Raw genomic sequence first — 72,089 nt, forward strand, 5'->3', positions numbered from 1 at the left:
CTGTGGTAGACTTCTCGAATGCGTCCCATAGTGATGTGGGCTGCCATGCTCTTCCCTAAACTCCAGGTTGGTGCATCAAAGGAAAACTCTATAGGCTCAGTGACTGGCATGAACGTCCTTCTTGGAACTTGAACTTGAATCTTCCAGTGCTCTTCTTCTGGTAGGGTGGCGTTGTAGGTCCCGGTGAAGCTTGGTATTCCGATGTTCAGGTACTTAGTGACTTCCTTCAAGTGTCGTCCAAAAGGTGTATCTTCATCCGGTTGCATGAACTTGTTCCTTGCATCCGCCATTCCTAAAAGAGTAAAAAATGGAGAGGAGTCAGAAATGAGAAGAGAGTAGTGTTCTAGGGTTTAAGCTTAGTGGCCATGTCCTACAGTCAGCGTGTGCTTTGATACCACCTTTGTAGCGACCAGACCTCAAACAGTCTGATTTACCGTGCACCAGTGTCATCCCTGGATCAGTAATGCTGACACGCACAATACTTGGAGGATTTATAACAGAGTAGCAATCACACACTTATTACATCGAGTATCTCAAAAGAGAAATAAGTATGACAAATATGGCTTAAGGCCATCTAAAACGATAACGGCGGAAGGCTTGGAAGATAAGTGAGTCCATCAACTCCAACGGCATCACTGAGTATAAGAGCACGACCTAAGGCACCTTACTCGTCGTCTGAAAAGTCTGCAATACGAAACGTTGCAGCCCGAAAACGGGTCAGCACATGGAATATGTTGGCAAAATAACACATAGAGAGTAATGAACAGATTAAAGCTATACTACATGCATATCTGGCTGGTGTTTAAGCTCTATGGTTACAGTTTTGCGAAAAGCCAAACTTTCCCTACTGCAAAGGAATAAATTTTATTTAACTATCATGGTGGTTGTTAAACATTGAGAATGATTGACAGCATCTCAATCCCAATTAAGTATCATCCTTAACCCAACAAAATTAATTTGAGTAACATGATGAGATTCACATGATAATCCAAGTACTAGATACTAAAGATGTCCATAACCGGGGACACGGCTAACCATGATTAGTTTGTACACTCTGCAGAGGTTTGTGCACTTTTCCCCACAAGACTCGATCTCCTCCGTTGGATTACTCGCACTACATGGTGTTTGAGTGACGGATGACCGAGACATAGTCTTTCAGAAGTGTTTGCACCTTACGAACGGGTAGACAGTTACACCTACTTTCCCCTACATCTGCTAGTCTACCACCGTAAGAGTTCACACAACTTATTCAACTATGCTAGAGCCCATAATAGCTTGTGGCTGCACACAGAAGTTTCTAGCATGAATAATCCCATGATCCCTTTGAGCCTGGGTGGCGGTCCAAAAGAAAACAGGAAGTCACTAGAATACCCAGGTGCCTCAATCCACCCAGATGTGTGTTTAAGTTGCCACCTTAAGTAAACCATTAAATTAACAATCTCACATCTGTGATGGATACAGTCACCCAATCCACGTCTACTAGCATAGCATAGCAATATGAGCAAACGTAGAAGTAACTCCCAGGGTTTGATAACAAAACAGGTAATAGGTACTACGTCATCTACTTCCCAATACCCACAATTTAATTAGATCCTAATCATGCAATGTTTGAGGATTGGTCTAATGCAATAAAACTGGGTAGTAAAGAGGTATGATCAAAGTGTTACTTGCCTTGCTGATGATCCGTGAAACCTAGATATTCGAAGTAGCAAGCGGCGCACTTCGGGTACTCTATCGCAAACAAACAAGCATACAGCAAGCACTCAACTAATGCATGGGTAAAACTCAACTAAAAGATCTAGCCAGAAAGTTCAACTTAAGAACTCCGGTTTGCAAAAAGAATCAAATCAAACGAAGCAACGAAAGTCAAATGGCGAAAGAAACAAGCTTCGTTTACTAATCTGGATCTAAGTCAAATTTTACAGTAGCAAAAACTTGTTTGAGTTGATTAAACGGAAAGAGAATTTCGAGACGAAACTCTAGGCGCTTGAATCGCCTGATTCCGATAAACGAGCGGAAAGATATACTAGAACGAAAATCGGATCAGAAATCGCGATCTGGAATAACCGCGGAAAATCCGAGAAAAAGAAAAACTGATGAACAGTTTATCAAACGAACGTTCGTTAACTGTAACTAAACAATGAACACGTTCGTTAAAACAAAAGAACGAGCGAACGCTCGCTAATTAACTAAACCGAGAAAAAGATAAAACATAAACCGATCTAAAAAAAATAAAAACAACCGCAGTTTTTTTTTTAAAAACCGGGCGGCTTTCTAGAGAAAACCGCCGGCGGCGGCGACAACTCCGGTGGCTACCTCGGCGAGGGCGGCGGCTCCGGCGGGGTCGGCGGCGGGCGGCGGGGCGACGGTGGGCGTCGCGCGACGGGGCGGGCGACGTCGGCAGCGGCGGGGTCGGCTAGGGTTAGGGTTCGGGGGCGGCGGGCGACTTGGGCCAACGGCGGGGGTCGGGCCGCGACTTATAAAGGACCCGGCCAGGCGGAGTCCTGGCCGAGCACGGCCCATAGTCGGTTTCTTTAAATAAATACGCGCAGAAAAACAAACAAAAGAAATACTAAACAAACTCCAAAAATTCCGAAATAAATTTTCCCTGACTTCTAAAATCAAGCCAGAAAAGATGAACATTTATTTGGGGCCTAAATGAAATTTTGAAAAACGCGCATTTTTTTCCTATCCAAATAAAATAGCGAAAAACTCCAAAATAAAATCTTATTTGATTTTTTATTAAATCCTCATTATTCCTTTATTTTGGGAAAGTCATTTTATTCCCTCTCTCATATTTTTATAATTGGAATAATTTGAAGATAAAATAATTAAAACCAAATGATCCTATTTTCAAATTTTGAGAAAACCCAAATTTTTAAAAATAACGAAATCCCCAACTCTCTCTGGTGGGTCCTTGAGTTGCGTAGAATTTCTAGGATCTAGCCAAAATGAAATAAAATATGATATGCAATGATGATCTAATGTATAACATTCCAAATTGAAAATTTGGAATGTTACAGTTACATCTAACAACTATGCAATACAACATACTACTACACTCTAACACAATAAATCATATGTGTTTTTGGTTTTACTAGATATCATATTGTTACTTAATTATTCAGTTTGCATACATGAAAATTGCCTTTGAAATGTATGGCCAGTATCATCTACCGCGCGGGAAAAATCCCGCCCTTGCCCGTTTAATCAGGTTTGTATCGATGGATCATGCGAAACAGCAAAACTATAGTACTATACAGTACAAGTAACAGTTCACTGGGTCGCCGTGTCGTGTACTCCTCCATCGTAGGAGTGGAGCACTCACTTCCATAAATGTTCTAGTCCCTTTCGCCGACATGTGGGACATCAAGCTACCGGGTCCACGTGCCATACCGAAATACAGTGCAGAGCAGCAGGGGTGAAGCACCCTAGTCATGGTGCCGGCGTAGTAATGAGCAATGAGGCGTCAAATCACAAAGCTGCACCTTTCCCATAGTTAAGTTGGAGGGATGAAGTAATAATGCTAAAAAAGGAAGTTGGAGGGACGAAGCAACCATCATTTCACTCATTGCTGAATCCGCTTCTCCCTCATCTTCTTCAAGTTAACCACGTGTTGCTTCTGCCGTTGTTCTGCCTCATGTGGGACGCGGATCGGCTTGGTAAAGCATTAACACGTGGGACTGCATGTTAGCAAACCGCCAGGCCAACGTCCTCTGAAAATAAGAAACCTCCCCCGCCATCCGCATGGCAAAATCATCTCCTTTTTACTAATCTTGATTCTATAATTTTTTAGATCAATATAATTGAGATTTGTATAGATAGCACACAGGAGCAAAACCAAGTGGTACGGTTAAGGGCATCCACAATGTGTAGCCAAATGTGAAAATAGCTTTTGGCATCGATGGGAACCATTGTGGACGGTGCTCCCAAAGCCAAAAAGATGGAACCGAAGCTCCCTGATTGATTGATTGAAGGAATAGAAAAATGCAACGTCTCTCCTCTTTCTCCCATGCTTGGACACATGTACAGTATAGAGCACAGAGTCTACTCCCCTGTCCCTTCTATCACAATCACAAAGCACTGAGGCGTCAAATCACAAAGCACGGACAAACCAACCATCATTTCACTCTTCGCTGACTCCGCTTCTCCATCGTCTTCTTTGAGAAACCACCTCACCACACTAAGCTGGACGGACGATGCTATTGTGTACTAGTAGTACTAGTACATTTACGCGTCCTTTGGTTCAACGGACTTCCTGGATGCAAATAAGGCAGCTGTCTCAGCTTGCAGGCGGCACTTGCGAAGGACTTACCGTGGTCTCCCTCAATGGTGTTCTCCGTCGAACGCACTTCGCCAAACCACAACGTTTGAGATATCATCGACGTCACCGCAATGGGGAAGGAAGTCAAATATTTACTACCTCCATTTTTTTGTACACTAGGCCAGTATATCAAAATTACAATTTGCAAAAGGCCACTAACACTAATCGAGGCAAAATTGATGGGGTTTGCCTCGTACTAGCAACCAAGGACATTAATATACCCTTGCATGCATGCGGAAGTGAGAAGGTTGGTTTGCATGGCACTGCATTAATCAAGCGATGAGGAGTGAGATGGTTAGCTCTTTGGGCTTTGGAGAAAAAATACGCATTAATTGAGACGTTAAACATGGATTTGTATCGATTAATCCCGCGAAGGAAAATCCCGCATTTCTTTTTTAACGCTAGTACTCCTAGTACGTACGTACTTGTATCCTGTTTGGGTCTAGGCCTTGCATTGCCATACTTCGCCACACATTTTTGCCAAGCTTGCCTAAAGTTTTCAAAATGAAAAGGAGGTACACTTGCGCACGGCTGTCGCGGTTGCACCGCACCCTCACACAGTCGCTCCTGCACGCCGCGGTCGCACCGCACCCTCACACAGTTGCTCCTGCACGCTGCGGTCGCACCGCACCCTCACACAGTCGCTCCTGCATGCCGCAAACCCAACTAAGGGAACACACCCTCACTGACACGTGCTACCGCATGTGAACAAACCAAACTCAGCCATACTACCGCTGACACATAATTTTCGTTCATACTAGCAAGATGCCAATGCATTGCAGGGAACATCAAGATGCATTTTTTTTACAAAACACCTGTTGTGATTGACCCGTGCAGGAGTAATCCCATGTGTAAAAACGAATGAAATCTCGAGAATTTTATCGGAAAAATGGTATCTCGAGAATTTCATTGAAAAAAAGAAAGATGAGAGATAAGGTGAGGAGGAGTGGAGCATGGTGGTCGGACTGGGCGGAGGCTTGGGGATGAACGACACCGGCAGGCGGCAGCGGCCTCCATGCTAGATTGTTCCAGAGACTTCCTTTTTTAATTGCTCAGCAATGAAGTTGTGGGAGATAAGGATGAACGAGGCAAGGCCTTATTTGTAAATGTGGAGAGAGGTGCGGGTATCTTTTGTAAAATTGTCATAGTTTGCTTTCTATCCGTCAGATATTGATCGGCGGTCTATATTACAAGATGGCACGCACACCATCATCACCAACTCGGTTTTTTAATAAGAGTAGAGACAATATGTTTATCCAACCGCATGTTGGGGAGGATCCGTACGGCTCGTGCAGTGGTCTGTTGGGGAAGAAGAAGAGGTGAGGAAGAAGGGTTAGGAGACGTAGGATATTCATTCAAACGCATGAAATGGTAGACTGACCCAAATGATGAAAGTCAGGTGACTTGCATAACAATATATGTTTTTACACAACAAAAGATCCCTAAAAACAACAACCTAAAGAAAAACTATCACTTCTTGCGGAACGAGACAACCTCGTCGTCTTTGGCTACCGGCGCGAACCAGCCGTAGCTGCCGACGTGTGTCTCCGCACCATGGTTGTCCTCGGCCTCCAGCTACTCGTTCACGCCGAGCGTGCGGGCGCTCTGCACGGAAGAGAGCACCATCCGGTTCAAGTCCAGGATGTCCGGTTCTGCCTGCAGGAGGGCCTCGATGGCAGTGGCATCCGCGCGCTCCGCTTCGAGTTGAGCCTCCGCCGCCCGGTTCAAGTCCAGGACGTCCGGTTCCGCATGCAGGAGGGCCTCGATGGTAGCGGCATCCGCACGCTCCGTGTCGAGTAGAGCCTCCGCCGCCCGGTTCAAGTCCAGGACGTCCGGTTCCGCCTGCAGGAGGGCCTCGATGGCAGCGGCATCCGTGCGCTCCGCGTCAAGTTGAGCCTCCGTCGCCCGGTTCACATCCACGACATCCGGTTCCGCTCGAAGGGGAGCCTCGATGGCAGCGGTATGCGCGCGCTCCGCATCGAGTTGAGCCTCTGCCTCCTGGTCCTCCTTTAGTATCGCCAGGTTGAACCGTTGGTCCGCCTGCACCATGGGGGACCCGGACGCCGACACGAAGTCGACGTCCATCTTCTCATACCCATCGGGGGCCTTCTGCGCCGCAACCTCCGCCATGAACATTGGATCGGCTTCCTCCTCCTAGTAGCTTGGCTCTAGAGAACTCGAGGATTGGTCCGCCACAAAGCGAGCTTGGGAACGGAGGTCTGTGGCGCCGACCGCCGCCACGATTTCTGCACGGCGCTCCGGCGTCAGCATCTTGTAGTACGTGATCTTGCGGCGCACCATGGCTTTCCGGCGAACTAGGGGACGCTTGATGCGGGCTAGGGGATCGAAAGGTGGGGGAATGGGGTTGAGAGGAGGTGTGGTTTTGGGGCAGTGGCTGGCCCAGGCCGAGCAGCGAAGGTTCTGGTGTGAATAGTGGTTCTGGTGATGACCGGTCAATCGGTTTTGACTGTACACCGTTCTTGTCGCGTTCGCGTTGCACCCCGGCACGCTGGACCCTCCACGTCGCTCACCGAATGGAACACGCTTCGTCTTGCGTTTTGGCTCGCTTGTGGGACCGCAGTTGACAGCAAACCGACATCCCTCCGCCTCCCCCGCCCGCGTCATTTATACTACCACTCCCTTCGTTTTATGCGGAGTAAATAAAAACAGAGGGAGTATACTACTATGGATGAGGATCCCCTGATGTGGCCGAACCCATTGAGTAACTGATATGTGGGGCCTGGCAAGCATGGGGTCCGCCAGTAAGTGACCGAAAGGGAGGGTAAGGCAGCGATACCTACGTCATAGGATCCACTTCCACTACTACTCCCTCCTTCCATCTACTATACATGGCCTAATGAGTTTTTTGAGGCTAAGTTTGACCAAATGTTAGAGTAATAATATATGACATGCAACTTACACAAAGCATACGGTCAAATTCGTATGTGAAAGGAGCTTCCAATAATATAATTTTCAGATTATACATCTCATGTACTATTAATCTTGTTAATAGTCAAAGGTGGTTTTGAAAAACGCATTAGAGCATGGTTAATAATATAGCCAGCCGATGGCTATAAGGAACTGCCATGTCATACATAGCCATCATCTATATGCACTCATACAATAGTGTGGGCTATAAGGTTGGCTATTTCCCGCAAAAAAAATATAAGGTTGGCTATTGTATTAGTACTTTTTCCATCTCCTCTCTATCTCTTTCTTCATATTTATTGTATTTACCTAGGAATGCGTATATAGCTAGGCTCTTGCATGAGAGCTCACTCCCCTTACTTTTTCACATCTCTCTCCTCCACATAGGCAAAAGTGCCATGTAAGCGGGCTATAAGCCCACTATTGTACTTGCTTTTAGGCCCTATATAAACGGAAGGAGGGAGTACTATGAGCACTGCATACTCGACTACAGATGTTGTTAGTACTCCACTACTACTATTGGACAGGGAGCTTAAAAAAGTTACTATTGGACTGGCTATGCGAGGCGAAATCCTAGTAGGAAGAGCATGCGTGAGAACAAGCACATTCACATGGTTGAAAACAAATTGGAAACCATCTCTGTTTGAATACAAATCAAGGAGTACATACGAATCTAACAATATTGATTGGGCGTTGTTGAATGTTGACACTTTTTCTGTAAGTTTGATCAAAGTAGAGATACTTTGACTACACATAAAACTTATATGTAAACTAGAAAGGATTGGAGGGAGTATATTGTACGTTCAAAAGCGAAACAAACATTGAATACCCTTTATATATGATTTGCGGATGCTATGATCACCGGTTCAAAATTATCCGCCTTAGGTATCACACATGCACCCACTCGTTCTCTCTCGATCTCATCTCGGGTCCGTAGATCGATTGAAAGAGGACTAGGGTGGGTACAATACGTTCGTTTCGCTTATGAACGTACAATATACTCCCTCTGATCCCCACAGACCCCCCCCCACGGGTCATTTCTATCATAGAAACAGACCAAACCTTTATCTCCTTGCATGACACACAATTGATCTCTCAACATTAATTGATCTCGTCAAGATGTGTCGGGGCATGAACTGAATGGGAGGTCAAAACTAAGACGGGAAGCGACACGTAGTGGAGGCAAAGTGAAACTTTAAACGAACCGTTTGTTTGTATGCATGTCGGACAAATTACAACATTGGAAATACAATCATGGTCTAGGCCCACCTGCAAATTATACTTGGCGGAATGTTCAAATGAGGCATGCGGGAGGATGGACTCAACTGGGGGGCGGCATGATCGATGGAGAAGAGGGTTGGAGAGGAATGGGAAATAAGCAACGCCACATGATTATACTTGAACAGCTCAAATAAACAATAAGTGGTCTCATTTTCCCTTCCGTCTTGGTCACGGAGTAAGATACTCCCTCTGGTTTTATTTACTCTTCATATTAGGTTTGAGTGAAGTCAAACTTCATAAAATTTGACCAAATTTATAGAAACTAGCAAGATGCCCGTGCATTGCACGAAACATCAAGATCTTGTGGGAGAAAAGGATGAACGAGGGAAGGCCTTATCTGCAAACGTGGAGAGGAGTGCGCGTAAATTGTCATAGTTTCCTTCCTATCCGTTAGATATAGATCGGACGGCCTATATTGCAGGATGGCAGGCACACCATCATCACCAACTCTGCTTTTTTATCTACACTAGCAAGATGCCCGTGCGTTGCACGGAACATCAAGATGCATTTGTATGATTAGTATATCTTGTGGGAGAAAAGGATGAGTGAGGGAAGGCCTTAGTTGCAAATGTGGAGAGGGGTGTGGGTATATTTTTTGCAAAATTGCCATAGTTTGCTTCCTATCCGTCAGATATAAATCAGACGGACTCTTATAAAAAACAGAGTTGGTGATGATGCACTACTGCAGGATGCTGCTAACGCGACACTACGATCAGAGACCCTTTGAGAAACTGTGTGCGATGCAATAATCGCAAACGGTGGTGTATGAAAACTGTCAGAAATGATGCAAAACGTTTGCGATGAATGATACATCAAACACGGTTCAGATTATAGTTACGCGTGTGATGAGGCGCATACGGTTGATCTGTACGGACTGTTTGCGGTGAGACAGAACAACAGAAATAGGCAGCCAGATCAAGGTGTGTGCGATATACGGCATACAGTTAACTCTGATGAACCGTTTGCGATGAGTGAGGTGAACACAAACGATTCAGCGTAACAAGATGTGTGTGATACCTGGCAAACAGGTCGGTAATCAGAATTGTGTGCGATCATTATAGACTGCCCATACGGTCTTTTTTGTGAATTGTGTGCTCGTCAGGGCACACAGTTCAACAAACCAACCTGTTGGCGATAATGTAGAAGATCTCTGTCGAATACATATTACTAACCGTTTGCGATGAGTTTGACAGGATAAACAGAGATATATATAGTCTGCTTAATTTAGTCCTTCTTCTTCTTGTTGTTCTTGTTGGATGGCCCCGCGACATCATCCTGGCGAGGACGCTTCTTGCCGCTCACCGTTGGCTTTTCATCGCCGCCGTCGTCGTCATCGTCGTTGCTGTCGTCGTCGTCCTCCTCCTCCTCATTCGACCATTCCTCCTCATCATCATCGTTGTCCTCTTATTCGTCCTCCGATGGCTCCTTGTCCGTCTGGTTGTTGTCTGACGACTCCGGAGGCGGTGTCCCTTCCATGAACCGGATATAATCAAGGTCTGGGCTCGACGCCGGACTCATGGAAGACCAGCGGGATGATTCCGATGTTGACCTATCATCGGGCGCCAGACTGCTGGCCAAACTGTCGTCCTCGCTATCGCTCAACATGGCTGCAGAGTGTGTGCCAGTGTGTAACGCGGCCTGCCGGGGACGATGAAGATGGTGGATACTTAAGCGGGGTATCCAGAGAAGAGGAACTGCTAATTGAAGCGGGGATTGAAGCGGGGGTTGACGTATTATCTAACCGCTAATATAATCAACCGTAATTATTTGTACCCAGTCACTCCAAATTCCCGGGGTTGCACAGGACTCCTATTGGCTATTTGGCTGGTTTCCTTTTTCAGGACAAAAACAAGGAACGAGTTTTGGGATATTCACCGGTACTGGTACGAATGGAGTAGGACAGCTGGCAAGCAATACATTGAGCTCTTCTTATTGATAAAGCCAGTAATAATCAAACTAGAAAGGAAAAGAAAAAAAGACAAAGAAAAATATCTGCATGAATCTTTGCGTAACATCAATGGCATATATATGACCTAGATGTGCATTACTTAGAGCACATCTAGATGTGCTTTAGCAATACTGTCAGACAAAACCCCTAATCATCATTGCAAACAGCGCATAGAACATGGCTAATGCGACAACCACAACTACACATGCTAGTTCCTTCTTGTCTCTTGCTTTCATCTGTTGCATGTGATTGGTTCTTTCTTGCTTCATCGTACTGATTGTACATTCTAGATCAGCCAGTTTCTTCTTCAACTTTACGTTATCTTCTGCGAGCTTGGTGATAACACTCCGAGCCCTGCCATGCCATTCTTCATCCAGCCAGTTAACAAAGGCACAAGCCTCATATCCCTGCCAATGTTAAATAGTATCCTGGATGAGCGGTGGCATTAACTGAAGTAAAATGATGACTTAATTAGCACTAACCTCTAAGGGGCAACTGAGAAACCGCCTGCCAATGTCGAATCCCTCCGTGCATACACGTCGAGCGGGAGTGTGCCCGTGCACACAACTCAGCTTTTGGTACTTCTCGATGGCACAAAACTCGGAGTCGAACTCGTGTTGCGGGAGTCTGGAGTCAAGCTCCGAATCCGGCGACAGATCGCTTTCCTGGGGGGGGGGGTCATTCAGGACGGATTCAGCAAGGAGCCATACTTTGGACATGGTAAAAAAGATCGGGATAGATTGGAACTTGACAGGACGATTCGGATCCGTAGTACACCTGCCTTCTGATGACCTTAGGCAAGTGCTCGGCGGCGACCGCCGTCGTGGCGGTGATACGAGCAGGAGCAGCCGCACGAAACCATCAGCACCACTCGTCCGCATTCCCCCAATGTTAGCGCCACACGAGGGAATTTTGAGGCTATGTAGGGATTTGGGGGAAATGGGGAAACTGTGGAGATAAGCTAATGGTCGGGAACTACTAATTGCACTATATATATGTTGTATATGGCACACTGTTTGTACATGTCGTTTGTGTTAGGTATTACAACGTCACACACAATTTCCGCACCAAACCGTGTGAGAAGACAACGTAGGTTAGACACGGTTGCCATTACATAACCGTATGTGATGTACTACCCTGTCCATATAATTGAGTTATGGTGAGATACCGTGTAAACAGCCGCTCTGTGGATATCCGTCAAAAAAACTAGCCGCTCTGCATATAGAGATGGCGGCGGCGGCCTAGGCAGCGGCTACCGGAGAAGAGGTCAATCCTCGGTCGATGGGCGGTGGCGGCGTCATAGGAGGTCAATCCTCATTCTGCGGCGGGAGATAGCAGGAGCTCAACCATCGAGGTCGGCGGCGGCGTGATTCGAGCACATCCATTGAGGTCGATGGCGGGATAGTGGAGGTCGAACTTCAGGAGGCAGCCGCACGAAGCTTTGCTCCTCGACCCTGCTGTCTCGGCGTGCCGCCGCATCGCGCTTGTCTGTCTGCTGGGTGGAGGTCGCCACGCGGCTAATTAATTAAGGTATTCTTTTCGTGAGTGGCTAAATTAAGGTATTCAATTCCTAAGTGTAGTGTTGTACTAGTACTCTGCGTGTAAATTGACTGGCCATTAATTTTTGTCATAGCACGTCTGGATAACAACATGGAGCGCCCTCAGTAATTATTAAAATAAAACCTTGTGATTTATGCATGCATCTTTGGACAACAGTTAATCCGTGTATTAATGTTGTTGTTTTGTTTTTAATTACCATTCGTGTGCTGCAGATGGAACGATCTCGATGGATGAAGAATCGGAAAACCGCAGATTTTATCAGTAGCGTGACAAAGTTCATGAATTTGGCTGAAAGTACAAAGAGGAGAATTGGTGATGCGGATTACATCCCGTGTCCATGTACTAATTGTGCCAATACAGAATCACATGAATTTGCAGATGTCCAGATGCACTTAGTCTCTAGGGGATTCATGGATGGATATACACATTGGACCAGACACGATGAAGAGGAGGTCATGGATGAAGTTACCCAGGGCAGCGAGATGCCAAACCCCGATCAGTGTCACATGGATGTTGAATCAAACATCAGGGCAGAGGCGTCAAGCTACCAATGGAACACCGGAAAGCCAAAACGCCCACTGGAAAACCAAGACGTCGACACAGATGACGACGATCTTGATATGGCAGATTTTGCTGCGATGATTGCAGATTTCGAGGGCCCAGATAAGCATATCATTGGGTACAAGGATCTGCCAACCATTGATGCGAACTCCAAGAAAGAATTGTATCCAGGTTGCAAAAAGAAATATTCCAAGTTGAGTGCCACCCTGGCACTTCTTAGATTTAAAGCAGCAAACGGTCTATCAAACAAGGGCTTCACAGAGATGTTAGGTCTTTTGAAAGAAATTCTTCCGGAAGATAATGTGCTCCCCAGAAGCATGAATGAAGCGAAGAAAATTGTTTGCCCATTGGAACTTGAAGTACAGAAGATACATGCTTGTGTGAATGATTGTATATTGTACCGTGGTGAGTACAAAGATTTTCGTGCATGTCCACATGCAAGCATGCACGATACAAGCGCAAGAGAGCAAAGGACAAGTAAAAATTGGACGACGAGATCAAGACAGGAATCCCGTTCAAGGTTGTTTGGTACTTGCCTTTAATTCCAAGGTTGAGGCGTTTGTTTGCAAACCCTAGAGAGGCAAAGAGGTTGCGGTGGCATCATGATGAGCGAATTGCGAATAAGTATATGAGGCACCCGAAAGATGGGGCTCAGTGGGAATTAATAAAAAAAAGTTTGAAAATTTTGCCAAGGATCCTAGAAGTATAAGGCTCGGGGACTGTACTGACGGGATGAATCCTTTTGGCGATATGAGCACCAATCACAGCACATGGCCGGTGGTTCTGTGCATATATAACCTAGCTCCTTGGTTGTGTATGAAGAAAAAATACATTATGATGTCAATGATTATCCAAGGCCCGAAGCAACCTGGAAATGACATCGACATTTACTTTCAGCTACTGGTAGAAGAACTGCTGACAGTGTGGATAGATGCGCCTGCTGTAAAATGTTATGATGCTTACAGAAAGGAGATTTTCGATCTACATGCCATGCTGGTGCACACCATTCAAGATATGCCGGCATTAGGCAACACATCGGGGCAGAAAACAAGGGGAGAAGTAGGGTGTGTCACATGCATGGATAGGACAGCTAGCAGAAGACTTCCCAACTCGCACAAAACAGTGTATTTGCGTCATCGTAGGTTCTTACGGAAAAATCACCCATACCGAAAGATGAAAGCTGAATTTGATGGTACGACAGAGGCAGCTGCAGCCCCAAGACCCTATGAATGGGTGGTGGTCCACAACATGGCTAAAAAAGTTAATGTTGTGCTTGGAAATAACCACCCTTTGACGGTGAAACTAACACCCAAGGATCAAGTGTTTAAGAAGAAATCGGTGTTCTGGAAATTACCTTACTAGGAGATTCTACGTGTACGTCACTGCATCGATGTCATGCACGTAGAGAAGAACGTATGTGAAAGCATCCTTGGTACTCTGCTCAAGATTAAAGGTAAAGAAAGGATGGTGATGGTTCACGGCTCGATATGCTTGCTGATCAATCACAACGCAAGAGTGAAGCAGAAGATGATGACAAATTCATCAAATCTCGCCAGAGTTACAATTTCAGTACAAAAGAAGCAACACAGTTCTTCACCTATTTGTTGTCAGTTAAGACACCCTCTTCCCACTCCGCAAACATCAGAAGTCTCGTGGATGTGAGCTCAGGTAAAATGAAGTTGGGACACATGAAGATAAATGATTGCCACATAATGTTGACACAAATCCTCCCGGTGGCCATCAGGAATCTGATGGACAAAGATATAAGAAACACACTCATTGAGTTTTGTGATTTCTTCAACCAACTATGGCAGAAAGTGGTAGATCCTGAAGAGTTGGATCATATGCAAGATGATATTGCAAGAATATTGTCCAACCTAGAGAGGTTTTTCCCACCGTCATTCTTTGATATCATGGTCCATCTCACTGTGCACCTTGTCGACGAGATAAAGTATTGTGGTCCTGTGTTTCTTCGCAACATGTATCCCTTCGAGCGGTTCATGGGAATCCTGAAGCGCTTTTGTCGGAACCGAAACCATCCAGAGGCAAGCATCCTACAAGGTTATACCGCGGAGGAGGTGATTGAGTTTTGCACCGAATACATGAAACAAAGACCTATAGGTTTGCCCCTCTCTCGCCACGAGGGAAGGCTGAAAGGTAAGCCAGTCCTTGCTGGCACGCAAATGGCTGCACCCGGAGAATTGGCAGAGAAAGCCCATTTGACGGTACTGCTTAACAACCCAGTTCTCATCGCTTATGCCGAAGAACACTTGGCAGAGATACGCCAAAGATTCTTACCAATGGTGCCTTCATCAGAGGTGGAGATGAAGGAGCACACTAAGAACTACGCCGAATGGGTGAAGAATCGTTTGGCACAAGGATCCATCGATGACATTGCTACATGGTTGGCACAAAAGCCATCACCTTTGGTGCTGACGTACCAAGCATATGACATAAATGGATACACGTTCTACACTGAGGAAGATGATAAGAAGACCTCGTATCAGAACAACTCTATTCGAATAGAATGCATGACTGTAAATGAAGCTGATAAAAGGGTATACTATGGAACCATCAAAGAGATTTGGGAGCTTGACTATGTGAAAGTTAAGGTGGCATTATTCAGGTGCACATGGATCCCTCTTGGTCAGGTAAGGATTGATGAGTACAGGAAGACCTGTGTTAACAGGACAACGATGGCATATCACGCGGACCCATTCATTCTTGCCAGCGATGCTACCCAGATTTTCTTTGTGGAAGACCCCTTGCGTAAGAACGACCATTTAGCGATGCATGGGAAGAGAAGGGTACTGGGTGTCGATGATGTTGCCGATCAGGACGAGTACGATGAATTTAATGAGTTGCCAGCCAAGGGATCACGCACCAGTGCAACAGAGAAGAAGTTTAAAATCATCAAAAACCCCAAGTTCATTCGGGGTCAACTTAATGATCCCAGTTCCCCCATGTACATGGGAATTAAGCTGTAAGACTTGTCTTTATGCCTACCCTGCAACTTAATTCGTTCAATTTAGAACTGTCGCGTGTACTAAATTTGTGAGTTATGCCCGGTTTTTTGTTGATGTAAGAACCGTTAATATGTTGACCTTAATATGCAGTCAGCTCAGGCAGTGAATATGAACTGTTTTTTGTTATTATTATTATTATTATTATTATTATTATTATTATTATTATTATTATTATTATTATTATATCATAGAGGTAGCACACTCAATCGATCTCACTACAGTATGTGTGAACAAAAATATGCAATCTGGTTTGCGAATAGCACACGGTTCGTTGATGAAAGCCGTGTGCTGACCAAACCCCGCCACCACCCCGCCCACGATCTGAGTCGTGCTTTCTGATTGGCCAGAACCCAAACCCCATGGATCATACGTCTACACCATTGGATGCTCCCAGATCGAGCGGCGATCCTCATCCCTTTCGACAACACATGCAATTCCGGTTGTAATTTTATTTTTATGCACAAAATGCATGCTAATATCAAAAAATGTCTTAAATATAGCTAACGATGCCTGAAATGCGCCAGAAAATCAAACCCATGGTATATGGTGATTGCGTACCGTGGAAATTTTTATGTGGCCAAACGATGAAGTCATCGGCCACAGGAGTTTGAATTGACACGTCTCCTTTTGGAAAACCATGATCCTTCATGTGAGATGCTCCGGTTTGGAAGGAGCGGTCATCAAAACTTGTGCCAAACTTTACCAATTTTTTCCACGGGTCATGAGAGCACGCCACAGGCACACTTCGATTTTGATGATGTCTGAACTCCATCTGAATTTTCTGTAATTAAAATACCAACTAGGCCTACGCAAGTGGCCGCACCTGGCGGCCGAAATGTTTGAAACTTCTCCCCGCTTCTCGAACAAATGGATGAAAACACACAAAGTGACGCACAAATGATTTGTACACCTTTGCTAGGCTGATAGTAAGGGGGTATCATAGCTAGTATCATGCATGCCAACTAGGCAATTTTGATGAGCTGTCATAGAATTAATTAAATGAAGAAAGAGAGCGTTAAGTATCATATCATGAAACCGTATCATAATAAATGTTATGCTACTATGTGTCATGAATGACAATATAAATAAAGTACTACATATGATACTAGCTACTCTATGATACTATGCATTATTAGAGCAAGTAAGTACACAATAGATCTAGTGACATAAGACTAGCCACAATGGATAGTAATATAGAATGTTACGAGTCTATGTTACTACCTCTATAGTGGGGAGTAACATATGTGTAGTAACATGCAACACTTCATTTATGAGGCTATAGACTCATCTTGCCTTGAGATGTGTGATGTTACTCACACTAGGCACAATGGGTAGTAACATAGACTAGTAACATGCCCATGTGTTACACTAGTCTATGTTACTACCTCTATAGTGGGGAGTAACATATATGTGTGGTAACATGCAACACTTCATTTATTAGGCTATAGACACATCTTGCCTTGATATGTACATGTGATGTTACTCATACTACTAGTAACTAGCTATGTTACTACTTTCCTCTCTTTCTTCGTTTATTGCTTGCCACATCATCTACTTTATCTAGATATGTGTGATGTTACTACCTATGTTACTCCCATTGTGGGTAGTCTCATACTATAGTAATTAAGACTATACCCACAGTGGGAGTAACATAGGTAGTAACATCACACATATCCACTTTCCTTCATTTCTTCATTTATTGCTTGCCACATCATCTATTTTATCTAGACATGTGTGATGTTACTACCTATGTTACTCCCACTGTGGGTAGTTTGGCTATAAGGAATAGAATAATATATATATATATGTGTGTGCTTATTAGTTCGAGGAAAGAGAAGAGAAGTGGGCTCTTGGTTAGTAGAGCCAACTGCAATAGGAGACCCAAGACACTTTGTGAGGATGTAAGGTGGGCCAACTATTGATAAACTAGTACGTATATAAAACTTATTATTGTACATACCCGCTAAGAGGTTGGCTGTATATGACATGTCAACTTCTTATAGCCGACCCTTGGCTGTATTATTAACCATGCTCTTAGTGAGGTAGCTAGTATATCATAGACGACTAGCTAGTATCAGACTAGCCACAGTGGGAGTAACTTCAGCAGTGACACTGACTCCAACTCAGCAAACTTGCTTATGTGGTAATAAGTTAATGAGGAGAGAGATAGTTTCAGTAACTTAGATAGTTACTGTAGCATCACATGTCCCAATGCAATATGAGTCTGTAACCTAAGAAATGAAGCTTTGCATGACACTACACTTATGTTACTACCCACTATGAAGGTAGTAACATATATAGTCTAGGGATATGTGTATGTTACCAGTGTACTACTCTCTATTGTGGCTAGCTAGTCTCATAGTCCCTCCTTTCTGGTTTAGCTATGCTGGTTGTAATGGTATTATCATAAGCGGTATCATGAATGCCAACTAGACTTTCTGGATGATGTGGCACACAAGAGAGGATGTGGTATCATATCATGATACCGTGTCATATTAAATGTTGTACTACTACTTTGTGTGATTAGTAAGGCAACCTAAGATGTTAGCTTATGATACTATGCATTACGGAAGTAGCTAGTATCCTAACTAGACTATCATATATATGCATGATACTACTAGTATATATATATGATACTCCCCATTACAACCAGCCTTATAGGGCTCAATTAAAAAATCTCACCAACCAAGGTAGATGGTGAGTGGTGGAATACCTTTTGTAGTTTGTAAGTAAAACACACAATTAATGCTTTTGTTTTCCTCAAAAATTTATGTTTTCCAATGTATTAATCGCAATACATGCATGCATATATAAAGTACATGCATTGGTCAACTTTGTCTTAATACTTGCATGCAATGATTTAATGCACCTTGGAATCTGGACATGTGATGGGGAACAACCAAATTGAGCCTTATAAAATGGGAAAACTAAAATTTTGAGATAAGCCTATAAACCGGAAAGGAGGGAGTATATATGCATGATACTAGTATATGATCGGCAATACCTCCATAATGCGCGCATGCATAGTATCATAAGTTAGTATCTTAGGTTCCTTATTAATTACCATGCATGACACAAAGTAGTACAACATTTAATATGATACGGTATCATGATGTGATACCACACACCCTCTCTTTCATCATTTAACTGTGTGACACATCATCCAAAAAGTCTAGTTGGCATGCATCATACCGCTTGATACTCCCATATTACGACCAGCCTTATTAGGGTGGCCATAGTGGGGGTATCATAGCCAGTATCATGCACCCGGGAATAGAAAATATGATGATGTGGCAAAGAAGCAGTAACATAGGTAGATACCGTAACATATATATATACATATATAATAAATGCTATACTACTTTGTGTCATGCATGGCCATAAATACGGTCATCTATGATATATACTCCCTCTGTAAACTAATATAAGAGCGTTTAGGTCACTATTTAGTAATCTAAATGCTCTTATATTAGTTTACAGAGGGAGCTAGTACTACCCTATGATACTATATATGCACTATGAAGATAAGTACGTAATATCATATGCATGATACTATATATATAGTACTATATGATACTCCCTATATAAGGCTGGCCATAGTGGTGGTTGTTGGTGTCAAAACCGGTGGATCTCGGGTAGGGGGTCCCTATGCGTCTAAGGTTGATGGTAACAGGAGACAGGGAACACAATGTTTACCCAGGTTCGGGCCCTCTCTATGGAGGTAATACCCTACTTCCTGCTTGATTGATCTTGATGAATATGAGTATTACAAGAGTTGATCTACCTCGAGATCATAATGTCCAAAACCCTAAAAGTCTAGCCTGTATGACTATGATTGTGATTATGATTGCCTCTACGGACTAAGCCATCCGGTTTATATAGACACCGGAGGGGACTAGGGTTATACAAAGTCGGTTACAGAGAAAGGAATCTTCATATCAGGGCACCAAGCTTGCCTTCCACGTCAAGGAGAGTCCCATCCGGACATGGGAGAGAGTCTTCTATCTTGTATCTTCACGGCCCAATAGTCCTGCCCATGCTACACAGTCCAGACGCCTGGGGACCCACCAATCCAGGACTCCCTCAGTAGCCCCTGAACCAGGCTACCATGACGAGGTGTCCGGCACGCTAATTGTCTTCGGCATTGCAAGGCGGGTTCCTTCTCCGAATACTCCAAAATAGTCCTTGAACACAAGAATCGTGTCCGGCTCTGCAAAACAAAATACCACACACCACCGCAGAGAGTATAATATTTCACGAGTCCAATCTGCTGACAACTTTTTGTAGCCTGACATCACGTCCTTGCCTGGTTATTATTTCGAGCCATTTTTCGGCCTGTCGCTCCATGTTTCGAGACACGGTTTTATTGGCATGTCTTGTCGAAGCAGAGATCGTGTCCCCTTATTGCGGGATTCTCATTAATGCGGGCGTGGGTAACCCAACCGTTCGGTTGGCATGATTCCTTAGGAGTAGGCAGGTTTTAAGGCTCATGAGGAGGCATCCGATATTCATCGCTTTTATAAAGGGGCTAAGACCCGTCCTTCTCCTCTTCGCCAACCCTTTCCTCAACCTCTCCAACCTCGAGTTCCATCACCCAAGGTTCAATCTGATTGCTTCGAGCTTCCCAGTCATGTCAGGACCCAGCCTTCAAGGCCGGTGGGTGGCTTCCTCTGTCACAGAGGAGGATATTGCGAAAATTTGGGCGGCAAGATACCTGACCGCGGAAATCCCCCACAGGCTCCTTGCTCAAGGGCAGCTTATTCCCACTCCCAGATCCGGCGAGAGGGTCGTATTCATCTCCCACTTCCTCCGGGGGCTAGGGTTCGCTCTCCATCCCTTAGTTCGAGGGCTTATGTTCTATTAGGGGCTAGATTTTCACGATCTAGCTCCGGACTCCTTTCTTCACGTCTCGGCATTCATCATCACGTGCGAGGCCTTCCTCCGCATTCCCCCACACTTTGGCTTGTGGCTCAAGACTTTTAATGTCAAGCCAAAGGTAGTCGACGGGAAACAAATGGAGTGCGGCGGTGCTACAGTGAGCAAACTCAATAATACTCCTTGGCCAAAAGGCTCCTTCACAGAAACTTCCAACCTATGGCAGTGGGAGTGGTTTTACATCACTAAACCCCGGGGCACCAAGTGGGCAGCTACACCTGCGTTCTGATCTGGCCCTCCGTTACGGCTTGCATCATGGATTAATAAGGGGTTGGACTGGGGATCAATCGATGAAGTACAGACGCTGCAAAGCCGCCTCCGGAGCCTCATTAAAAAGGACACCAACCTTATCGACGTAATCCAAGTAATGCTAGTCCGCCAGGTCCTACCGTGCCAGCGACGGCCTCTCCGCATGTGGGAGTTCAACCCGGAAGGACCAGGAACCCTTCAGCACTTCTTTAGCACAATGCACAAAGGAATGTGGAAACTATTCTTCGGGACACGAAAACAGTGGCCGGATACCACAGAGGACATTGGTCTTGACTGCAACCATCCGGATACCCCGGTAAGCACTCGACCCTCGTACGCAGCGTACTCAAATATCCCACAATAAGATACTGAGAAAACCATCTTCTTCCAGGGCTGGATGAAGAAGGCAGAGCGAATTAGGTGTTCGGCCCCTCTTCCCGAAGACTCAGCTAGTCCCGTGCTAGCAAGGATGCTGGTCCTGGCACCGTACCAGGTGCCGGTGAAAGAGGGCAATAAGGAGAGCAAGAAGGCCAAAGGTGGCCTCCATTCTGAAGGCGCACTAGACTATGTCCGGGGAAGTTAGGGCTCCCTCTTCCGAAGACAAAAAGGAAGGAGAAGTTGACATCTTTTCTCCTCATGGTAAGTAAAGGGCCGCCTCTGAAGGTCGGGAGGTAAAGGCTCCTAAGCGAGGTAAGACGCCCCTGTCAGGAGGTTCAGGCTCGGAAGGCGACGTTGTCGCACAATTCCCTCGTAAGGACAAGCCTTTCGTAAGTGAAAAAAGGTGTTTTAACATATCCCGTTCCTTTTCCTATTACAAGGGTAACATCCCAAAAATAATTTTTTTTTGCAGTCCGACATACAGTCTTCCTCAACAATCCTCTTCCTCGGGGGATCTTCTTCCGGAGATGATGGAAAGCGAGACGCCTCCACAAGCTTCCTCGCCCAATAGGGCGGACGACTTCGAGGTGTCGTCCTGGAGGATCTCTCCCGATCAACAAAGGATAATAAAGACAATGCCCCAAGGTGAAACCTCGGTCGCCCAGGGTCCGAGGTGTGCTGACCCTATGGGGACCAACAATAAAAGCCCCGGACTATCCACTTTACAGCCAGAGACGACTCTAGGGCCGAGCAAGCATATCCTTTCAAAGGGAGTCCGTCCTCCCACAGCTGCTTCCAGGAATCCAGAGGCGCCGGATACACTGATGGACATGTTGCGATATTCGTCCGTCTCAGAGGAACATCGTACCTTGATGGGTATGGTGGTTGAGAGGATTCTATCCGCGAAAAGCGGATTGAATGAAGCCTTCATGGGCCTGCTAAGAGGCTTCGAGGTACGCAATGTTATATTTTCAATTGTGCTATAAATGCAAAATGCGCCTATGTATATAGTAGCCCCTGAGACTCTGGTTGGCATCCAAAGGGAGGCAATCAGAGTATCAAAAAAGATATGCCCAGGAAATAATCTAATTAATTAGAACACAGGCTGTTACTTCCATGATGACTGCCCACACTACAGAGGTTGCAGGTCTGAAGCAAAAACTTGATGTGGCGAATGACGACATCACACTTATTAACAGGCGGCTCGACGAGGCGCAAGGTATATTTTGGGGCGGTATGTGTATGTGTGTATAATAACATGAGCACAAAGCTGAAATTATATACTGAGATATGCACAACTGCAGATGGTTCTGCCGCGGTGGAAACCCTTCGGGCTGAGCTTGCCCGGGCCAAGGAGCAAGCCAGAATGAGTAGTGCGGCTGCCGAGAAGGCAGCTGATGAGTTGAAAGCCGAGCAGGCTGCTCGGCGCGAGTGTGAGGAGAGAATGTCTACTATGGCGCGCGAGCTAAAGGAAGCCACTGTCCGGTGTGAATTCCTCGAGGGGGATAACAAAGCCAAAGCGGCCGATCTCGACAAGGCCTTACAAGAGGCAAGAGAAGCACGATCTGAGTCTAGAGCGGCTGGGGAGGAGATCTGGCAAGCTGGGGAGATAGCAGCGCCTTTCTTATTACAGACTAAATTCGGCGATCCAAGGTATGCCCCGCTTAATCAAATGTGGAGCTCTCCAGACGCATTCTTGGACTTGCCGAAGAACGCCTCCGACGCGGCGCAATTTTGCCAAGCGCAGGAAGGGTATGCAACGGAGAAGCTTTTCTGGTCACAATTCGGCACGCCAAAGCGCCCGCTGTTACTGAACGAACAGATGGCCCAGTGGGCCGAGCTCCACAAGATATCCGGTTCTGCAATGAAGGACATCGTGGTCCGGCTGTGGCCGACTGAGCCAATTCCGAATAGTTATTTCAGTTCGGTGCAGCGACTTGCTGATGCGGTGCCGCATATCGATGCCGTGAAGCGGTCAACATGCATTGAAGGTGCACGGATGGCCTTTGCCCGTGTCAAGACATACTGGGCGAAGATGAAGGCCACCGATATTGCAGCGAAGAGTCCACCCGAGGGCAAGGACCATCACGCGCCAGAGCATTATTTTGAAGATTTCCTAGAGGGTGCCCGCTTAATAGAGGGTCAGTGCTCGAAGGATATGATGTTCGAGTGAATGTATCGAAATTGTAAAAATAATATTTATGATATATTAAGGCTATGTTTTTTATACCTTTGCCGGAAAGTTTTGGTTCCTCCTGTGCGGCCGTTTTTTGTATAATCTGAAAGTTTGCTAGTCGTCGGCTTCAGCCCCCTCGCATATAATACGGGGGTGTTCGGAAAAGAAATTGATCGCTCTTAACCTAACGTCTTGGTCCATTAAGGAGGTGTCAATGCGGCAAACCAGGCAATCGGACTATAGGGCTTTAACACTTCCACTTAGCCATAGGAGTTTGACGGTGGGTCTACGATATAGCCCCTGGTATGTACGCGGTTATCCGAATATGGTGCGTTTACATATGTGACCAGAAGAATGGTCCTTCGTTTAGTACGGAAGGAATCGCCAAGATTCCGGTGAGTCATCGAGTGGTTGACCAGCTCTCGCCGCATCATGACAGTCAGTTTTCGGCTTTCTCTATTGAGGTGCTCATCCGGATAAACCAGGACACCATCGCAGTAGTTCTCTCTTTACTACCCTAGCCGATATAGCGGAACGTAAGGTAGTAAGCACAGGAGCCGGGCAACCCAACTATTGACCAAAGACATGATTCGGAGCTGGTGCATATAAGGCCAAACTCGTGATACCGAACTGCATATGAAACTATTCGTACTTGTTGGCAACTCATTTGTTTCCATATCGAGCCCCTGGCAATTTGTGCCGAGGTGCGTGTGTGAAACAATCGAAGAAGCAAAATTCAGTTCTTTTTAGAAAAAGCGAGTACTGAATACGGATTATATTCACTGGAACCTGATTGATATGTCAATTGCCATTTTGTAGATAATAACTCTACAACCCAGGCTATTTGACATGGCGGTGGTCGAAGGTTGAGGGAGAAGGCACTTTACAGGCTCGAAATAGAGAGTGCGGTCTACAAAATTATTTGGACCTCCTGTCGCACGTCTGCGCCGCCTTGCCTCGGTGAAAGGACTCCTTAACGGGAATAGCCTTTGGGTAAGTGTACGAAGCCGAACTCCGAAAGAGTCCGTGAGATGACTAGTAATTGAGCCACCTGTGATAAAAGATGAAAAATAATTAGGAAAGAAAAGGAGGCTATGGGAGTGCTTGCAGGCTTGTCCGTATTGTGCCTCCGCCGATGACCAGGGTATTTTAAGTACATAATTACGTATATGCGGTACAAACTTCATGGGGATATGAGGCGAACGACAGAGTCCGAGCTGCTAATCCAGCTCTGAAATTGATCGGTTCCATTTAATAGAGATCGGCGGCTTAATGGCCGATGAGATATTTGGCTCGATGAGGCCGCTTTACACTTCGGCTGTAATAGCCGTAGTATGATCCTCTGTATGGAGGGAGTGTTCCGTATTTACATTTATTTTTATGACGCCGTGTGGACCGGGCATCTTAAGCTTTCCATGGGCGTAGAGTGGGGCCGCATTAAAACAAGCAAAAGCGGTATGTCCCAGAAGTGCATGGTAGTTACTGCGGAACAGGACAATATCGAAGGTCAAGCCTTCGCTTTGGAAGTTGTTCGGTGAATCGAAAACAACTTCCAATGTGATGGAGCCCGTGCAGTGAGCTTCTACGCCGGGTACTACTCCCTTGAGGGTAGTTGTGGTGGGCTTGATTCTTGAAGGATCGATGCCCATTTTGCTGACAGTGTCTTGGTAGAGTAGATTAAGGCTACTGCCGCCGTCCATAAGGACTTTCATGAGATGGAACCCATCGATAATTGAATCGATGATCAGAGCTACCGAACCCTCGGGACGGATATGGCTAAATTTTGGGGGAGCCGGCTCTATGGCGCCTGTGTCCCGCAGTGCACGCCTGCGCTCCCCTGTAGGGGTGTTCGTCACATATACCATGTCTACGGTTTTCACTTCGGGGGGAATTGCTTCTCAACCCCGGTATTCGGCTGGCGAGTCTCTTCGTCATCGCTGTCACTTGGCGGCTCCTTCCCCTTGTGTTCGGCATTAAGCTTGCCGGCTTGTTTGAAGACCCAGCAACTTCTGTTGGCGTGAGTAGCTGGTTTATCGGGTGTGCCATGAATCTGGTAGGGCCGATCAAGTATCTTGTCCAGGTTGGATGGTCCGTCTGTATTTGCCTTGAATGGCTTTTTCCGTTGACTGGGTTTGGAGTCGCTAAATCCGGCGTTGACCGTCATTTCTTGCGTTCCTTCGTTATTATTGCGACCCTTGTGTTTATTGCGCCGTGGCTTGGCGTTGCCGTCTCGAAATTTGGAAGTGCCCGGATCGTTGGCGCTGTTGCTTCTACGAGCGAGCCAGCTGTCTTCTCCCGCGCAAAAGCGGGTCATTAGGGCGGTAAGGGCTGCCATGGATTTTGATTTTTCTTGACCAAGGTGGCGGGCGAGCCACTCATCCCTGACGCTGTGTTTGAAGGCCGCGAGGGCTTCGGCGTCTGGACAATCGACAATTTGGTTCTTTTTAATTAAGAAACTAGTCCAGAGCTTCATGGCTGACTCTCCGGGCTGCTGGATGATGTGACTTAAGTCATCGGCATCTGGTGGCCGGATATATGTACCTTGGAAGTTATCGCGAAAGGCGTCTTTGGAAGGCTGTTTAGCCAGTGCTGCGCTGGTCCCTTTAGTTTTAGTGGGAGGTACTTGATGGCGTGGAAATCATCACCGCGGGCCATGTGTATATGGAGGAGAAAATCTTCAATCCATACTGCGGGATCTGTTGTTCTATCATATGATTCGATATCCATGGGTTTGAACCCTTCTGAGAATTCGTGCTCCATTACCTCGTTAGTGAAGAAAAGGGGGTGTGCGGCGCCTCTATGTCGGGCCACGTCGCGACGTAGCTCGGATGGAGTCCGTCTGCGGTTCTCGGCCCGGGCATGACTATGATTGTTGCGTCCGGCTAGGTAGCCATTGTCGCGTGTCGGGGCACGCCCCCGTGAGCAATAAATCGATCTATTCTGCCCTGCTCTACTGTCCAAGTTCTGCCGCAGGTCATATATATATCCCTGATCTGTTTTCTCTCTGCCTTTAAGGTGAGGTAGTGCGGGCTGGTGTTCGGATCGAGCTGCTGCTTTGTCCCGGCCACATCGCGGTCGGTCAGCCGCATTGCGCGATGATGGTTCGGGCTCCAGCGCCTCGTCATCGAACTGAGGTAGCAATTTGCGCTTCGAGTAACTTTTTGTTGGGCGCTCGAGGCCGTATTCCTCGGCTACCAGGACATCAGTCCACCTATCATTGAGTACATCCTGATCAGCTTGAAGCTGCTGCTGCCTCTTTTTCAGGCTCCTTGCAGTGGCGATTAGTCGGCGCTTAAAGCGCTCCTGCTCGAGGGGTTCCTCAGGTACGATGAAGTCGTCGTCACCGAGGCTCACCTCATCCTCGGAGAGCGGTATATAACTATTGTCCTTCGAGTCTTCGTTTATGGCCTGTTCATCAGGGCTGACTTGCCTATCTTCCCGTTCGTCCTGTTCGGCAGTTTGCTCGTCGGGGTCTTTTCCGCCTTCGGCACCATCCGGAGTGTTGTCTTCTCCAGTGCCGGTATTGCTGTTTTTTCTGTGGCGTGATTTAGAGCGGCGCCGTTGATGTCGGCGCTTTGGTTGTATCTTGGGAGGTTCATTCGCGACTGGGTCTTCCTCGTTATTGCCAGTGTTCTCTTTAGGTGTGTCCACCATGTACACATCATATGAGGGGGTGGCCGTCCACCGTCCGGTAAACGGTGGGTTTTCGGCCTGCTCCTCTCCAGCATCGTCGTCCATGTCATTGATGTCGTCGGAGCTGTAGTCAAGCATGTTGGTTAAGTCTTCGACAGTGGCTATTAAGTGGGAGGTGGGTGGGAAGCAAAATTCCCCATCATCAGCCCCCAGCTCAAACCGGATATAATTCGGCTGTGACTCCCCTGCTAAGGAGAGGGTTTTTAATGAGTTAAGCCCATCACCAAAAGGTGAGCGCCGGAAGATGTCCGCGGTGCCGAATTCGATGATTGGCGCCCGATCAGGCTCGATGGCCGCGGATGCACGTGGTTCGGAACCTATGGCCGGAGACGGATCCGAGGTTCTGGTGATGCAGATCCTGCTCAAGGTTGGGTCTGTGTGAGGCTTCAACGTCGCTGAGTCTGCGGCTTCCGTGGCGGGGTTGAGCTTCCCGTCCTCGGAGGGCGCAGTATGCTCCGGATCTAGGGCCGAAGCGCTTACAGGTGCTATCTCCTGGGTATGGTCCGATGACAGATTTAGGTCATGCTCATCGTGGTAGCAAGGAGCGGCTGCCATGGGCTCAAATCCGCGAAGATCAAGTCTCCGCGGATGTCAGCGACATAGTTCAAGCTTCCAAATCTGACCTGATGGCCAGGGGCGTAGCTGTTGATCTGCTCTAGACGGCCAAGCGAGTTGGCCTGGAGTGCGAAGCCGCCAAATACGAAGATCTATCCGGGAGGAAGATTTCCTCCTGGATAGCGTTGTTGTAGACAACTGACGGGGCCATCAAACCTCTTGAAGACGACGCAGCGGAACTCTTAATGAAAGCACCAATGTCGGTGTCAAAACCGGCGTATCTCGGGTAGGGGGTCCCGAACTGTGCGTCTAAGGTTGATGGTAACAGGAGACGAGGAACACAATGTTTACCCAGGTTCGGGCCCTCTCTATGGAGGTAATACCCTACTTCCTGCTTGATTGATCTTGATGAATATGAGTATTACAAGAGTTGATCTACCTCGAGATCGTAATGGCTAAAACCCTAAAAGTCTAGCCTGTGTGACTATGATTGTGATTATGATTGCCTCTACGGACTAAGCCCTCCGGTTTATATAGACACGGAGGGGACTAGGTTGTACAAAGTCGGTTACAGAGAAAGGAATCTTCATATCATGGCACCAAGCTTGCCTTCCACGTCAAGGAGAGTCCCATCCGGACACGGGAGAGAGTCTTCTATCTTGTATCTTCACGACCCAACAGTCCGGCCCATGCTACACAGTCCGGACGCCCGGGGACCCCCCAATCCAGGACTCCCTCAGTGGTATCATAGCCGACGATGTCATATGCACTAGGAAATAGCAAGTATATATGCTGACGTGGCAAAGAATTAAATATATATAAAGAGGGTTAGAGTAACATATATTAGGTAGATACCGTATCATGTTAAATGCGATGCTAATTTGTGTCATGCATGGCAATAAATATGATATATATATATGATATACTATACTCTATGTATTATACTATGCGCTATAATTAATTAAAGGTATTATCATATGTACTGTATATTCATGATACTAGTATATGACACTCTCCACTATACTCATGATTTCTTACCGTGGAAAAAAGTTGGAGGCGAAACGATGAACTCATGTTTTCATTCGAACAAAAATATGATGTTAGGTAATGTAAATGTTTTCAAAGAGCACACGGTTCACTCACGAAAGTCGTGTGTCCACTAAACCGTGGCCGATGCACCCCCACCCCTCTGCCACGCGCGCGATCTGAGTCGTGCGTTCTGATTGGCCAGAACCCAAACCCCGCGGATCGTACGTCTGCACCGTTGGATTCTCCTTGATCGAACATCGATCCTCATTCCTTTGGACAACACATGTACATGTTTTCAAATAGCCCCTCCAAAAAATGTTTTCAAATAGCACACGATTCACACACGAAAGCCGTGTGCCTACCAAACCGTGGCCGATGCCCCCCTCGTTGCGCGTGCGATCTGAGTTGTGCGTTCTGATTGGCCAGAACCCAAACCCCACGGATCATACGTCTGCACTGTTGGATGCTCCCAGATCAAACGACAATCCTCATCCCTTTCGATGGGAAATGAAGTCCGACTAGGAATTGATTTATATGCAAACATGCACGGTAAATGCCAAAACATGTCTTACATATATCGCACGAGACCTGAAATGCACCAGCAAATCAAACCCGTGGTAAAATTGTGATTGGTTTACGTGCAAAAAATTTAGATGAGAAACGATGAACTCACGTCTTCATTTCAAAATTAGTACGTCTTCATTTCAAACGAAATTATTTTGTTTGTGCACACGAGCGCTTAGAGGCAACCGTTTGCATAGGCCTTTCCGCGCGTGCGGCGACCGGGGATATTTTTCACCCTTTTCACCTAGGCCGCCAACACCCCCGGCCCCCACCGTTCACCTAGTCCACCCAATCTCCTTCGCCAGCTCCCCCCTCCCATAGATCCACAGCAGAACCCTCTCCGGCGCCGCCGTGCTCACCCCGGCCGTGTGCCCGCTCTTCGGTGTCAAGCCTACCTCCACTACCGTTCCCAACACGCGGCGGCCCGCGCCTTGCCGTCTTCGTTTGCTCGCCAGCCACCCTCGAGCATATCGATGCAGTAACCCTCGCCTCTCCCGTGGTCCAGCCGGGTTTGCATTAAGAAGCCTGTTAGTTACTACTCTCCATTGCGGTGAGGCATATTTCCTTGCAATCCCTCTTCCAATTTCGTTCCGTATGTTCCCAAATTGGCTATAAAATAACGGAGAGCGTATATATGTTCATTATCTACCTTCCTTACTACATATAAGCTGTATTTGTTCCAATAAGTTACTGCCTATTTACAGATCGCGGGCGCCCGAGTCACACAAACTTAACAAATTAGCCGTACATTTTCTAAATTATTGCATGGCATGTTTAGAAAGCTTGATACCAAGTTGTTAGTTTTATGCTTATCCTCCTTTCCTGAGTTTCACATGTGTTCTCTGTAGATGCCGAGTAGCAGTGACAACACTCATTCAGGCCATGTATCTTCATCTGATTCGGACAACCCTAGGTCATCAGCAGATTGTGAGGGATCATGTAGTCTTGAACGGGATAGAGCTGCAGCAATTACCCTTCCGGTCAGGACACGGAGGAACGCTCCAAGGAAGCCCACACACCAGCCTAAAGGTGTATATTAAGTTACCGAGATTGATTTAAAGTCCTGGGCTCCAACTAAACCAGATAAAGCACGCATGAGGTTCAGGAGTGTGTGTGGATTTGTTGGCAGGGCAAGGCTCAACATTAATCTGCCGGGGTTTCGGAAGGCTGACATAGAAACACGACGAAGGATAGTCCGGGAGATCATGGATCACTTCAACATTCCAGAGCAGTGGAGAATGCAGGTGGAACACACTGCACTGAAGAAGGCTAGGGATGCTTGGAGAAACTGGAAGCACGTGCTATACAAGAAGTACTTGAGTGAAGGCAAGGACCCAATCCCCGCATACCCCCAAATTACAAAGGCAGACTAGGCATAATTCAAAAGGGTCAGGGCAACTCCAGAGTTTGTTGCGAAGAGTTTCAAGCAATCGAAACTTCAGAATAAGAACATACACCCCCACCGTATGGGTGTGGCAGGATACTACGGCATGAAACTGATATGGGAACAGGAGGACAAAGAAGCAGTAGCGGCGGGTGGGAGTCCGGCCTTTAGTGAAATTAAGGGCGAACACGCCAGAGACTACTTGCGGACACGTGCAAAGAGGCTGATGACGGAACTTATTACTTTGAAAACGCACGTGACGCCAAACTGTATGAAGTGATGGTAGAGGCTTCCAAGATCCCTGGAAGGTTCTACAAGAACTCAGGGCCATGTGACATTCTATCCATTGCTCTGGACACAAAAGAGCCCCATGGCCGTGCAAGGGGTATAGGTGTTAATGTCCCGCACAAGAGGGCTTTCACACTCAGCAAAGAAGAGAGGCTCAGCATGAAAAAAGCGAGGAGTGAAATGAAGCAGAATGCATTGTTTGAAAAGTTGAATAAGGAGATTTATCTGGCTGTTCGAAAGGATGTTGAGGAGTCAATGATGATGATGCAGAAGACTCTAACGCTGACAGATAGCCAGCACATGGGAGGGGAGGCGGGCATGGATGATGCTGCTTATTGTGCGACAACACTGCACAAAAGTAGCTGTGCATCAGCTGACCCCAGCGACACTGGGACTGTAGCTGCTCGTGATAATGCTATATTTGATCTATCTGGAATGAAAGACAGACTGAAGGGCGTGCCTACACATTATGAAGGTACATTAAAATGGGCAACAACCTGGGTTTGCCCACCCTTCTTGGAAGATGGCCTCTTCTTGGACAATGTGCCATTGAAGTCGGGCTCTGTGAAGTGCTACGTGACTGAAGTAATGCCTGGATTCAATGAATTTGCCCCGAAGAATGTCCTAGGAGACTTCGATGAGCAAAGGACCTTGGGAGAAACACTGTTACATCACATCCAGTGGCCACGAAAGGAAATAGAGTTCATCGATGAGATTCCTGAAGCCCCGCCAAGAGCAACCACTGTCGCCCCACAACCGGTGACGCTCTCCTTGCCAGAGCAGCTCTCCCGGGCTGATGCATCAACCTGTGAACAGCCAGACCGACTTTGTGGCATACAGGCCATGTCATCCTCCGCCCCAAAGCAGCCAGTGGCAAGGCCTACAACTGCTGATGACGCACCACCGGTTCAGATGCCGGCCGCTGAAGCAGTGGGGGGAGACCCAGCTGCAGCACATGCTCAACAGACCAACCTGGTGGAATAGACTGCTAAGCAGTCTGATGCTTCAAAACCGCCTGCTAAGCAGTCTGTAGGTCCAGAACCGACTGCTCATTAGTCCGTCGGTCCGCAGGCGCGTGATCAGCATACCAATGCGTCAGCACTCCCTACTCAGCAAACCAACGCGTTGGCACGGCCTCCTCAGCACACCGACAAGTTGGCACCACTTGCGCAGAAACCCGATATAGCTTCAACGCATGGTCAGCAGTCCGATGCCTCTGCTCCTATAGCCCAGCCGTCCGTCACTGCAGCACCACCAGCTCAGCGGTCCGGCATAGATAAACAGTCTGCTAAGAATTCCGTCCAAGCTTCACCGTCTGCTCGGCAGTCTACCTCGCAGGCAACCAGGCGTTCTGCCAGAAATGCTTCAAGTACCAAGAAGGAAGTGGCCAAAAAGGCTACACCCACGACCACGAGGAAGCGCAGCGGGAAAGTGAAGAGGAAAGAGAACGATTGCCTCTTACTTAAAGCACTCATCGCCCAGAACCAAATTAACAGCAGCTTGTTCGAATCGGGGAGTAATATTATTTCTGACGCCATGGATGATGAAGAAGTAGAATTGTCACTTGCTAAAATAAAAGCAGACATAGTTGAAGCACGCAAACGTCCATGGTCAGCCATTTCTTGTTGGCGAATACTTTGATGAGTTCAGCTCCAGTTGCCGCGAGTTACATGAATATTGCATGGATCAAATGTCAGAAGGTCATCACCATTTGCTAGTCCACTACAACAGAGATCATTTCTGACATGATGCTGGTTCCATCATTGTGAGTTTCGAGGACTTACATCTCTTCTTCAACATCAACGTGCTCAATGCCACTCTTGTTAGATGCGTGATTTTGTAAGTACTTAACAAACTCTGATCAACTTCTCCATACAAGGTTGTAAATGATAAACAACTAACTGCATTTTATTCCTCTCAGGTGATTGAACGCGCAGAGAAGAGAAAGTGAGAGTGTGTATTTCATAGATCTTGCATTAGCAAATGGCACAACATTACATGAAAAGGACCGACGGGACTGGGCCGTTAACACGGTCGTCCGTATCTTCAAAAACACGTCCCATGCAGAATCATTTCTCTGGCCATATCATGAAGGGTAAGTCAAGTAAACAACCACACATACACTGATTGTCTTTTAGATTTCAACATCATTCGTAAGTTCATGGCTTTCTTAATATGTAGCAATCACTGGATATTGGTATTCATTGTTCCAAACAAGAACACAGTTTACTACGTCGATTCTCTCAGAGAGTCAACAAACGCTCAGGATCTGACGCATCTTTAGCAATTCTTAGATAGGTATTGAATTCTATGATGTTGAAATTAATTTGCATTCATATCTGGTTCAATAATTGATGTTGTCAAAATTCATCAGCATTTGTAGTGTGCTCGCATTGTGGGAAACTAAAACAGGGAACCTGTTCAAGAGGCCTCTGCAGCACGAGATCGTTTCTCCGGTAACACACCGAAATCCATTATTTTCAGAAAAAATTTCCAACAGTCTGCAAATACCTTTCCTTACGCTAGTCAAATGTTCAAGCTTCTAAATAAACCTATTTCTATTTTGTCCAAAGAAAAAAATAATACATCTAACACCGGTTAGGTTGTTCATAATAGGACAAATACATGACTAATTTTGTATAAAAAATTTCAGTGTCCTCAGCAAGAAGCAGGGACCAACCTTTGTGGATACTATGTTTGCAGACACATGATATCCATCTACAAATCTGCTGATAGGGTTGTGACGATCCTCGCGAATTAGTACCAGTAAGTCTATCTTAATTAATATCTTCTACTCCACTCATATGGCACATTCTGATCTTAAAAATACTGCAGCTCATCTTAAAACCGAGGATCCCTGAACCGCTCCCGGCTGGTGAATTGCTGATGGTTCGGGGATTTATCAGCGACTTCTTCCTGGATCACTACATCAATCCCACTGGTGATAAAGAAGATTTCAACATGCGTTCTCCTGAAACATTGCGTAAGAGTTAGATGCTAAACATATAACGCATGGATCCATTGTTTTCCATCTGATGAGGTTTTCGTATTTCGTACACTATGATTAATTATGTAATGCATATATGTGTGGACAAATCATTGAAATTTAGCTACCATATGTTCAATTGCAATTGTTGCGAAATCTAATGAATGTTCTTCCTGTGGACATTATTTGTAGCATCTCAAATTTTCAATTTGGAATGTTATACATAGATCATTGATGCATATGATATCTTTGTTGCATTTCGTTTCGCGATCCTCGAAATTCTAAGCAACTCAAGGACCCTCGGAGAGAGTTGGGGATTTCACTATTTTCATATTTGAATCTTATCAAATATTGAAACGAGGATTATTTGTTTTAATTATTTTTCTCTCCAAAAATATTTCATATTCAAATATATGAGAGGAGATAATATGACTTCTCCAAATAAATGAAATATTGGAGGAAAAAATATTAAAATCAAATATTTGATTTTATTCGGATTTTATTGCTATTTTATTTGCATTAGAAAAATTGCATGTTTTCAAAATTGCATTTTAGGGCCAAGAAAATGTTCATCTTGTTCTAAATATTTTATTTAGACGGTGAAAAATTATTTTGGCATTTTTAGATTTTAATTTATTTTTCTAGGATTTATTTTCGGCGGAATCAGTTTAAAAAAAAGAGCCCGCCGGACCGAACTGGGCCGAGGCCCAGCTGGCCCAACTGCCCCCCGCCGCCGTCTCCCTCGCGGAGACCGCGAGTGCCACGCCGCCGTCGCCGTGGCCGAGTCGGCCACGTCACCTGCCCCTCCCGCAAGCCACCGCCACCCCCCCTTTAAAACCCGACCCGGCGCCCCTGGAGCCCCAAGCCGGAGCCGCCGCCGCCTTGCGCCGCCGCTGCTACCGCTGCCGCATGCCGCCACTCGCCGCTGCTGCAGGGCCGCCGCCGAGCCGCCCCGCGCCGCCCTCCGCCACCCCGCGCCGCCGCCCCGCGCTGCCCCGCCTCGCCGCGCCGCCGATCCGATCCGATCTCGCCGTTCGGTTTTTTCGGTTTAGGTAAAAACCGTCAGTTTTTTTATAAAACCCTAGTTTCGTTTTTTTAGATCGGTTCGCCGGTTTTCTCGGTTTAGTTTATTTAGCAGACGTTCGTCCGTACATTCGTTATTATGAACGGTTTTCGCTCGTTAGTTACAGACAACGAACGTTCGTTTATTTGCCTGTTCGTCAGTTTTTCTTTTCGTCAGGTTTTTCGCGATTATTTTCGATCGTGATTTCTGATCCGATTTTCCTTTTAGTTTATCTTTTCGCTCGTTTATCGGAATCAGGCGATTCAAGCGCCTAGATCTTCGTCTCGAAACCCTCTTTCTGTTTAATCAACTTGAACAAGATTTTGGTACTGCAAAATTTGACTTTAGTTCAGATTAGTAAACAGATCTTGTTTCTTTTGCAGTTTGAGTTTCGTTGCTCCGTTTGATTTGATTCTTTTTGCAAACCGGAGTTCTTAAGTTGAGCTTTCTGGTCAATTCTTCTTATTTGAGTTTTGCCCATGCATCTGTGATTGATTGCTTATGTATGCTATTGTTTTCTTGCGATAGAATTCCTGGAGTGTGAAGCGTGCTACTACGAGTCCCTAGGTTTTGCGGATCGTCAGCAAGGCAAGTAACACATTGATCATACTCTTTTCATACCCAGTTTTTATGCATTAGCTCCAATCCTCAAACACTGCATGATTAGGATGTGATTAACTTGTGGGTATTGGGAAGTAGTTAATGAGGTAGAACCTATTGCCCTGTTATAATCAATCCCTTGGGAGTTACTTCTACGTATTGCTTATATTGCTATGCTATGCTCGTAGACGTGGTTTGGGTGAGTGAATCCATGACAGATGTGAGATTGTTAATTAATGGTTCAACTTAAGGTGGCAACTTTAATACACATCTGGGTGGATTGTTTGTCGGGCACCTGGAGAATCCAGTGTTGTCCTAGGATATCCCGGAGTACCCGTGTGATCATCCTAGGGTCCACCACCCAGGCTCAAAGGGAACTGATATATTCCATGCTAGAAACTTCCGTGTGCAGCCACAAGCTATTATGGGCTCTAGCATAGTTGAGTAAGTTGCGTGAGCTCTTGAAGAGGTGGACTAGCAGATGTAGAGGGATGTAGGTTGGTATAGTCTACCCGGAGTAAAGAGTTAATGCTTCTGAAAGACTGTGTCTCGGTCCTCCGTTTCTCAAACACCATGTAGTGCGAGAAATCCAATGGAGGAGATCGAGTCTTGTGGGGAAAAGTGCGCAAACCTCTGCAGAGTGTACAATCTAATCATGGTTAGCCGTGTCCCCGGTTATGGAAATCTTGAGTATGTAGTACTTGGATTATCCTAAGTATCTTATCACTCTAATTTAATATTGTCGGGTTGATAATTACTTTTAATTGGGATTGAGTTGGAGGAACCTTCTCAATGATGTTTCAACTACCATGATAGTTAATATAAAACTTATTCCTTTGTTGTAGGAAAAAATTGGCTTTTCGCAAAACCATAACCATAGAGCTTTCCACCAGCCAAATATGCATGTAATGATAGCATTATTTCTGTTCTTGCTCTACTGTGTTACATTGCCAGCATATTCCATGTGCTGGCCCGTTTTCGGGCTGCAACGTATTATGTTGCAGACTTTTCAAACAAGGAGTAAGGTTCGTTAGGTCGTTGCCGTGCAGCTCAGCTATGCAATTGGAGTTGATGGACTCACTTTATCTTCCAAGCCTTCCGCTGTTATCGTATTAGATGGCCTTTAGCCATATTTATTGTAATAAGTTCTCTTTTGAGACATTCGATGTAATAAGTGTGTGATTGCTACTCTGTTATAAATCCTTTGAGTACTGTGTGTGTCAGCATTACCGATCGAGGGATGACACTGAAGCACAGAGACTTGACCGTTGAGGTCGGGTCGCTACAAGATGGTATCAGAGCACACGCTGAGTGTAGGACACGACCACTAAGATAAGCCATAGGTCACTCTTCTCTACTCATTTCTGACTCCTCTCCATTTTCTACTCTTAGGATGGCGGATTCGAGGAACAAGTTTGCACGACCGGATGAAGACACCCCCTTTGGACGCCACTTGAAGGAAGTCACTTGGTACCTGAACATCGGGATACCAAGCTTCACCGGGACTTACAACGCCACTTTACCAGAAGAGGAGCGCTGAATGATTCAAGTTCAAGTTCCGGGAAGGACGTTCTCGCCAACCACTAAGCCCATAGAGTTTTCTTTTGATGCACCAACCTGGAGTCTAGGCAAGAGCATGGCAGCCCACATTGCCATGGGACGCATTGGAGAAGTCTACAACAAGGATCTTAAGGACACTATCTATCAGATATGTGGGCGCCGAGATGAGCAATGGGAGGCGATCAGCACCAAGAAGGACCGATCCATTGCGGCTTTCATCCAGGAGTTAAACCAGCACATTCAACGCCAGGAGAATCAGATGTGCGCAGACATGATAGATTTGAAGAAGGCGAAGACAAGGATACTCGAGCTGGAAGAAGAACTTAAGTCTACACGTGATGGATATGAGGAGGAAATTGCCACACTATAGGAGAAGAATGACGACCTGATAAAGAAGATCAGAGTATTCATGGGAGACCCCGCGCCAGGAGGAGAGGACGACGATTCCACTTGCCCGGAGAACTACATCATCATCGACGACACCGACTCCGACCCCAGTGAAGATGACTTTGAATACGAAGCTGGAGCAGACATTATGGAGTCTTCTACCGATCAAAATTTCTAGATGACCACCAAATAATTAGTAGTATTCCCCCATGTATATAGTAGTAGTTTAGCACTTTCAACGATAGTTCTAGATCGTTTGTATGCCCTTGCTTGCTTGATTGAGTGAAATGATTGTGTTTGTCTCATGTGCATATGGGTAGTGCTTTCTCACTAGACCCCTTTTCTATTCTAATCTCTCCCCTCTAAACCCATCAGATGCCTCCAAGACGTGACACCGGATTTGCCTTCCCGCCAGAGCTCACTCAGTTGATCCAGCAGCAGAATGCCTTGATGCAATTGTTAGTACAGAACCAAGGCAACAATAACAACAACAACAACAACAACAACCCGCCTCCAGTTGACAACTTAGCTCGCTTTATGAGGTTGCAGCCGTCGGTGTTTTCCAGTAGCACTGAGCCTATAGTAGCAGATGATTGGCTACGCTGTATTGGAAGGGAGTTGACCACCGCAGGTTGCACAGATGCTGAGAAGGTGCGCTTTGCCGCACATCAATTGGATGGACCAGCAGCCTCATGGTGGGAGAATTATACGACCACTTACCCCATAGCCAACGTCACTTGGGATCAGTTTCAACAAGCTTTCCGCACAGCCCATGTCTCAACTGGAGCTATGAATATGAAGAAGCATGAGTTTCACAACTTACGCCAGGGGAACCGTACTGTAGCTCAGTACGTGGATGAGTTTAGCAAGTTATCTCGCTATGCCCCTGATGATGTGGCCACAGATGCTGCGAAGCAGGAGAAGTATATGGAAGGGCTGAATGATGAGATGAGCATGCAGTTGATGGTGGCAACATTCAACAACTGCCAGGAGTTGGTGGATAAGGCTCTTATGATTGAAGGGAAGCAGCGGCAGATTGAGAGCCGTAAGAGGAAGTATGGGCAAGGAAGATACAATTCTGGAGCTCAGCAGAAGCCTCGTCTAACCCCGAACTCGGGAGGACTTGTTCATAACCATGGAGGTCATAACCACACTGGAGGAAGTTCGCATAACCACAATGGTTCTAAGAATGGGACTCGGAACGGAACAAGCAACAATCAGAACCGCTCCAATCCAACCACACCCGCCCAGAGAGACCTAAGTCACATTAGTTGCTTCAAGTGCGGGAAAACTGGACACTATGCCACGGAGTGCCCTGAAGCAAAGAATGGAAACGGCAATGGGAGCGCTGGGAAGAAGCCCAATCCATTCAACAAAGGACAAGTGAACCATGTTAACGTGGAGGAGGTTGAAGAGCAGCCAGACGCGGTTATCGGTAAGTTTTTGGTTAAGTCTTTTACCGCCCTTGTTCTTTTTGATACTGGTGCATCGCATTCATACATATCAAGGGGATTCGTGGATAAGTTTAAACTACCAACCCAAACCCTTAGGACCCCTCTGTTAGTGAGTTCACCTGGAGCAGAGTATATGGCTAGCCGATGGTGCGATCAGATACCCTTAACCATTGGTAGCCATGTTTTCCCATCAGACCTAATAATTTTGGAGTCATAAGGATTGGATGTGATATTAGGCATGGACTAGATGTCAAAGTATGGAGGAAGCATTGACTGTGCTAGTAAGTCAATTTATCTCACCACCCCGGAAGGAAAAAGGATCAAGTATGTATCTAGGCACGCGCCTAGGAGGAGCCAAGTAAATTCCCTCTCAGGAGTCGTTCAAGAAGAAGTGTCTGTCGTAAAGGATTACCCGGATGTATTTCCAAAGGAATTACCAGGCATGCCGCCAGATCGAGACATCGAGTTTTTGATAGAACTGTTGCCAGGCACCGGGCCTATATCGAAGAGACCATACTGGGTGCCCGCAAATGATCTGGAGGAGATTAAGAAGCAGATCAAGGAGTTATTGGAGAAAGGTTACATTCGACGAAGTTCATCACCATGGGGAGCCCCAGTGCTCTTGGTCGAGAAGAAGGATGGATCATTGAGAATGGTTGTTGATTATCGGGCGTTGAATGAAGTGACGATTAAGAACAAATATCCACTGCCAATGATCAATGATTTGTTTGACCAGTTGCAAGGAGCTAAGGTGTTTTCGAAGATCGATCTGCGATCAGGGTATCATCAGTTGATGATTCGAGAGAAGGATATACCAAAGACAGCATTCACCACACGGTACGGGTTGTATGAATATATGGTCATGTCATTTGGACTGACTAACGCCCCTGCTTACTTCATGAGCATGATGAACAAGGTGTTCATGGAATATTTGGATAAGTTTGTTGTGGTGTTCATTGATGATATAATGGTATACTCGAAGAATGAGGAGGAGCACAAGGAGCATTTGCGTTTAGTTCTCGAGAAACTCAGGGAACATCAGTTGTATGCCAAGTTCAGCAAATGTGAGTTTTGGTTGAAGGAAGTTGGATTCCTTGGACATGTTATATCAGGAGAAGGTATAGCAGTAGATCCCACCAAGGTTCAGTCAGTCACTGAATGGTTGGCACCCACTTCAGTTAGCGAGATCCGCAGTTTTCTTGGACTCGCAGGATACTATCGGAGATTCATTGAGAATTTTTCCAAGATTGCGAAGCCAATGACGGAGTTATTGAAGAAGGATACCAAATTTAAATGGACGGAAGAATGTGAGGCAAGTTTTCAGGAGTTAAAGAAACGTTTGACTACAGCCCCAGTGCTGATTCTGCCGGATATACGCAAGGATTTCCAAGTGTATTGCGACGCCTCTCGCCTAGGACTTGGAAGTGTGATTATGCAGGACAGAAGAGTTGTTTCGTATGCCTCATGACAACTAAAACCATACGAATTGCATTATGCCACACATGATTTGGAGTTAGCAGCTGTAGTGCATGCGCTCAAGACTTGGAGACATTACCTTATTGGAAACCGTTGTGATGTCTACACGGATCATAAGAGTTTGAAGTACATTTTCACACAGAAGGAGTTGAACCTTAGGCAGAGGAGATGGTTGGAGCTTATAAAGGATAATGACATGAAGCTTCACTATCATCCAGGCAAGGCCAATATCGTAGAAGACGCTTTGAGTCGGAAGAGTTATGCTAACACCCTAGTAAGCACGGGATTGCCCAAGGAGTTAGCAGAGGATCTCAGGGAACTTCGATTGGAGATTGTTCCTAGAGGTTTTGTTGCAACAATGGAGGTTCAGTCTACATTGTTAGGAAAGATACGAGAAGCTCAGAAGGATGAAAAAGAGATTGCCGAGATAAAAGAGAGAATGAGCAAAGGAAAGGCCAAAGGTTTTCGTGAGGATGAGCACGACACCTTATGGTTTGAGGACCGTGTTTATGTGCCCAATAACACAGAGATCAGGAAGTTAATACTTCAGGAGGCTCATGACTCACCATACTCGATACACCCCGGAAGGATAACGTTTCTGGTTGACTGGTATGAAGAAGGATATTGCCGAGTATGTAGCTGTATGTGATGTGTGTTAGAGAGTAAAGGCAGAGCATCAAAAGCCAGCAGGATTGTTACAGCCTACGCCGATACCCGAATGGAAGTGGGATAAACTTGGCATGGATTTTTATCACCGGATTGCCCAGGTCCAAATCAGGATATGATTCTATATGGGTAGTAGTTGATCGATTGACCAAAGTGGCTCACTTTATCCCAGTGAAAACCACCTATACAAGTGCGAAGTTGGCCAAGATATACATGACCAGGATCGTATGTCTGGATGGAGTTCCGGGGACCATCGTATCAGATAGAGGAACACAGTTTACTTCAAAGTTTTGGCATCAGCTGCACCAGACCTTGGGTACAAGGCTGGAGTTCAGTACAACTTTTCACTCGCAGACAGATGGACAGACCGAAAGAGTCAACCAGATTCTGGAGGATATGTTGAGAGCTTGTGCGCTAGATTATGGATCTAGTTGGGATGACAATTTGCCCTACGCAGAGTTCTCATACAACAATAGCTACCAGGCTAGTTTGAAGATGGCACCGTTCGAAGCCCTGTATGGACGAAGGTGCAGAACACCGTTGATGTGGGATGAAGTTGGAGATCGACAGTTATTTGAACAAGATTTGATCAAGGAGTCTGAAGAGAAGGTTAAGTTGATTCGCGATAGACTAAAGGTAGCACAGTCCAGGCAGAAGAGTTATGCAGATTCGAAATGCAAGGAGGTAACCTATGAAATTGGAGACAGAGCATATCTGCAAGTGTCACCTTTGCGAGGAGTGAAATGTTTTGGAGTTAAGGGAAAGTTAGCCCCGAGATTTGTAGGACCGTATCGTGTTTTGGAACGTATGGGAGAAGTTGCCTACAAGTTGGAGTTACCTGAAGGACTGTCAGGAGTTCATGATGTGTTCCATGTTTCACAGTTGAAGAAGTGTCATGCTGAGATGGCCGATATACCACTAAGAGATACAGTGCCCTTGGAAGCAATTCAGTTGGACAGTGATCTGACCTATGAGGAGAAGCCAGTTAGGATTCTTGAATTTGCCAGTCGAGTCACCCGCGGCAAGGTTATCAAGTTTTGCAAAGTTCAGTTGAGCCACCATACCGAGGATGAAGCCACCTAGGGACGAGAGGATGATCTTCGCAATGACCACCCACACCTATTTTCTAGCCAACCCGAATCTTGAGGGCGAGATTCATCTTAAGGGGGTAGGTTTGTAACATCCCAAATTTTCAATTTGGAATGTTATACATAGATCATTCATGCATATCATATCTTTGTTGCATTTCGTTTCGCGATCCTCGAAATTCTAAGCAACTCAAGGACCCTCGGAGAGAGTTGGGGATTTCACTGTTTTCATATTTGAATCTTATCAAATATTGAAACGAGGATTATTTGTTTTAATTATTTTCCTCTCCGAAAATATTTCATATTCAAATATATAAGAGGAGATAATATGACTTCTCCAAAATAAATGAAATATTGGAGGAAAAATATTAAAATCAAATATTTGATTTTATTCGGATTATATTGCTATTTTATTTGCATTAGAAAAATTGCATGTTTTGAAAATTGCATTTTAGGGCCAAGAAAATGTTCATCTTGTAGTAAATATTTTATTTAGACGGTGAAATTTTGTTTTGGCATTTTTAGATTTTTATTTATTTTTCTAGGATTTATTTTCGGCGGAATCAGTTAAAAAAAAGAGAGAGCCCGCCGGACCGAACTGGGCCGAGGCCCAGCTGGCCCAGCCGCCCCGCGCCACCGTCTCCCTCACGGAGACCGTGACCGCCACGCCGCCGTCGCCGTGGCCGAGTCGGCCACGCACCCCTGCCCCTCCCGCAAGCCACCGCCACCCCCCTTTAAAAGCCGACCCGGGGCCCCCTGGAGCTCCAAGCCGCGTGCCCCGCCGCAAGCCGCCGCCGCTCGCCGCTGCTGCCAATTCGCCACCGAGCCGCCCCGCGCCGCCCTCCGCCACCCCGCACCGCCGCCCCGCGCTGCCCTGCCTCGCCGCGCCGCCGCGGAAGCCGCCGGAGCCGCCGCCGATCCGATCCGATCTCGTCGTTTGGTTTTTTTTCGGTTTAGGTAAAAACTGTTGTTTTTTTATAAAACCCTAGTTTCGTTTTTTAGATCGGTTCGCCGGTTTTCTCGGTTTAGTTCATTTAGCGGATGTTCGTCCGTATGTTCGTTTTTATGAACAGTTTTCACTCGTTAGTTATAGACAACGAACGTTCGTTCGTTAGCCTGTTTGTCAGTTTTTCTTTTTCATGGGTTTTTCGCGATTATTTTCGATCGCGATTTCTGATCCGACTTTCATTTTAGTTTATCTTTTCACTGGTTTATCGGAATCAGGCGATTCAAGCGCCTAGATCTTCGTCTCGAAACCCTCTTTCTATTTAATCAACTTGAACAAGATTTTGGTACTATAAAGTTTGACTTTAGTTCAGATCAGTAAACGGATCTTGTTTCTTTCGCAGTTTGAGTTTCGTTGCTCCGTTTGATTTGATTCTTTTTGCAAACCGGAGTTCTTAAGTTGAACTTTCTGGTCAATTATTCTTATTTAAGTTTTGCCCGTGCATCTGTGATTGATTGCTTATGTATGCTATTGTTTTCTTGCGATAGAATTCCCGGAGTGCGAAGCGTGCTACTACGAGTCCCTAGGTTTTGCGGATCGTCAGCAAGGCAAGTAACACATTGATCATACTCTTTTCATACCCAGTTTTTATGCATTAGCTCCAATCCTCAAACACTGCATGATTAGGATGTGATTAACTTGTGGGTATTGGGAAGTAGTTAATGAGGTAGAACCTATTGCCCTTTTATAATCAAACCCTTGGGAGTTACTTCTACGTATTGCTTATATTGCTATGCTATGCTCGTAGACGTGGTTTGGGTGAGTGAATCCATGACAGATGTGAGGCTTTTAATTAATGGTTCAACTTAAGGTGGCAACTTTAATACACATCTGGGTGGATTGTTTGTCGGGCACCTGGAGAATCCAGTGTTGTCCTAGGATATCCCGGAGTACCCGTGTGATCATCCTAAGGTCCGCCACCCAGGCTCAAAGGGAACTGAGATATTTCATGCTAGAAACTTTCGTGTGCACCCACAAGCTATTATGGGCTCTAGCATAGTCGAGTAAGTTGCGTGAGCTCTTGAAGAGGTGGACTAGCAGATGTAGAGGGATGTAGGTTGGTATAGTCTACCCGGAGTAAAGAGTTAATGCTTCTGAAAGACTGTGTCTCGGTTATCCGTTTCTCAAACACCATGTAGTGCGAGAAATCCAACGGAGGAGATCGAGTCTTGTGGGGAAAAGTGTGCAAACCTTTGCAGAGTGTACAATCTAATCATGGTTAGCCGTGTCCCCGGTTATGGACATCTTGAGTATCTAGTACTTGGATTATCCTAAGTATCTCATCACTCTAATTTAATATTGTTGGGTTGATAATTACTTTTAATTGGGATTGAGTTGGAGGAACCTTCTCAATGATGTTTCAACTACCATGATAGTTAAAATAAAACTTATCCCTTTGTTGTAGGGAAAAATTGGCTTTTCGCTAAACTATAACCATAGAGCTTTCCACCAGCCAAATATGCATGTAGTCATAGCATTATTTCTGTTCTTGCTCTACTGTGTTACATTGCCAGCATATTCCATGTGATGACCCGTTTTCGGTCTGCAACGTATTATGTTGCAGACTTTTTAGACGAGGAGTAAGGTTCGTTAGCTCGTTGCCGTGCAGCTCAGCTATGCCGTTGGAGTTGATGGACTCACTTTATCTTCCAAGCCTTCCGCTGTTATCGTATTAGATGGCCTTAAGCCATGTTTATTGTAATAAGTTCTCTTTTGAGACATTCGATGTAATAAGTGTGTGATTGCTAGCCTGTTATAAATCCTTCGAGTACTATGTGTGTCAGCATTACCGATCCAGGGATGACACTGAAGCACAGAGACTTGACCGTTTGAGGTCGGGTCGCTACATTATTTGTTCAATTGAATATTGTGGCGAATTTGCTTTTTGCGTGTCGATTCAAAATGGGATATTTATGTTTATTTGTTCAATTGAATATTGTGGAGAATTTGCTTTTTGCGTGCCGATTCAAAATGAGTGTGTGCGATCCACATCGGAAAGCATACATCAATCGTATTGGAACCACCGGTGATACACAGCAGACCACAAACAATTCGCAGCGCTACTACGTGTGCGTAGGTTCTCCGGAACCGTTTGTGATATCGCGTTATCGCACACGAGAACTGGGAGTAAACCGTGCCCAATGCAAAATACAATCCGAGTCGTATTTTTTTCAGGAAACGCGTGGGATCCCAAATGAAAAGCACACGTCACTGTTGCGGCAACCGTTGGTGATACCTAACAAATCACAAACGGTCTGCAACACTTGTATGTGTGCGAAGGGGCTCCTGAACCGTTTGTGATAGAACATTATCGCAGACGGTAATTATTCGAAAACATGTGCGATGGAGTCTAGCATGGCAGACGGGTTACGCAGAAAACTCGTGTGCGATAGGGCACAAATCACACACAGTTCATATGTTGGCCCGTGTGCCTTACATACTGTTTCCCAAACGGTTCGTTACGACAGACCGTATGGTTTCACTGCATCATTAGAAACGCTTAATCACCGATACCACACGTGCGAAAGAATTTAGTGTGTGCTGCATCACACACGATTACATTTTGGAAGGCCTCTAGATCACTGTTCCATATCCCCGATGGTTTCTGGGTCGTGTGGGAAGGACCCCCTATCGCACACACTCACTTGGCGACGGTTCCGAAGGCCGTCGCGGAAAGGGGTAAAAAACCGTTTGTTTAGGACCGACGCGCACCAGTGATGGTGTGCCTGCCATCCTGCAATATAGGCCGTCTGATTTATATCTGACGGATAGGAAGGAAACTATGGCAATTTTGCAAAAAGGTACCCACACACCTCTCCACATTTGCAAATAAGGCCTTCCCTCGTTCATCCTTTTCTCTCACAAGATAAAATAGTCATACAAATGCATCTTGATGTTACGTGCAACGCACGGGCATCTTGCTAGTAAGAGTAGAAATATGAACATTTACAATAGCAAATCTGTATGATGTGAAAGTATATTCAATAATGAATCTAATGGTATTGATTTGTTATTGTATATGTTATCATTTTTATCTATAAACTTTGTCAAAGTTTACAAAGTTTGACTTTGAGCAAAGCTAAAATGTGGAGTAAATAAAAAAAGAGGGAGTACGCAGGGACTAGTATAGTTACTACTGCCGGAACATGGTAAGTTGGACCCCTAAATGCGGGCATGGACCGGGCACACCTCAATTATTCTTTCAAACAGTCGGACACCTATAGCACACCATTCGGCTACTTAATCAAGTGTTACGCTTCACTACTTGAAAAGGAAAAGGGTGGTACCGTACCCAAAACCACAACACTTGGGGCTAGGGTAACAACTTGGTACTGTACCACATTTGAACCAGGGCACAAAAACCACCTGTTCTGCGCCTAATGCGCAACGCGGAGCACTGACGCTCGAATATGGCCGGGAAAACAGGGAAACCGACATGTGGGGCACACCCGTCGGGATGACGTGGCGCAGACTAGTCCAATGGAGGAGCTAGCCCACGACCTCCTCACCACTGGCAACCGTTCATGTGGGTCGTGGGGGCCAGCAACGTGGCGCAGCTTCAGCACCGCCTCTGGACACGGCGACCGTGGTGAGCGACACGCTCATCGTCGCTGACATGGTCGGTTACAGTGTGCCGAGGGTGGCGTTAGCGCTGTGGCACGACCAGCAGATCAACACTCGGCTCGTCGAGAATGCACGGGGCGCCGAAGTGCGCGCACGCCGCGAAGCGTCCGCGCAGTGGTGTAGCGCGGCCAACTGCATCCCCAGGACCAGAGACCATGCCGGGTCGTCTTGATTTTTCAAAGACATGTGGGGTCGCATGTGAGCAAAGGGCATCTGCAACGTTGCCATGACCGCAGCTGACTACCCTGGCACAACAAAAAACCTCGTCCCTCACGCCGTCGCGTGGTGCGTTCCCAGCCGGCACCAACTGCCCGCATTCATGCCGTCTGTCCGTATGCCGTCGTTAAGGTGCTCGGTGCCCGAGGAACCAACTTCGATTACTTAATGACGCACCCGGACACTTGGCCTCACCGGAATGCACTACTTAAAGTGGCAACACCCAGCTAGCCTCCACACCATAGCGCATCGTCCTGCTACCTGGCACCACATCCGCCATGACCGCGAGCGCGAACGCTCTACGGGAGAGCTTGTCTTGGGGGATGAAGCTCGAGGTCGCTGCCCTCGCTCAAGTCGCCGCTCGCGATGCAACAGCGGCGTAGCTGGAGGCGAACGCGACCGCACAAGCAGTGGCCACGCCAGCGGCCGATGATGGGAGCACCGTCAGCCACGCGTCCTACTTGCCGCCGTCCAACGTCCGGCACAGCCGAGGTCGGGGACTCCTCCGAGGATGAGTAGGGCATGGGAGGCGGCAGGGCATGGTGTGCCAACTGGCATGTCCGTCTCCCGTGTTCTACTCTTCCTCGCCGGAGACCGCACCTTCACTTGACGGGTCTTGAACCCCGCCCCCGTACATGGAGATCGCAGATGGATGACGTCGGTCACCGCCGTAGAATAGGTTTAGGGTCGGGTTTCTATTATTTTTCTGTCCTATAAAAGTTCGAAATGTAATGAACATCTGCCGTGTTTGCATTATCCTCGGCCGGTGTATATGAACTTTCACAATAATATAGTATATTGTAGGAGTACTAGCAAGATGCCCGTGTGTTGCACGGAACATCAAGATCTTGTGGGAGAAAAGGATGAACGAGGGAAGGCCTTATCTGCAAATGTGGAGAGGAGTGTGGGTAAATTATCATAGTTTCTTTCCTATCCGTTAGATATAGATCGGACGGCCTATATTGCGGGATGGCAGGCACACCATCATCACCAACTCTACTTTTTATTGAACCAAGACAAAGCTAACATGCGAAGTAAATAAACTCATAGGGTCTTTATACACAATTTATCTTAGGCACTCTAATAGTACGTCCACTACACATTCACGCATTTCACATCTTTCTACATCTACGAGAACCTACGAAAGGGTTAACGTAAATTGCCTCTCTCTCTCTCTCCTCCCTGATTTTCATGCTGGTGGGCCCCTCCCTCCCCCAATCTACAATCAACAGCTCACACGTTTCACATTACGTTAATTATGCAACTGGGATTACGTAGGTGTCGCATTACTCGTCCTAAAAACCCAACTAAGCCAACCTCCCAGCATATCGCGCGGGAAAAGACCCGGCCGCGCCGTTTTAGTCGGGATTACCGGATTACTTGTAGTAGTATCGATGGATCACGCGAAGCACCAAGTTTTTTTAGGGGGCGAAGCACCTAGTTTAAAAGGAAAAAAGGCGGTACACTCATAGCACCCCTGGCATGGTCGCATTGCACCCCACACACATTCGGTCCTGCGCACGGCTCACACAAACGGAACGCGCTTCGGCTTGCCTCTTCACTAACACGTGGGACTGCACTTGGAGAAATCGACCATGCGCCAAACTCCCCCCGCCCACCGCGCGAAAATCCTCCCCCCCCCCAAATTCCCCCCAAATCCCAAATTCAACCGCAATTTGGCCAACTAGCCAATAATATTCCCACACCCCCTCCCCCCGCCCCCTCCACTCCCTTCGCTCCGCCAAATCTGCCCTCCCCGCCGCGCCGATACGTCGGTGCCACGGTTCGTCGAGGGGACGCACGGCGATCCTCTCGCTCCCACAGTACGCCCTCGTAGACTGACGTCCTCTAGCCGCGCCGCCACCGCTAGCGACGTTCTTGTGGAGGCGCACGGCGGTTAGCGCCGCCACTGATGGCGATGTTCGTGTGGAGACACACGGCGGTCAGCTTCTCCCACGGTACGCGCATTCTAGACTGAGGCCCCGTGCATGTTGGTGTAGCGCTGAATGTTAGCTGATAGACGTTCTTAATCTCACTGTTTGCCGAAGTAGTTTATAGTCAATAAGCTCTGTTAAGAAGCTTCCTTGCTCTTTTCTGCACTCAATCTGCTTAGCTGAGATGGCATGCCAAGCCCGATTAGTTGCTAAAATATCCTGCCATATAATTATTGTGACGTAGATTGCCATGGTCTAGTAGCCACTCTGTTAGGTGAAATAGCTCTACACCGTTTTATACTCGATCTTTGATGCTACAATGGCCTTCGATAGTTCGATGGCTGTGTGCTCGGCCTCATTGACTACTAAAAAAGCCTGCCATAATTTAGCACTCAAATCTGTTTGCTGAATTAGCTTTAAATATATTTCTTTACTTAGATCTGCTTGTCCAAATATCTTGCCATAACTTTAGACATCGACCTAGGTATTTTTTTTCTGGACTTCATAAAAAAGCATATATGTTTTCCTGTAATATCTAGTAGAAGAACTAATTTGTATGTCTAACAGATGGACAGGACTTGGATAACTTCTGTTTGAAGATTCTCCGCTGCATATCTCGAGGGGGTTGAAAACTTCATGAACTTTATCAGAGCTGAGTACGATGGTCCAAAATCAGATGTGCTCTGCCCGTGTAGCAGTTGTATGAATTTAGTTGCAAGACCCCAGTCAACTGCGCAAAATCATCTACACTTGTATGGGATGTCGGTCAAATATACTAGGTGGGTTCATCATGGTGAAGTTGTGAACGTCAATGTTACTGACTACGTGGAAGCAGCAGATCACCATCTTGATCTGCTTGATGCTCAGGTGGGAGAGGAGGAGGAGATGGTGGTGGCGGAGCCAGTGAGTTTGACCAACATTGAAACAATGCTACGAAATGCTCGTGCAGTTCGTGAACTTTCACCTGGAGAAGAAAAACGGTGGGCCCGCATGTTGGAACAATGCAACGTGGTTGTCACCCTAGGAAATAAGCTATCAGTATTCTCAGCTATGGTCACCTTTCTTCAGGTGAAGACATCTGAGCAGATGACCAACAAATCATTCGATGCGATGTTGGCTGCTTTCCGCAAATCTTTCCCAGATGCGTCTGAGCTGCCACACACCTACAGTAAAATGAAGAATTTCCTTCGTGCAGTTGGAATTGGATATGATATGATCCATGTTTGTAAGAATAATTGTGTTTTGTTCCGGAAGGATTATGCCAACTTAAGTGAATGCCCGAAGTGCAAATCATCAAGATGGAAAGATGGCGATGCTGTGAAGAGGATTCCTCATAATGTTCTGAGACATTTTCCAATTATACCAAGATTGCAGAGGTTGTTTCATGATGCTGAAACAAGAGAGGATGTACTGTGGCATTCTAGGAACCAGGAGTACAGAGATCAGAATGTAATTAGCCATCCATCTCATGGTAGTGAGTGGAAAAGCTTCAATCAGAAACACAAAAAGTTTGCTGCTGACCCGACAAACATTAGACTTGGCTTAGCTTCAGATGGATTTAACCCATTTGGCCACCAGATCGCCACATATAGCATGTGGCCAGTGCGTGTTATCCCTTACAACATGCCTCCAAATGTCTGCACCAAAGAATCAAACTACATGATGGCCTTGCTCATCCCAGGTCCAAAAAGTCATGGAAAGGATTTTGATTTATTCATGGAGCCTCTTGTGGAGGAACTTCAACAGCTATGGAAGGGTGTTCTCACTCGAGTCCTATATAGCAGCCCACCAGCTGATTTCTTTCTGCGTGCTGTTATAATTTGGTGCATCCATGATTATCCGGATTTGGGCACTATGTCAGGGCGAACAACACATGGTTACAATGCATGTGTTCGCTGTGACAGGGGTCCGCTGTCATACGCAATACTTAGCAAGATCTGTTACATTAGACACCGCCGTTTCCTTCCCAAGGACAAGTCGCGTCCTACAAAATACCGAAGACATGTGTTCAATGCAAAGCATGAAAACCGTGATGCGCCAAAGAGGCTCACCGCCGATGAGTTGCAAGTGGAATTAGAGAAGGTCAGGCATATTACACCAGGAAACCATCCTGGTAATGGTAGCGGGAAAAGGAAGCATGGCAGGGCAGAAGAGAGATTATTGTTTACCCGCAAGTCCACTTCATGGGACTTGGAGTATTGGAAAGATTTGGATCTGCGGCATAATCTTGATGTGATGCACATCGAGAAAAATATATGTGACAGCATTATCGGCACACTTCTTAATATTGAAGGCAAGACGAAAGATACCTTAAAATCTAGGATTGATTTGACACACCTGGGCAGGATTTGCAGGTGCAAGATGAAGGTAAACCACGGGATATGGCACCAGTTGTGTACGTCTTGGACAAGGTAAAAAGAAAAGAATTCTGCGAAATCCTGTCACGTGTGAGATTCCCACATGGATTTGCTTCCAACCCTGAAAGGAGCGTCAGTGCAGATGGAAACAAGGTACAAGGGTTGAAAACTCATGACTGCCACGTCCTACTTCAAAGGATTTTACCTGTTATCCTTAGAGGATTGGGCCGCCCTGACTTATACAGAGCAGTTGCAGAGTTGGGACAGTTCTTCAGGGAACTCTGCAGTAGAAATATCAGGGTAGATGCTTTAGAGCGTCTTAGAGACAAGATACGAACTATCCTATGCGACCTTGAGAAGATATATCCTCCAGCCTTCTTTGATGTGATGGTGCATTTGGCTGTTCATCTACCTGATGAGGCACTACTTAGAGGTCCAGTACAGTATGGCTGGATGTACCCTATTGAAAGGCGGCTAGGCACTTTCAAGGGCTATGTTAGGAACAGAGCTAGACCCGAGGGTTCCATTATAGAGGCCTACATTGCTACAGAAGCGTTGACATTCTGCTCAAAATACATTGAAACAGCCGATCAGCTTAGCAAAGAGGTGGGTGAAGACAATCTCGGGCTCAATGTTTTCGATTATTCTGTTCGAGTTACAGGGAAGAGTCGACAAGAGGACAAACCTAAAGATTTGGACAAAATGGTTTGGTATGTGTTGAATAACTGTCCTGAGATACTACCTTATATCAAGTAAGTGCTAAGTACTGCAGCTTATACATCGTAATCTACTAAACTTGCAGCACATACTTATATATTTAGATGTTTGACGCGATCACTATGTTGTGCAGCATCTACAAAAAGGAGTTACTGCCGCAATATCCAAGAAGCATTGACAAACTGGTTATGGCAGCATTTGCGAAATGGTTCAAGAGCCATGTAAGCTTTTGAATTGCACTATCATTTTTTTAATATATTGAGTACATAAGATGATCAGCTTGTCTATTTTCTAACCATAGGTTAAGAAGATGCGGGAGGATGGGCAGGTAGTTGATGATGCCCTTTACGCACTAGCAATGGGTCCTCATACTCGGGTAAGACATTATGAATCTTGCATTGTTGGAGATGTGAGCTACAACACCCTTGCACGCGACGAAGGCAGGAAGACACAAAACAGGGCCATCATGAGCACAGATACGTACGGCAGAGAGACAACTGAAATGTATGCTAACATAACAGACATTGTTCAGTTGCAGTATATCTCCAGTTTCGAGGATCGTCGGTGTGTGGTTCTGTTGTGTTGTCGTTGGTATAACCTGTTTTCCAGGATCGCAAAACCCAGAGCTGATGATTATTTTAGATCCATCAATGTCAAGGCGGCGTACCAGACCAACGAGCCTTATATTTTGGCAAATCAAGCAACATAGATATTTTTCTTGGAAGACACATTTGCATGTAGCGATGACTGGAGAGTATTGCAAAGGTTTGAGCAGAGGAATTCGTTTAATGAAGTTGCACAACAAGATGATGCTTACTCTGCTCCTGATGTACAAGATTCCACAGATGTTCCTAATATCTTTGAGAACCATCACGTCAATGACGCTGGCGAAAAGATTGCGTGTCGTGCTGTGGACATACAAGAGTTGATCAAGAAGAAGCCAACGTTTGAGGACATAGAGGATGAAGAAGAAGATGACACTATGGGGAATTACGATTCAGGCTGATACACATGGTGAAGATGTTGACGCTGCTGCTGCGGATGATGATTAGATTGCTTTTGTCTTATTTGCCTGTGAGAAGATGTTTTTTTATCTACTATATGAAATTGTGTTTGCTATGACAACTGAAACCTCATGAACGTGTTGCTTAGTATTTTGCTGTGAGAACATCACTTGTTATGTATGTTGATTTGTGTTTGGTGATTGTATGACGACTAAAACTGTTGGGGAACGTAGTATTTCAAAAAAAATATCTACGATCACGCAAGATCTATCTAGGAGATGCATAGCAACGATCGGGGAGAGTATGTCTATCTACCCTCGTAGACTGAAAGCGCAAGCATTTAGTAACGTGGTTGATGTAGTTGAACGTCTTCGCGATCCAACCGATCCAAGTACCGAAAGTACGGCACCTCCGCGATCTGCACACATTCAGCTCAATGACGTCCCTCGTACTCTTGATCCAATTGAGGCCGAGGGAGAGTTCCTTCAGCACGATGGCGTGGCGACGGTGATGATGAACTTACCGGCGCAGGGCTTCGCCTAAGCACTACGACGATATGACCGGGGTGTGTAGCTGTGGATGGGAGGCACCGCACACGGCTAAGAGATTGTCTGTTGTGCCTTTGGGGTGTCCTCTGCCCACGTATATAAAGGAGGGAGGACGAGGACGCCGGCCCTAGAGGGGGCGCGCCAAGTGTGTGGAGTCCTACTAGGACTCCCAAGTCCTAGTAGGATTCCCTTTTCCTTTCCGGAGTAGGAGAGAAGAAAGAGGGAAAGAGAGAGGGAGTAGGAAAGGGCATGGGGGGCGCCGCCCCCTTTCCCCTAGTCCAATTCGGACCCATGGGGGGGGGCGCGCGCCTCCTTCCCTTTGGCCTGCTTCCTCTATTCCCGTATGGCCCAATAAGGCCCAATACTTCTCCCGGCGAATTCCAGTAACTCTCCGGTACTCCGAAAAATACCCGAATCACTCGAAACCTTTCCGATGTCCGAATATAGCCTTCCAGTATATCGATCTTTACCTCTCGACCATTTTGAGACTCCTCGTCATGTCCCCGATCTCATCTGGGACTCCGAACAAACTTCGGTCATCAAATCACATAACTCATAATACAAATCGTCATCGAACGTTAAGCGTGCGGACCCTACAGGATCAAGAACTATGTAGACATGACCGAGACACATCTCCGGTCAATAACCAATAGCGGAACCTGGATGCTCATATTGGCTCCTACATATTCTATGAAGATCTTTATCGTTCAAACCACATAACAACATACGTTGTTCCCTTTGTCATTGGTATGTTACTTGCCCAAGATTTGATCGTTGGTATCCTCATACCTAGTTCAATATCGTTACCGGCAAGTCTCATTACTCGTTCCGTAATGCATCATCCCGCAACTAACTCATTAGTCACAATGCTTGCAAGGCTTATAGTGATGTGCATTACCGAGAGGGCCCAGAGATACCTCTCTGATACACGGAGTGAAAAATCCTAATCTCGATCTATGCCAACTCAACAAACACCATCGGAGACACCTGTAGAGCATCTTTATAATCACCCAGTTACGTTGTGATGTTTGATAGCACACAAGGTGTTCCTCCGGTATTCGGGAGTTGCATAATCTCATAGTCTGAGGAACATGTATAAGTCATGAAGAAAGCAATAGAAATGAAACTGTAACGATCATAATGCTAAGCTAACGAATGGGTCTTGTCCATCACATCATTCTCCTAATGATGTGATCCCATTCATCAAATGACAACACATGTCTATGGTTAGGAAACATAACCATCTTTGATAAATGAGCTAGTCAAGTAGAGGCATACTAGGGACACTTTGTTTTGTCTATGTATTCACACATGTACTAAGTTTCCGGTTAATACAATTCTAGCATAAATAATAAACATTTATCATGAAATAAGGAAATAAATAGTAACTTTATTATTGCCTCTAGGGCATATTTCCTTCAGTCTCCCACTTGCACTAGATTCAGTAATCTAGTTCAGATCGCCATGTGATTTAACACCAATAGTTCACATCACCATGTGATTAACACCCATAGTTCACATCGACATGTGACCAACACTCAAAGGGTTTACTAGAGTCAGTAATCTTAGTTCACATCGCCATGTGATTAACACCCAAAGAGTACTAAGGTGTGATCATGTTTTGCTTGTGAGAGAAGTTTAGTCAACGGGTCTGCCATATTTAGATCCGTATGTATTTTGCAAATTTCTATGTCAACAATGCTCTGCACGGAGCTACTCTAGCTAATTGCTCCCACTTTCAATATGTATCCAAATTGAGAGTTAGAGTCATCTGGATCAGTGTCAAAACTTGCATCGATGCAACCCTTTATGACGAACCTTTTGTCACCTCCATAATCGAGAAACATATCCTTATTCCACTAAGGATAATTTTGACCGTTGTCTAGTGATCTACTCCTAGATCACTATTGTACTCCCTTGCCAAACTCAGTGTACGGTATACAATAGATCTGGTACACAACATGGCATACTTTATAGAACCTATGGCTGAGGCATAGGGAATGACTTTCATTCTCTTTCTATCTTCTGTCATGGTCAGGCTTTGAGTCTTACTCAATTTCATACCTTGCAATACAGGCAAGAACTCCTTTGACTGTTCCATTTTGAACTACTTCAAAAATTTGTCAAGGTATGTACTCATTGAGAAAACTTATCAAGCGTCTTGATCTATCTCTATAGATCTTGATGCTCAATATGTAAGCAGCTTCATCGACGTCTTTCTTTCAAAAACTCCTTTCAAATACTCCTTTTATGCTTTCCAGAAAATTCTACATCATTTCTGATCTACAATATGTCATTCACACATACTTATCAGAAAGGTTGTAGTGCTCCCACTCACTTTCTTGTAAATACAGGCTTCATCGCAAGTTTGTATAAAACTATATGATTTGATCAACTCATCAAAGCGTATATTCCAACTCTGAGATGCTTTGCACCAGTCCATGGTTGGATCGCTGGAATTGCACATTTTGTTAGCACCTTTAGGATCGACAAAACCTTCTGATTGCATCATATACAACTCTTCTTTAAGAAATCCATTAAGGAATGTAGTTTTGACATCCATTTGCCTGATTTCATAAAATGTGGCAATTTGCTAACATGATTCGGACAGACTTAAGCATCACTACGAGTGAGAAAATATCATCATAGTCAACACCTTGAACTTTGTCAAAAACCTTTTTCGACAAGTACAGCTTTGTTGATAGTAACACTACTATCAGCGTCCGTCTTCCTCTTGAAGATCCATTTATTCTCAATGGATTACCGATCATCGGGCAAGTCCACCAAAGTCCACACTTTGTCCTCATACATGGATTCTATCTCAGATTTCATGGCTTCAAGCCATCTGTCGGAATCTAGGCTCATCATCGCTTCCTCATAGTTTGTAGGTTCATCATGGTCTAGTAACATGACTTCCAGAATAGGATTACTGTACCACTCTGGTGCGAATCGTACTCTGGTTGACCTACGAGGTTCGGTAGTAACTTGATCTGAAGTTTCATGATCATCATCATTAATTTCCTCACTAATTGGTGTAGGAATCACTGGAACTGATTTCAGTGATGAGCTACTTTCCAATTCGAGAGAAGGTACAATTACCTCATCAAGTTCTACTTTCCTCCCACTCACTTCTTTCGAGAGAAATTCCTTCTCTAGAAAGGATCCATTCTTAGCAACGAATGTCTTGCCTTCGGATCTATGATAGAAGGTGTACACAACAGTCTCCTTTGGGTATCCTATGAAGACACATTTCTCCGATTTGGGTTCGAGCTTATCAGGTTGAAGCTTTTTCACATAAGCATCACAGCCCCAAACTTTAAGAAACGACAACTTGGGTTTCTTGCCAAACCTCAGTTCATAAGGTGTCGTCTCAACGGATTTAGATGGTGCCCTATTTAACATGGATGCAGCTGTCTCTAATGCATAACCCCAAAACGATAGCGGTAAATCAGTAAGAGACATCATAGATCGCACCATATCTAATAAAGTGCAGTTACGATGTTCGGACACACCATTACGTTGTGGTGTTCTGGGTGGCGTGAGTTGCGAAACTATTCCACATTGTTTTAATTGAAGGCCAAACTCGTAACTCAAATATTTGCCTCTACGATGAGATTGTAGAAACTTTATTTTCTTGTTGCGATGATTCTCTACTTCACTCTGAAAATCTTTGAAATTTTCAAGTGTTCCAGACTTGTGTTTCATCAAGTAGATATCCACATATCTGCTCAAATCAACTGTGAAGGTCAGAAAACAATGATACCCGCCGTGAGCCTCAACGCTCATTGGACCTCATACATCGGTATGTATTATTTCCAATAAGTCAGTGGCTCGCTCCATTGTTCCGGAGAACGGAGTCTTAGTCATCTTGCCCATGAGGCATGGTTCACAAGCATCAATGATTCATAATCAAGTGATTCCAAAAGTCCATTGGCATGGAGTTTCGTCATGCGCTTTACACCAATATGACCTAAACGGCAGTGCCAAAAATAAGTTGCACTATCATTATTAACTTTGCATCTTTTGGCTTCAATATTATGAATATGTGTATCACTACGATCGAGATTCAATAAACCATTTACATTGAGTGTATGACCATAAGGTTTTTATTCATGTAAATAGAACAACAATTATTCTTTGACTCAAATGAATAACCGTATTGCAATAAACATGATCCAATCATATTCATGCTTAACGCAAACACCAAATAACATTTATTTTAGGTTCAACACTAATCCCGAAGTTAAAAGGAGTGTGCGATGGTGATCTTATCAATCTTGGAATCATTTCCAACACACATCGTCACCTTGCCCTTAACTAGTCTCTGTTTATTTTGCAACTCCCGTTTCGAGTTACTACTCTTAGCAACTGAACTAGTATCAAATACCGAGGGGTTGCTATAAACACTAGTAAACTACACATCAATAACATGTATATCAAATATACCTTTGTTCATTTTGCCATCCTTCTTATCCGCCAAGTAACTAGGGGCAGTTCCACTTCTAGTGACCATTTCCTTTGCAGTAGAAGCACTCAGTTTCAAGCTTGAGTCTAGCTTTGGGTTTGTTCACGGGAGTGACAACTTGTTTGTCATTCTTCTTGAAGTTCCCTTCCTATTCTTTTGCCCTTTTTTCTTGAAACTAGTTGCCTTGTAAACCATCAACACTTGATGCTCTTTCTTGATTTCTACCTTCACCAATTTCAACATCGCAAAGAGCTTAGGAATTACTTTCGTCATCCCTTGCATATTATAGTTCATCACGAAGTTCTAGTAACTTGGTAATAGTGACTAGAGAACTTTGTCAATTACTATCTTATCTGGAAGATTAACTCCCACTTGATTCAAGCAATTGTAGTACCCAGACAATCTGAGCACATGCTCACTGGTTGAGCCATTCTCCTCCATTTTGTAGGCAAAGTACTGTCAGAGGTCTCATACCTCTGGACACGGGCATGAGTATGAAATACCAATTTCAACTCTTGGAACATCTTATATGCTCCATGGCGTTCAAAACATTTTTGAAGTCCCGGTTCTAAGCCGTAAATCATGGTGCACTAAACTATCAAGTAGTCATCATACCGAGCTTTGTCAAACGTTCATAACGTCTGTCTGCTCCTGCAATAGGTACGTCACCTAGCGGTGCATCAAGGACATAATTCTTCTGTGCAGCAATGAGGATAATCCTCAGATCGCGGACCTAGTCCCATCATTGCTACTATCATCTTTCAGCATAGTTTTTCTCTAGGAACATATCAAAAAATAAACGGGGAGCTACATCGCGAGCTATTGATCTCCAACATAGTTATGCAAAAACTACTAGGGCTAAGTTCATGATAAATTAAAGTTCAATTAATCATATTACTTAAGAACTCCCACTTAGATAGACATCCCTCTAATCATCTAAGTGATCACGTGATCCATATCAACTGAACCATGTCCGATCATCACGTGAGATGGAGTAGTTTTCAATGGTGAACATCACTATGTTGATCATATCTACTATATGATTCACGCTCGACCTTTCGATCTTAGTGTTCCGAGGCCATATCTGCATATGCTAGGCTCGTCAAGTTTAACCCAAGTAATCTGCGTGTGCAAAACTGGCTTGCACCCGTTGTATGTGAACATAGAGCTTATCACACCCGATCATCACATGGTGTCTCGGCACGACGAACTGTCGCAACGGTGCATACTCAGGGAGAACACTTATACCTTGAAATTTAGTGAGAGACCATCTTATAATGCTACCGCCGTACTAAGCAAAATAAGATGCATAAAGGATAAACATCACATGCAATCAATATAAGTGATATGATATTTCCATCATCATCTTGTTCCTTTGACCTCCATCTCCAAAGCACCGTCATGATCACCATCGTCACCGGCTTGACACCTTGATCTCCATCGAAGCATCGTTGTCGTCTCGCCAACTATTGCTTCTACGACTATCGCTACAGCTTACTGATAAAGTAAAGCAATTACATGGCGATTGCATTTCATACAATAAAGCGACAACCATATGGCTCCTTCCAGTTGCTGATAACTGTTATAAAACATGATCATCTCATACAACAATTTATATATCATCACGTCTTGACCATATCACATCACAGCAAGCCCTGCAAAAACAAGTTAACGTCCTCTACTTTGTTGTTGCAAGTTTTACGTGGCTGCTACGGGCTTCTAACAAGAACCATTCTTACCTACGCATCAAAACCACAACAATTTTTCGTCAAGTGTGCTATTTTAACCTTCAACAAGGACCGGGCGTAGCCACACTTGATTCAACTAAAGTTGGAGAAACTGACACCCGCCAGCCACCTGGGTGCGAAGCATGTCGGTAGAACTAGTCTCGCGTAAGCGTACTCGTAATGTCGATTCGGGCCGCTTCATCCAACAATACCGCCGAATCAATGTAGTTGAACGTCTTCGCGATCCAACCGATCCAAGTACCGAAAGTACGGCACCTCCGCGATCTGCACACGTTCAGCTCGATGACGTCCCTCGTACTCTTGATCTAGTTGAGGCCGAGGGAGAGTTCCATCAGCGCGATGCCGTGCCGACGGTGATGATGAAGTTACCGGTGCAGGGCTTCGCCTAAGCACTACGACGATATGACCGAGGTGTGTAACTGTGGAGGGGGGGCACCGCACACGGCTTAGAGATTGTCTGTTGTGCTTTTGGGGTGTGCCCTTCCCACGTATATAAAGGAGGGAGGACGAGGAGGCCGGCCCAAGAGGGGGCACGCCAAGTGTGGGGAGTCCTACTAGGACTCCCAAGTCCTAGTAGGATTCCCTTTTCCTTTCCGGAGTAGGAGAGAAGAAAGAGGGAGTAGGAAAGGGCAAGGGGGGCCGCCGCCCCCTTTCCCCTAGTCCAATTCGGACCCATGGGGGGGGGGCGCGCCTCCTTCCCTTTGGCCTGCCTCCTCGATTCCCGTATGGCCCAATAAGGCACAATACTTCTCCCCGTGAATTCCTGTAACTCTCCGGTACTCCGAAAAATACCCAAATCACTTAGAACCTTTCTGATGTCCGAATATAGCCTTCCAATATATCGATCTTGACCTCTCGACCATTTTGAGACTCCTCGTCATGTCCCCGATCTCATCTGGGACTCCGAACAAACTTTGGTCATCAAATGACATAACTCATAATACAAATCATCATTGAACGTTAAGCGTGCAGACCCTACGGGTTCGAGAACTATGTAGACATTACCGAGACACATCTCCGGTCAATAAACAATAACGGAACCTTGATGCTCATATTGGCTCCTACATATTCTACGAAGATCTTTATCGGTCAAAACCGCAAAACAACATACGTTGTTCCCTTTGTCATCGGTATGTTACTTGCCCAAGATTTGATCGTCGGTATCCTCATACCTTGTTCAATATCGTTACCGGCAAGTCTCTTTAATCATTCCGTAATGCATCATCCCGCAACTAACTCATTAGTCACAATGCTTGCAAGGCTTATAGTGATGTGCATTACCGAGAGGGCCCAGAGATACCTCTCCGATACACAGAGTGACAAATCCTAATCTCGATCTATGCCAACTCAACAAACACCATCGGAGACACCTGTAGAGCATCTTTATAATCACCCAGTTACGTTGTGACATTTGATAGCACACAAGGTGTTCCTCTGGTCTTCGGGAGTTGCATAATCTCATACTCTGAGGAACATGTATAAGTCATGAAGAAAGCAATAGCAATGTAACTATAACGATCATAATGCTAAGCTAACGAATGGGTCTTGTCGGTCACATCATTCTCCTAATGATGTGATCCCGTTCATCAAATGACAACACATGTTTATGGTTAGGAAACATAACCACCTTTGATAAACGAGCTAGTCAAGTAGAGGCATACTAGGGACACTTTGTTTTGTCTATGTATTCACACATGTACTAAGTTTCCGGTTAATACAATTCTAGCATAAATAATAAACATTTATCATGAAATAAGGAAATAAATAATAATTTTATTATTGCCTCTAGGGCATATTTCCTTCAAAACATGATGACATTGTTGTTTAGTTATACTCATATTTGGCTGTGAAACTTGAATTTGATGACATAGTTTGCGGTTGGACTGCAATTTGCTCAACGTCTTCGAATGGGAACAAAGCTGACCCAGCAGGGCCTCTGCTAATTTATTTATTTATTACCAAAAGGGCCTCTGCTATTTATTTATTTATGGGGATACCCCCCGATTTCCGTTAATAGAAATCATTAGATGTTCACAACACTACGCCCAGCCTGCTACACAGGTTTCATTCATTACTAGTTTCAGCAAAGTGCTCATGTCATAGCCACTGAATACATCATGAGTGCTACATACACTACAAATAAAGAGATAATCATCCTACAGAGCACATCAGTTTTGCCCATTATCTTCACAAGCTCTTTCATCTCCTCATTGTTGTCAAGGTCGTTCAGCAGCTGTTGCTTGGCCATGATCAGAGGAACTGCATCTTTAACCTTCTGCTCTACATCTTCCTCTTTTGCAGTTCCTTCAGTTACTTGTCCAACACCCCAACCTGCTGGTATTGGGATTCCTCGGCTAACCAAATAATCAGCGTAGTCGCATTCCCGTACATCAGCAACTTCCCAGAAGTACAAATCACACGAATCTTCCCTTTTCTGCAGGAATCAAATTGGAAGATCATCAACCAAACTATTAAAAAAGTCAGCAACTGAAAGCAGCAGAACAACACTTAAACATATTATCACCCCATGATTCGGGTGTTTGTAGAAGACTCAGCCAGGGTTGAGGATTGTGGTTGAGACGCGACGGATGACTCTGCGTGATTTGCAGCAGTGGCACGACACCAACGGCAGCGGGTTGCGATGAGCAACCGGTTGCGGTGCGTGTGCCGGCGGGGGTGTGATGAGACCTACAGGAGATGGTACGGGTGGCGACTTGGCGCATATCTGGTTGTTGCCTGCTGAAGAGCAGGTGGACGAGCAGCTAGCGGACATGGTTACTGCGGCCAGAGCTTCTGATGCTCGGCAGATTAAATAGAGAAGAGGAGAAGCGAACGTTGGATATGTCAGTTTCATTACTTGCAGAGCAGCATAGCACCATATATAATCATAGTCTAGGTTTGGATTCGAACCAGCTATAGGAGCACGTCTCTCTTTTTTCTAAAACTCATCACCGTCTCTTTACTGGTACACTAGCTTGTTCTGTACGCCTTCTCAAGTTTCTGATTTCTTTTCTTTTCTTTTGCGAGGAAGGAAGGAGGACAAAATTGAGAGTTCATGGGACTCGAACCCAAGACCTCTCGGTTGAAAACCAAGGGTGCTACTCACTTATGTAGCGAATGTTCCCTGGGAGGAGGATGGCAGACGAACGCATTTTCCTCGCAGTTTTAGTTGCGACGCAAGATCGAACGGTCGCAGTTTCGGGAATGTCATCAGCCGAACGAGCCTAGTTTTTCTTTTCTTCCTATATATAAAAAAGTATGCTACTTGGTGTCGGCTTAGTCAACAAACGATTGTGCCAACCTTCACCGTTGGATTGACATTCAACGTCTGTCGTGTTTCTTCAGTCTCTACTTCCTCCAGCCGCCAAAGCCAAACCAGCGCCGGCGGGACCGCCTGCTCCTGCCTCCCACGGCTAGCTGTGCTACTGCGCACACATCGTGGCCACATCGCACCCTAAAACTCTGCGCATCTTCCCCGGCTCCTGTTCAATCCCGTCCGAGGCCTCACGATCGTTCTCCGCCTTGGTTCACTCGCCGCGGCGCCGCCCTCCGGTGTTATCAACATGGTCAACAACCGAGAGGAATAAGGAGATGACTATACATGGTGAGGATGACAGTAGGGACCCAGCAGTGCGCGCAGTAAAAAAATTTCGGGACGGAGAAGGGTATCAACTGGGTTGTTCGGGAGCTGTGGCCCGCCTAGCCTAGGCTTTTATTTCATATGTTTAGCACATGACCAGCCCAGTTTGTTTTTTTGCTTTCTGAAAATGGCTAGCCGAGCTATTTTGTTTTTTGCAGAATAACCAACGTAGGCCTACTTGCTTTTCTACGCCCTGCTGGCCCAAAATCTTTCAAGATGAGGAGGGATGCATTTTTCCCAGAAAATGGGCTATAAGTAATAAGAAATGGGCTATAAGTAATAATAAATGGGCTATAAAATTAAAAAATACAGCAAACAGGCAATTAGTTCCAAAATACTTTTTTTCTTTCGGATTTTGATATTATAATTTGCATTGTTTTTGTGCGGGTAAAATTTCATTGGATTTAAATTAAGGTATGTTTAGTTTTTAAATTAATTTGAATTTGGCTAGAAATTTCGGGCTGTATGATCTTTGCGACAGATTCGGAGGCTGGCTTGTGGGTCTACTAGGTTGACGTGTACGAAAGGCTTTGTCAACTTAGTCCACAAACGATTCTAGCAGCAGTGACCGTTGGATGTTAATCCAACGGCCGTGTTGCTTCTTCAATATCTGATCTTCTTGTTCCAGCCACCCAAACCAGCGCCGCTGGGACTGCCTGCTCCAGCCTCTCGTGGCCGGCTGTGCTGCCGCACAGGCCGCACCACCCCACCCTACTCCATTGCTGGCCAGGCCATTCCTCTACTCACCCACACCTCCTGTTATTTTCCGGCGATGGTAGCTGGACCAGTAAACCCTCGTACTCCCCACCGCGTGGGCAACCACTGCCGAGTCTTCCCCGGCTATGTGTCGTTCCCTTTCGAGGCCTCGCCGTCGTCCACCACCCTGGTGCTCTCGGCACGCCGTGGTCAACGAATGACACCCATCGGACGTGGACTGTACGTGGAGAGGCTGACAGCTGGGTCCATGGCCGCACACAAGGAAATGCCTCCTTATTACGTGCAAAATAATGATTCCTCCACCTCACATCTGGGACCCACCGGAAGGGCCTCTGTATTTCACGAAAAAAACTTTCCCCCCGCTCACAGGTCGGACCCACCAGCTATATCTTCACACGCAAGGAAGTGCCTCCTTATTACGCACAAAAAAATGAATACTCCCCCTGCTAGCTGGGACCCAGCATAGTGGGAGGCTAACTTGTGGGCCTACTAAGTTGACGCGGACGGAGGGCTTTGTCAACTTACTCAATATGAACGATTCTAGCTCCAGTGACCATACGATGTCCATCCAACGGCCGTAGTGCTTCTTCAACCTCTGGTCTTCTTGCTCTAGCCGCCCAAAGCAGCGCCGGTTATGCCGCCTGCTCCTGCCTCCCGTGGCCGGCTGTGCTGCCGCGGAGGCCTCACCGCCCCTACTACTCCCACCGCTGGCCAGGCCATCCCTCTACTCACCCACACCCCCTGTTATTCTGCGGCGATGGCAGCCTCACACCGCAGCCGAACAAGTGAACCCTCGTACTCCTCTCTGCATGGGCATCCACTGTCGCGTCTTCCCCAGCTCCGCGTCGTCCCCTTCCTAGGATTCGCCGTCATCCACCGCCTTGGTGCTCTCGGCACGACATGGTCAATATGGTTAACGAACGACTTCCATCGGAAGAGAACTGTACGTGGAGAGGCTGACAGCTAGGTCCATGGCTGCAGCAAGGAAGTGTCTCCTTATTACATGGAAAATAATGATTCCTCCACCTGACAGCAGGGACCCACCGGATGGGCCACCGTATTTCGCAAAAAAAGATTCGCCCCCTGACTGCTGGGACCCACCAGCTACATCTTTGCACTCAAGGAAGTGTGTCCATATTACGGGCAAAAAAATGATTCGCCCCCTGACTGCTGGGACCCACCAGCTACATCTTCGCATGCAAGGAAGTGCCTGACAGTTGGGACCCACCTGGTCGAAGCGTACGTAGCGTTGTCATTCTGGTCGCGAACGTGTACGTACATACTGGTCGATCGGTCGATCTGCAGGCTGCAACGATGAACCGTGGCCGAGTAAGGAAGGTCACGTGTCATAGTAGAGGCGCGGACGTAGCATGTACACGTACATACATTGGCCAGGGTGCAAGAAAGTAAATACGGCCACATACGTACATACGTGCGGGGTCTCGAACGCCTGCTCGCGCATACGTATGGCCAGGGCTCGCGTGCATGGCTAGGTCGGAACGAAGAAACTGCGTCGTCGTCGTGTTCATCGGGAGCCAACCGGCTTGGATGGAACATCCTATCAAAACAAGGCCTGGCGTACCACAGAACGGAGGAAACGACCTTGTGTTCGACCAGCCACGGTCGAAACGGGATCCTGTTCATCGGGAGGGGTCTGGCGTACCGCAAAAAAGAAGAAAAGGACTTCTCTTGGACCTCCTACGGTCGGAACGGGGTCCTGTTGATTGGGAGGGGTGTGGCGTACCGCAAAACGGACGAAACGGACTTGTGTTGGAGCGCTACGGTCGAAACGGGGGTCCTGTTCATCGGGAGGGGTGTGGCGTATCGCAAAACGGGACTCCACGGGATACTGTTCATCTCCACAGTCGACCTCCTCCAGCCTCCATGGGCTACTGTTCATCCACCATCGACCTCCTCCAGCCTCCACCTACGACTGTTTATCCACCGTCGACCTCCTCCAGCCTCCACCTACGACTGTTCATCCACGGGCTCCTGTTCATCCAGCCTCCACCGCTCCTCCACCGGCTACTGTTCAACCAGCCCTCTCCACGGGGTCCTGTTCAACCACCCCTCCATGGGCTACTGTTCATCTAGCCCTCCACCAGCTATTGTTCAACCAACCCTCCACGGGGTCCTGTTCATCCAGCCCTCCACGGGGTCCTGTTCATCCACCCCCAACCGGCTCGATCGGGGTCCTGTTCATCCAGCGGCAACGGCCTCTACTACCACGGGGTCCTGTTCATCCAACCCCCACCAGGAACTGTTCATCCAAACCCCCCAACAACCCTCACTGTTCATCAAGGGAAGGAGGCAGCAGGGTTCCATCGGCTTCAGTTAGCAGCAGTAGCGAAGGAATCACTCGGGTTCAGTTAACAGCAATGGATCGATCGCTCGGGTTTAGTAACGTAGCTAGTGCAATCGCTCGGGTTCAGTTAGAGCCCAATGCCTTGCTCGGTCAGTTAGAGCGCAACGCCTCGCACACATGCACGTACATGTTCGGGAGAAACGTGCAAACCTCCATGCATCGTTCGGCCCCGACCACCCACCGTAACCGGGAATTCCCCAATATTTTCCTCGCCCTCGCTTCTACCACGGTTTTTTCCGTCATGGACGGCCCAAAGAATGTCATGCAGCTGTGTCTCCGGCCCGCCCAGGACGAAAAGCCCATTTTCTATCATGATTTTTTGTCACGGAAGTAGGAGCCCACCACATCTATGATGATACCGGGTTTTGTCACAATTATCATCATAGAAGTGTCATAAGCATGACAGAAAAAAATTCGTTTGGCCCAAAATGTCACAGTTGTATCTTTTTTTGTAGTGTATTGCCATGCAACTTTCCACCATTTCGTTTATTATGACACGTTCCGTCATTGTCATATTGTTTTGCATGATCATGTAGTTGACATCGTATTTGTGGCAAAGCCACCATCCGTAATTCTTTCATACATGTCACTCTTGATTCATTGCACATCCCGGTACACCGCCAGAGGCATTCATACAGAGTCATATTTAGTTCTAAGAATTGAGTTGTAATTCTTGAGTTGTAAGTAAATAAAAGTGTGATGATCTTCATTATTAGAGCATTGTCCCATGTGAGGAAAGGATGGTGGAGACTATGATTCCCCCACAAGTCAGGATGAGACTCCGGACGAAAAAAAGAAAAAAATAGAGGCTAAAAATATGAGAGAAGGCCCAAATAAAAAAAGAGAGAAAAGAGAGAAGGGGCAATGTTACTATCCTTTTACCACACTTGTGCTTCAAAGTAGCACCATGATCTTCATGGTAGAGAGTCTCCTATGTTGACACTTTCCTATACTAGTGGGAAATTTTCATTATAGAACTTGGCTTGTATATTCCAATGATGGGCTTCCTCAAATTACCCCAGGTCTTCGTGAGCAAGCGAGTTGAATGCACACCCACTTAGTTTCTTTTTGAGATTTCATAAACTTATACCTCTAGTGCATCTGTTGCATGGCAATCCCTACTCACTCACATTGATATCTATTGATGGGTGTCGGTGTCAAAACCGGCAGATCTCGGGTAGGGGGTCCCGAACTGTGCGTCTAAGGTCGATGGTAATAGGAGACGGGGGACATGATGTTTACCCAGGTTCGGGCCCTCTCTATCGAGGTAATACCCTACTTCCTGCTTGATTGATCTTGATGAATATGAGTATTACAAGAGTTTATCTACCACGATCGTAATGGATAAAACCCTAGAAGTCTAGCATGTATGATTACGATTGCCCCAACGGACTAAACCCTCCGGTTTATATAGACACCGGAGGGGACTAGGGTTGTACAAGGCGTGTTACTCCTCCGATTACTCCAAAGTATCCTTCGAACATGTCCGGCTCTGCAAAACAAGTACCACACATAACCGCAGAGAGTATAATATTTCACGAGTCTAATCTGCTGACAACTTTTGTAGCGTGACATCACGTCCCTGCCCGGTCATTATTTCGAACCGTTTTTTAGCCTCCCACTCCATATTTCGAGATGCGGTTTTATTGGCACGTCTTGTCAAAGCAGAGATCGTGTCCCCTTATTGCAGGATTCTCATCAATACGGGTGTGGGTAATCCAACCGTGCCGCCTACACGTCCCTTGGGGAATAGGCGAGTGGGGAGGCGCTTGATATTCACTTCCTTTATAAGGAGATAAGGATTCACCCCTTTCACCCACGCCTTCTCTCTCTCTCTGCCCACCCATTCTCGACCTCCAACGCCCAAGTTCTCATCCTTTCTGCCTCGAAAAAGCACTCCGATCATGTCCGGATCCGGAGCGCAGGGCACGTGGATGATCTCCTCCGTCAAGGAGAAGGACATCACCAAGCTCCGGGAGGCCGGATATTTGGCCAAGGAGATCGCCCACCGGCTCCCGACCAAGGGACAGATCGTCCCTACCCCGGAGCCCCATGAGAGGGTAGTGTTCATCCCCCACTTTGTCCGCGGGTTGGGATTTCCACTCCACCCATTCGTCCGCGGACTCATGTTCTACTACGGGCTGGATTTCCCTGATCTGGCCCCCAACTCCTTCCTCAACATCTCGACATTTATTGTCATGTGCGAGGCATTCCTCCGCATCTCACCCCACTTCGGATTGTGGCTAAAGATCTTCAATGTGAAGCTGAAGGTGGTGGATGGCCAACACGCAGAGTGCGGAGGTGCCATGGTGAGCAAGATGCGCAACGTCATATGGCCCAAAGGTACTTTCGTGGAAACCGTTAAAGGGTGGCAACAGCAGTGGTTCTATGTCACAGAGCCCCGCGACACCGCCTGGGCCGCGGTTCCCGAGTTCAAGTCCGGGGCCCCGACGCGGCTCACCTCCTGGCTAGATAAGGGCATGGACTGGGCCTCATCGGACGAGCTGACAGCGCTGCAGATGTGCATCAAGAGCATGCTCGACAAGAACATCAAGCTTGTCAATGTGATCCAGGTGATGCTCTTTCGCCGGATCCTTCCATGCCAAAGTCGATCCTGCAATTTGTGGGAGTTCGATCCGGCCAAGCACCAGACCCTGCAACACTTCTTCGGCATTATGCACGAAGGTATTTGGAAGGTGCTCTTCAAGGCCAACGAGACGTGGCCGAAGGAGACCGAAGTTCGCGGGTACAACCTGACCCACCCCGCTAGTCCGGTAAGTTTTTTCGTGTTTTCAAGGTGTATCCTTTACTTATATACTCATGGAGAACGTCTGAGCTTCCCCATCTTACTCTTTCAGGGTTGGACAAAGAAGGTGGAGCTGGTCAAGTGTCCGGCTCCACTGCCCGAAGAACCGGCAATTCCACTCCTGACGAAGATGCTGGTTCCGGCGCCCTACCAGGCGCCGGAGAAGAAGGCCAAGGGGACTAGAGGTGGCCTCCGCCACAAGGGCACTTCGGACGTGACGTCCGAAGACGCCGAGACCCATTCCTCACCCGCCACCGACAACGAGGAGGAGGAGGAGGAGGAAGAAGAAAGCCACTCCCCCCTTGAGGGGGGAAGGAAGAAAAGGGCGGCCTCCACGCGTCTGGAGGCCGAAGCGTCCAAGAGGGGGAGAGCCTCCCTTGCAGACGACACCGTGCCAGATACCGACAGCAGCTCGGAGCAGCCTCCTTCGAAAGAAGGGGGTGCGCCTGTTCCGCCGGTGACCTCTGTCCAACCAGAGGCACCGGATACTCTCTTGGAAGCGCTGCAAGGTGCTTCCATTGTTGAGGAACACCGTATCCTTATGGGTACGGTGGTTGAGAAGGTTCAGTCCGGTAAGCGGCGTAATTGTGTAAGAAAAATGTCACAGTGTAGACAGTAGCCCCTGAGACTCTGTCCGGTGTTCGAAAAGAAAATCCGGATAGAGGATCAAATAGTTTTCGTAGGAGACTAACCATATATGTCTATGTGACTAAGCAGGCGTCGTTGCTAGCCGCGACTTCTCATGCTGCCGAAGTCTCCGGACTGAAGCAGAGTCTGGAGTGGGCCGAGGAAGAGCTCGGCCGAGTGAAAAAACAACTGGAGGACAAGCAAGGTATGTAATGACCTTCTGTATATCAGAAAGGATTATTGATTTATGTTGACTATAGTGCCATGGTATTTGTAGGAGCTCCGATCAAGGTGGAGACCCTCAAGAAGGCGTTGGCCGAGGCCCAAAAGAAAGCGGCAAAGGAGCAAGCTGCCCGTGAAAAACACGAGGCCAGGGTTGATGAGGTCCAGCGGGAGCTCCAGGACGCCGTCAAAAAATGCAAGTCCTTGGAGCTTAATATTGCGGATCAAGAGACTGAACTCGCCAAGGCTCGCCAGAGTGCACAAGATGCCCGGGTTGAAGCCCAGGGCGCCCTCCAGGAAATCCGAGAGGCCAGAAAAATCACGGCGGGTAAGGCCTTCATTATGCATAGCAAATTTGTGAGGAAGAGGTATCTCGTACTGACCCGGATTTGGAGTTCACTAGGAGCATTTGCGGGGATACCGCGCAGTGTTGCCGACGCTGCGGAGTTCTTCCGAGCCGAAGAGGGGAGCTCGACGGAGAAGTTGTTCTGGTCACAATACCTTGCACCAGAACATCCGGTCCCCTTTAGCGATCAGCTAAAACAGCTGGTCGAACTGCATAGGGTGGCCGAACTAGCCATGAAGGATTTAATAATCCGGCTATGGCCTGCCGAAGCCATTCCCAGCAGTTACTTTGGGCTCGTGAAGCGGCTGGTCAATGCCTGCCCCCGGCTTGACGTCATCAAGTGGTCAGTCTGCATTGAGGGTGCGCGGATGACCTTCGCCTGTGTCAAGGTGCAGTGGGCGAAGATGAACGCCGTCAAGCTCGCGACCAAGGGACCGCCCGCTGGCAAGGAGCACCACACGCCCGAGCGGTATTTTGATGATGTCCTTGAGGGATACCGCATTGTAGCGGGGCAATGTGCTAAGGATATTATTTTTGAATGAATACATTCATGTTATCCTGTCCTGGCGGTGAAAACAAAGCTGATATGTAATATAATGCTTGTTATTTTTTAAACTTTTACCTCCTGTGCGACCGTTTTGTTAAATCTGAGAGTTGGCCAGTCGTCAGCTTCAGCCCCCACGTAGGTCGTACGGGGGTGTTCGGGATGGAATCTAAACACTCTTGATCCAAAAGTTTGGTCCTTGAAGGAGGTGTTTAGCGCAACGAACTAGGCAATCGGACTATGTGGCTTTATCACCCTCACTTAGCCATAGGAGTTTGACAATAAAATTGTAGGTGCAGCCCCTAATTGGTATCTGTTAATCCGGACTAGGGTGCTGTAAACACCTGATCGGGCAAAGGCCGATCCGTCGCGTAAAGCGGAAAAAATCCCAAAATATTTTGAACCTCCGAATAGCTGACCAGCTCTTGCCACATCATGATAGTCAGTTTTCGGCTTTGCCTACTGAGGTGTTTGCTCGGGTAAACCAGAAACACAATCGCAGTAGTTCTCCCTTTACTACCCTAGCCGATGGAGCGGAACGTAAGGTAGCAAGCACAGGAGCCGGGCAACCCAACTATTGACCAAAGGCATGATTCGGAGCCAATGCATATAATGCTAAAATTCGGGGAGCCAGACTGTACTGTAAAAGCGTTCGGACTTTGTTGCCATAGCATGGAGCGCTGTGAAGCCCCTGGCCAATTTAAAGCGTACCAAGGTGTACGGGTGCAATCGATAACAATAGCGAAAAAATGAAGTAGTAAGCTAATGCCACGTAAGTTAGGCCGCAAACTTTTTTCATTATAATTTGATTAATACGTCAAAGCGTATTTGTACAAATAGTGCGATAAGCAACCGGGCTATTTAACATACCTTGATCAAGGGGGGAGCTTGCGTCTGGGTCCTGAAAACAGGTAGAATGATCGTCGAGAAAAACATCTAGAAACTCCCCCCACGCGTCTGTGCTACCTGCCGCCTTGGTGTATCCGTCCTTCGAAAGGACCGATGAGCAGGCCGCTGCAAGGGGCCTGTGGAAAAGAAACCTGA

Source organism: Aegilops tauschii, chromosome 7 (genome assembly GCF_002575655.3).
Source record: "Aegilops tauschii subsp. strangulata cultivar AL8/78 chromosome 7, Aet v6.0, whole genome shotgun sequence".
Taxonomy (NCBI): domain Eukaryota; kingdom Viridiplantae; phylum Streptophyta; class Magnoliopsida; order Poales; family Poaceae; genus Aegilops; species Aegilops tauschii.